Source organism: Peromyscus maniculatus, chromosome 14 (genome assembly GCF_049852395.1).
Source record: "Peromyscus maniculatus bairdii isolate BWxNUB_F1_BW_parent chromosome 14, HU_Pman_BW_mat_3.1, whole genome shotgun sequence".
Taxonomy (NCBI): domain Eukaryota; kingdom Metazoa; phylum Chordata; class Mammalia; order Rodentia; family Cricetidae; genus Peromyscus; species Peromyscus maniculatus.
Genome location: NC_134865.1, coordinates 8,052,078 through 8,124,166, shown reverse-complemented (window position 1 = coordinate 8,124,166; position 72,089 = coordinate 8,052,078).

The window sequence follows — 72,089 nt, the reverse complement described above, 5'->3', positions numbered from 1 at the left end:
GAGAAAAAAAACAAAAACAAGGATCATTATGAACAGCATAATGTAAAAAATTGAGACAAAAACTGTCTTACTTGATAGCTCTTTAGTAGATCCTACTCTTTGTCTAAGAGATTAAACACTGAGCAAGTATTCAGGAATCACATCACTGAAGTACTGTTTACAATGACTATAAATGTCAAAAATAAGTCCAGCCCACACTTTTGAATAGGGGACGATCTCCTGATACTATTTTCTTTTTTCCCATGTTCATCTGATGACTGGAATTACTAAAAAATTAAAATACCCAAGTACCTACTAAAAAGCAAGAGGAAAAGAGGTAAGTTTACTGAACAGGACAGAAACCTTTTTTGATGGCCTTGTTACTATTCCCTTCTCTAGAAAAACACAGAGAGACTCACCGCACAATCATGTTTATTGAGAAATCAGCCAAAGTAGAAATACTGGCAAAGGCCACTAACACTGTCTAACTGGAGAAGCAAGCCACAGGACAGATGGAGAAATAACTACTTGGATCAGTTTTTATACTGCAAATCAACAGCTTTGAGAAGCAGCTGTGCTGGGAAGTGGAAGGTTTGCTTCAAATCCTGAAACCAAGCTGGAAGCTGATGCTTCTGTAGCTCCTTCTAGAGGAGACACCAGACAGCTCTAGAGGGAGCAGGAAGATCCATTGCCACCCATGTGCTATGGAAACAGGACAAGAAGATATGGTAATGTCTGGGCCTTGGCAATAGGGCCTCCCTGATCAATGAAGCACAGTTGAGTGTTTGGAGTTGGCAGCTTGCTTCCTACCCTCCTCTAGGCTGCTGGATCAGTGAACTTAAAATGTCTGCTCTAATCAAGACCTCAGCATGACATCTCTATTGCAGAATAGATCAGGTTAGATGGAGGATTTTATGTTTCATCTATTTTTCCTTCTTCTGTTTGCAACTCTGTTTATTTTAGGTATTTCTTAATAAAACATGTTCAATTTTAAGGATTTTTAAACAGAATTTGCTAAAAGACAGAGAATGTCAAACATCCCTGTTCCAGAATGACAACACTTGTGGTCAAGTGCCCACACAGGTTTTACAATGATTTAGGGTAATTTGTGACCCATTCATATTAATAGCTACTCATATAACCCTGACTGAGCTACTGGGCTTCTCAATATTTTTGTCCAATTATAATAAGAGGATAAGGTCTGGGGAGTTGATTCAGTGGGAGATGGCTCAGTGGGTAAGAATATTTTCTGAACAAGCAGGAGAATGTAAGTTCAGAACCTCAGAACCCACATAAAAAGAGCCTGGTCATGGGTCCATCTTTACCCTAGTACTGCTGGAAGGAGAGATGGAAGAATAGGGGTGGGGTGCCGGCCAGGGTAGCCTAGATGTAAAGCTGATGTATAGAAAAAGGAAATAAGGCATGGGGCAGAGCTGGACACCTAACATCAGTTGGCTTTCTATGAATGTATACATCATACATACATGATACATGTGCATACAACACCATACATTCACAGAGGAAAATAAAGAAGATAAAAATAAGATGTCACAATTTTTCCAATTAAGAGAAATGGAATGTATTAAGCAGCAAAAAAATCATGTTAAGTACTCTCAAGTGTGTTTCTTACAACATTGGAGATGACCTTAGTTTGATATTTTTAAGTGATAGGCTACTTTCAAAAAGTACTAAACTGAGTGTGAAAGTTAATTTGTAAACTTAACTTGCAAGAGATATATAATGGAAAGTCTATATCTTCCTTTTAAAAAATCAATTGTTATGACTCTTAACCTGTATTGACAGCCTGCAGAAATTCAATCATTTTCATCATTTAGACTTTTTCCTCTTTCTATGCTTGCTTGAGACCCAAAGGAATCTTCAACAACACGGAAATCCACACAAAGGAAAGGTTCACCTTGCAGGAATTTGAATGAGGATGGCTCCCAATAGGCCCATATATTTGAAGGCTTAGTCGTCAGGAAGTAGAAACATTTGTGGAGGATTAGAAGAATTAAGACATATGGCCTTGTGGGCGAAAGCAGATTGGCATGTTGCTGGTGGAGGGCTCTGATATTTCGAAGTTCAAAGTCCACACCAGGCCCAGTTTCTCTCTCTCTCTCTCTCTCGCTCTCGCTCTCGCTCTTTCGCTCTCCCCCCATCTTTCCCTTCCTCTCTGCCTGCTGCCTGTTGATCAGGATATAAAGCACTCAACGGCTGCTCCACTGCCATGTCTGGCTGGTTTCCATCATGATGATAATGGACTCACCCTCTAGTATGATAACCAAGCCTCCAGTGAGCATTTTCTTTTACTAGAGTTGCCTTGGTCATGGTGTGTCTCTTCCCAGCAATAGAAACATTAGCTACGACAAACATGTAGCCAGCGCTTCTTGTTTGGTTGGGTTCACATTTCCCCAGATGACAAAGTGACTGTAAGTTTCAGTTCTGTTTCTAAGCCAAACCAGGGAATGTAATTATTACTGTTAGTTAGAGTTAGAAAGTCTAAGTTTAAGGTGCCATAGGGAATTTTTTTACAAACAGTGCTGTAGACAATGTTCTGAATGTTTATTCATTCCCATATTTGAGAAGGGGAGAGAGAGAGAGGTTGACATTTAATCATGTTTATTTAGAATAAACCTTCCTTGTCTCTTTCTTTTCTGTCTTATCAAAATTCAAGGAAACTCATTGTCTAGAAATGAGATACCATGAATAGAGTGTGTTTCATTTGTAATGAGTTTAGTTGTCTAGTAGTATCTATCTTTATTAGCTCAAGAAGGAAATTATATCTTCCTATCTCACTGAAAGAGTGAAAGAGAGTTTAGGGTGAATAAATAGTAAATAAAATATCAACAAATTGCTTTGCTCATGTAAATCATCAAAATAAAAGCAAAAATACTGCTGTTGTAGCACATTGTATTTTTAGCTGAATATTAGAATTGATGTATTAGTATCTATCTACAACAAAAAGTAACTCAATTATTTATGTAAAGATATATATATATATATATATATATATATATATATATATATATTCTTTGAGAATTTATAACAGTCCTCCTACCAAATATTTAGTCTTATGTTGTTATTAGAAGTGATTTATTGGTAAATTATGATTATGTCTGCAATCTTAATAAGATCTATAATAAAATAAATTCTTATTAGGTATTGTAAATACAACAGGACATTTGCATACATTGTTTCATTAACTCACAACAATGTTGAACCAAGAATCATTCCAATATATCATACTAGCATCAATTTAGCATCAATTATGCTAAATTCACATAGAGAGCATGAGCATATAGTGGTACCGATGCTATGCCTTATACACCAAAGTCATAATTTTCTAATATTCCATCTTGTCAGATTCTTACATCTATTTTATCAACCTAACAAAGAATCATCCCCTTTATAAATTTTAAGGTAATATATATTTCTTGTAAAGCATCTACTGAATGGTGATGCACGTTTATAATAAATTTCAAAATTCTTGCCATCTTTATAATTATAAATAAATATCTTTTTGTATTTGTAACAAATTATGGCAAGCTCCTCAAATAACATACTGCTTAATTGTTAGCTGTTAACTATTAACAGGATATTCATGATTATCATCCTAAAATAATAACATGTTTTATTTAGATGTTAAATTTAGTATTTAAATGTAGATCTATTGGTTTTCAATTGTTTTTTCTTTTTATATCAATAATTAAATTTCAATTTCATTGTTAACAATATTATCAAGAAAGATGGTGAAAGAGATTCTTGTCTAAGATGTTTTCAAGGATATATAATGTTATTCCATAATATTGGTGCCACTATTGAACCAATACATTTTGTAGGCTGATCATAGTCATAGGTCACAGGTGTTATAGCTGAATGATACTGACAATTTCTTTTCTTCTCCATTATCTTCAGCACTGTAAATGTTAGTCAGTAGAGCAAATGCTTCTAGTTAAACACCAGGTCTATTTCTCCCCATTCAAAGAAATAAGTAAGTTATATCTTCATCAATATGACCTTAATATCCGTTCATGGAAATATCTTGTGATGTTTGTAGGAAGGTTTATGGAACCCCCTTGGCTAATGACTTAACAAGATATAAACCACAACTTTATGATTGGATTTGTGGCCTGCTCCAAGAGATGATACCTTCGTGTGACATTCCTAATGTGGCCAAGAACCTGAGACTAGATAGGAGATAGTGTTCAGGGGAAAACCTACTACTAATATTGTGCTAACAGAATATAGCAATAAATAGATTCCTAAGGACATATTGATGTACACATAGATTAGTTTAATCCTTATAGAGAAGCTTTTTTCTTAAAATTGATGGTAATTAACACAGGGTGCCACAATTGGATAATGTGCAGAAAGTGAGAGAATTTGGAGCACTCATCCTTAAATTAGATGTTCTTTATCACATTCCTCCAGTCAATGCTCAGAGATATATAAAAAAGAAAGAATTTAGGAGCCAGAGGTTGTGGGACTTCAAGAAAACAATGTCCACTTGATGTAATAGGATTAGTAGACATATAAACTCAAGAGACTCTACCAGCACACATAAGACATGTACAGGTTCAAAGCAGACAAAAAACCAGTACTGAGATGGGAATGTACAGACAATATTCCAGCCCTTATCAAGAAGCTATTTGCAATCAATACATCTGAGGAAAGACAAAAATCTGTTTTCTCCCATGGAATGCTCCAAGTCAGGCAATGCCCAGAAGTACCTGGCCAACCCAATAAAGAATCCATGTTTTCTTCTGACCTTCATGGTTTGATTTGCTGTTTTTGTTGTTGTGTATTTGTTTGTTTTTTAATGAGTTTGTTTTTCTTTTTCCTTTTATTGAGATACAAATAACTTAATTTAAAAAGGTTCAATGTATTGGGAATGTCTTTCTTTCCTTTTGTTTGATGTTGATAGTTTCCTTCACTACTTAAGCAACTATCCTATCATGTAAGAGCTACTAAAAGCCTTAACTATGTATGAAACGAACATTGGGACATTAAATTTGTGAAGTGTGTGGCAGAATGTCCTTGGCTCCTTTATGTAAATATTTGGAAGACAGAGTGGCAGTAACACAGTAAGAAACTAAGGAGAGGAAGGAGAATAATATAGAAATAAATATTCCTGAACCTAATTACCCCTCATCAATAGCTTACTGTGCAGAATTCATAGTGTTTTGTTTCCATGAAGTTATATTAGTTATATGTAAATTAGCTTTGTAGTTATAAGCATAAATTGACATACATATGGCACTATATCAAAATAGTTAAGAACAAATGCTCTTGAACAGCACATTCAACAGGGACTGTAGTTTATTAAAGAACTATGTGTGATTTCTGACTGGTTACATGTCCCTGTTCAGTTTTATAATGGCAAATTAGAAAATTCTAATAATATCATGTGCATCTGTCTTCAGAAACATTCTGTGTTTTAATGTTCTCTTTTAAATTGAAACCATGGGATTAGATGGGATTAGAAGAAGGCTGATTTGTCTTCATTCATTTAAAATTATGTTTGAGTACTGATCAATTATTTCAACATTCCTATTTTAATGAAGGTGTCATAAGTTTCATCATATTTCTAATTCATTTTATTTATTTATATTTGTATTGATTTGAAAGTTGTTTGTATATGAAGAAAGTTTAACCTTGAATTGCAAATGTTTTTTTTTCCGTTTTATTATAGAAAAATCCACACATACTGGTTTTTTTCAAGACAAGGTTTCTCTGTGTAGCCTTGGCTGTCCTGAGACTTGCTCTGTAGACCACCTGTCCCTGCCTCAAGAGTACTAGGATTAAAAGTGTATACTCCCATGCCAATTCATAATAAACTATTTATTGTCTTTGCTAGGTTCATTGTGCCATTATCTTTGTTTGGTATTTTGAGAGCATCTCAAGTAATCCAGGATAGACTTGAACTGACTGATTCATTCTTGTGAGTGGCATTTGGCTACCCTATTTATAGCTGTCTAAATTAACAAGTTCTCTCACATATTTGCCAACAGCAGATAAAATGAAATTTTCTTTTAACTTATTATTTTTTAAAATAACATGAATCAAATAAGTTAACTAAAATCCCCCATAAATGGCAAAAATGAGTGTGGTGACCTTCATTAGCACAGGCCTAACCCTGTTATGAAGAATATGCAGGGTGCCGAGGTAGATGAGCCCTATAGTTATTTTTTTCTAGTTTCATTGACACCAAGATTAATCCTGCATTTGTCTATCCTTGATTGATCACATAAATATATTTTGCATAATTATTTGAATTTATCTACTTGGTTTTAATTTACTTGTATTCAATTTTCCTTTTAGCATTTATGTACAAATGTATGAAGAGGCAAGCAATCTTATTTTTTAATGTAAAATAATTTTTCCTTCATTTCTTCACATTGGTCAAATTAACTTAAAACCACTTTACTTATCTATTACTATAAGCCCCTTTAGACAGATATGGAAATAGGGAATTCAAGTAAACTATAATACCTTTAGATTTCTCAATTATATTTTGTTTAAGTCATTATTCAGTAACTTACATATATTTTAATATATAATAAAATACACTCCATAATACATTTATATGATTATATGTACTATGGTTATATAATGCATTGTTCTATATAAATTGTAAAACACAAGCTATACATATGGGCATATGTATATTTATGAGCATTCAAACAAAGTTTCAAACTTTGGATTTGTTAGCACTTATATTTGTGAATTCACGAATGTTCACTTTTTCTAGGCCTTATTGAGTAAAGATGCTGGAAGAATTCTACTAGAGTGTAGTCAGAAGTTTTTCTCTGGTCCTGCCTGACCCCTGGTTCCACAGCCACTTATAAAATAATTACTCAGAGGCTTATATTAATTACCAATTGCATATGGCATGCTTCTTGCTAGCTAGCTCTTATAACTTAAACTATCCCACTTCTATTAATCTATGTTTTTCCATATGTTCCATGGCTTACTGGTCTGCTGACATGTTGTTCCTTGGGTGGCAGACTGGCATCTTTCTGCCTCTCCTTTCATTGCCTCTCTCTCCATTTGGAATGTACTGTCTAGCTTTATTCTGCCTCACCATTGGCCAAACAGTTTTATTCATCAACCAATCAGAGCAGCACATATTCACAACATACAGAAATATATCCCATAGCACTAGAGCTGTAGTAATTATTGGAGGCATAAGGAGCTAGAAACTTTGTAAGCATACGAGTCATCTTATTGGAAATATCTTTGATTGGAAATAGTTTTTTGGTTAGGGATGGGAGTTTATGTCCACTTCTCCTCTCAAGTGCTGAGACAACATCTGTCTTAGACCTGTGAAGGCACTGTGCATGCTTCCACAGTCACCATGAGTTTGTATGAGTCAGTCCTGTTGTGTATAGAAGGCCTTGTTTCTTTAGAGTCTTCAATCCCTACTGGCTCCTATAACCTTTCTGTCTCCATTTTCACAGAATTGCCTAAGCCCTGAGAGAAAGAATTTGATGGAGACATACCATTTAGAACTAAGTGTTCCAAGTTTTCTCACTCTCTGATCATTGTGGACCTCTGTATTTGTTCCCAGCTGCTACAGAAGGAAGCTCCTCTGATGATGGCTGAGCCAGACACTGATCTATGAGTATAGAAGAATGTCATTAGGAGCCATTTTATTTCTATGTTTCTTTAGTGGCTCAGTAGCTATTTGTTTTCCTCTAAGTCAATAGCCTATTTGATCTCATTTTCATAGACCAATATCATAGCGTGAGGCATGGGTTCAGTCTCATGCAGTAGACCTTAAATCTAATAAAATAGTGGTACATTACTCCCACAACTTTTGTGCCACTATTTCATCAACATATCTTACAACAGGTCACCATTGTATATTGAAGGGTTTGTAGCTGGGCTGGCGTTTACCTTTCTCCTCTGGAAGTGTGAGGAGTGCATTCCAGTAAAATGGATACTAGTCAGTAGGTGTGAAGGCTCTAAATAGTACCAGCTCAACTTCTCCATGTTTGGTTTGCTATGTAGAAGTTGCCTAAGTTTTCTCTAGCAAAGTCTCACTGGGTCTACAATCAAGCAATTAAGGGCATGCTTTATGGCATGCTTTAAGAACACCACAAAAGGAGGTCAATGGTAAGATATTTTTTGGATTTTTTTCTCATAATGATTTGTCTATTTTTGTTTGTTTTAGTTTTGTTTTACAGGTGTTTTTGCTTTGAGAATTGCAGAATGGCAAACAATGTATTTTTATCATGTGTTTAGAGTATTTTTCAGAGCTAATGCTAGTTCTAAAATGTTTCTGAAACATTTTAGAAGGTGTTAAATAGAATTACCTTTAAAGACTTGGGACAGAACTATGTGAATATTATCTGCTTATACATGATCCTACAGGACTCAATATATATTTCATTTTTAAAGCTCCACAGTTTATAAATGCTATTAATTTTACTTGACAATTCACACTTCTTGAAATATAATTATTGTTACTAGTGTTTAGGTAAAAAAAGAGGGAGAGTAATATTGGACATGTATGAGGAAAGTAATATGCTTTAAATTTATATGCCTGATTTTCAGTACCACTTAATTAAAGCACTTCAAGGTACTAATATAAATTCAATATCATCAAATTTTCAGGCATTGGAAGGGCAAGGGAAGAGAGGGAGAGACAGATAGAGGGACAAGTTCAGGAAGAAATAAGAAATACTGAGATCATCCTGATCTCTCTACAACTGCAGCAGATCTGGCAGTTGGAAATGAGGCACATTACATTGTAGGATGGTTGTAGGATTACAACCATCATCTGAAGCCACACAGCATAAAAGGAACTGCCTTCATTCACAGACCTGGCATTCAAACCTCCCTGGTGTATTTGTGCCTCCTGACATTGACTTGGTATCCATCGCTGCAGGACACATGGTCATCAACTCTACCATTGTTCCCACTTCCCAAGATAGGGGGATGTAGTATGAATCTTAAAAGTTCAAATCAAACCCGGAGCCAGGTATTGGGGTGAACTGGAAGATCAGAGAGAGAGAAAAAGCCACAGCTAATCTCACCTGGTCAACTTCTCAGCTGATCTTGTTTTCTCAGACTGGAAGCCTCTGTGTCCTCATATCCGAATGGTTCTCAGCTGAACTGTGCTGCTCAAAACCTAAAAGCTTAACCAGCCAAATGTTTAACCAGGCCAAATGATTCTAATTTCTGGTCCTCATATCTTATAAATCTTTCTGCTTTCTACCCCACTCCCTGGGATTAAAGGCTTGCTTTCTGGGATTAAAGGTGTGAGTCTCCATGCCTGGCTGTTTCCAATGTAGCCTTGAACTCACAGAGATTCAGAGGGATTTCTGTCTCTGGAATGCTAGGATTAAAGGTGTGAGTGCCACCATTTTCTAGCCTTTGTATCTAGTGGCTGTTCTGTCTCTGACCCCAGATAAGTTTATTAGGGTGCACAATATTTTGGGGAACACAATACCACCACAGGGGGATGGTTAAATCTGGAATGAATTTGGCTCATCTGAACTTTCATGGAACTCAGGAGTTCCACATAGGGCAGATCACAAACTTGTTCATGGTCCTGGAAAGCTTAATGTTTGACCACAGTGTTTACCCTACTTATGGTGCCTCTGAACCTAAAGGATCCTGATATATGAACTAGTCTCATCAAGAACAGCAGCACCACAGAAGTGGAGATGAAGAAGGGCCTTTATTAAGAAAGGAGGAAAGAAAGAAACGTAGGAAGGAAGGAAGGAAGGAAGGAAGGGAGGGAGGGAGGGAAGGAGGGAGGGAGGGAGGGAGGAAGGAAGGAAGGAAGGAAGGAAGGAAGGAAGGAAGGAAGGAAAGAAAGAAAGAAAAAAGAAGGCTGCAACATATCTGTGTAATTTCCTCCAGTAGAAAAAGTTGCCCAAATGACTCCCAACACTGGTCTGGAGTCAGGAGACAGCCAGTAAGAGTAGTGGCTTAGGGCACCAAGTTGAGGTTCAGGTATACATACCCATTTGCCCATGACCCACACTTGTTCCTCAACACTTGGTCTCCTACACTCTCCTTGACCACTATGCTCTTCTATTTCTGGTCTCTGATCAGCTCTTGCTGCAAACATTTTGCCCTCCACCTTTCATTTTCCCTGTTTCTGCAGCCTTCTATCTCCAGACCTGTTTGCTGTAGAGCCTACCTGTAGATCAATAAGCAAGTGCTGAAGGAAAATGAAAGAAAGAAAAAGAAAGAAAAACATAGATACTTATTGAGAAAAAAGTTATGTTGGTCAATTTCAATAATGAAGTTTTTATAATATAAAATGTTTTATTTACTTTTAAAATTAATGAGCTATGTCAATACTAGGTCAAGTGAAGTAGCCCAGGCTCAGAAAGAGAAAAACTGCATGTCGTTTTTCATATGAGGATTCTAGCTTCTAATTTCTAATTTTCATGTATCTGTTTAAACACCAGAAACCTAGAAAGGGACTCATGAGAGGAGAGTTGGACAGCACATGGCTGGAAGTGGAAGAGAAACTGTGGGGTGGGAAGTAGTTCATGTGTATGAGAGTGGGGAGTAGGAAGATGGACCCGAGGAAGTGACAGATGTGTTCTCAAAGTCAGTAGTTAAGATAGTGCCACAAGGAAACCTGAACATTTGACAGGTAATTATTATCATTTCAAAAATTAAATAATTTATATATTCATGCATATATATTCATTACAAAAACTCTTTAATACACAATTAATTCCTTGTTATACATAATTAAATATGACATATGAACTCTTTGTGCAGACACATTATAAGTTTTTACTATAAGTCAAACAATAGAAGATGCTGATCACACTTCAAATCAACAAATTCAGAAACTTTTTCCAACTACTCTTGTATTGTAAAGCCTGCACCAGTCCCAATGTCACTGTATCTTCTCTACGCTAACAAAAATGTCTTCACAACTGTTCAATCAATGATACCAGATAATTTCAAATCAATTTAACCTTGGACATCAAAGCTGAGTCCTCTGGAATACTGCCTCTTTGTGTCAAAGGTGGAAGTGGTTCAATAAAGCTCATCATACACAAAGTGACAAGTAGATTGAGACGTGGCTAACCAGCCTGCAAACAGTCATGATTTCTCACTTTAACTGTAGGCAATCTCGTTCTGTGATCTCTGCAATAAGGGATTGCTAGGACAGCTACCTGTGAACTCTTTGTTATATGCCTGTTTGATGGGCCTATGGCTTTGAACTGTCTATATTTTTAACCCTAAAGTAACCCAGTGATTTCACTAGTGAAGAAAATACAATTACATCCACTAATATTTATAATGTATGTTTAGTAAGGTTACTTAGTCTCTTATGTGACAAAAAAAAAATCAGTGTGGGGGTGGAGTTACTAATTAGTGTGAAATTGATACATGGTTTTCCCAAAACTCAAATATTAGGAAATCATTTATATTTTGTTTTGTTTTCAATATCACACATACAATTATTACCCATAAAATGATGAGTCAGTGTGTCAAAGAAATATAAAACAATATTTAACAGTCATACTTGGTTTTAAATCTAAAATGATAGATCGTCATTTACTTTTTTCAAAGTAACTATATTTCCTAGAACCTATTCTTGATGTGCTTTTTTATTAGCATCTGAGAATTTCATAGAATCTGTTTTGAACATATTCACATCCTTCCCATACTGTCGTTTGCACACAGCTTACTATTTTCTGCAGCAGATCATATAAAAAAGTATTTAGTGGCTTGGAATGTGGGCTGGAGTGACCACAGCAAAGTCACAGAGTATGAGCAGTCCTCACTGGCAACATTCACATTCTGGCAGTTTACCTCTGCAGTACATTTGAAAGTGTTCTCAAGAAGGAGAAATAGGCATGTGCTTACTGAAATTAATATTACACATATCCTGTCACATTGTTTTCCTCAGGGAAAATCATCAGATTTGTCTAGGTTTAACTCATTCTTGAAAAGATTTTGCTTTTCCAGAGAAAGAGTGTCAACATATTCAGTATTTTAAATATACTTCAGTCTATTAAACCTATCTAGCCTGTATTCCATTTTGTATAACCAGCTTTTTGTTTTTGAAAGATGCAAGAACTTAACATTGTCCAAAATAAGATAAATATTGGGTGGGCTATAATCCATGTGATTGAATTCTACAGATTTTAATACATAACATTTTCAGAATATAGTAAATTAATGAATAACCTGTACTGTTTAAAAACAAAGTTTTTATTATCATAATTTGTTAGATTTGAACATTGATAAAAATGTTCACTGTTGTTTTTAAATTATTAAATTAAGTATGTAAATATATATATATATATATATATATATATATATATATATATATATATCTTGTGAATTTCTTTTAAACCCAAAGAAAATACAGGGAAATGTTTTATTAACATTGGTGATTGAATATTAGCAAAGCTTCAGGAAGAGAAGAGATGCTAGGAGAAATTTTCCCTCTGGTCTTAACACCCAGTAGCTTCACCCAAATGATTGAAAATAATCTCTTAGGTGTTGGCCCATGACACTCTGTTTTAATGAACTAAATTTTAACATGTAAATAATGATTTCAAATAATATCTGTTAAGAGGATGGACATATGTGAGGTATTTAAAAGCCACCATCATAGAAATACTTTCAGGAATATTATGAATGTTGCAACATGGAAGGTGAAGCTCATAGAGAAAAAGATGCTCTCCTATAGTTCAACACTGTTTATTATTTTGTAGACAAACAATATTATTGCTTGTCAAGCATGTTGCACTAATGGTGACAATATATTGCTTTTAGCTTACTTTATTTTATTAAGATTTATTTATTTTTCCTTAATGTGTATTAGTGTCTTTCCTACATGTATGTAAATTGCATGATACATATTAAACATTTGTAACACCTGAAGATGGCATAAGATCACTGCTGAAAATTGAACTCATGTCTCCTGAAAGAGCAGTCAAAGTTGTTAATGATTCAATAATCTTTCCATCCCCTTATCTATCTATCTATCTATCTATCTATCTATCTATCTATCTATCTATCTATCTATCTATCTATACATTGCCATGCTCAAGCTACACAGTCCTAAAATGAATAGTCTACCCAAATTTTCCATTTTTCATGAATGATATATTTTACGGACTAAATGTTTGTGTACTTCCAAATTCAGATTCTGAAAACTTGTACCATGAGAGATAGAATTAAGAGACACAGGCCTTTTAGAGGTACTTGAGATTAAATGAGCCTATGAGCTTACAGAGTCATGAATGTTACTTGAAACAAAAATGTTGTCTTTTGAGACTGGAAAACCCTGTGAATGTGACTCTAATATCATCAAGACTTGCTTTTCTGCTGTTCAAATCTATGGAGTTTCTTTTGTATGATGCTGCCTTGGCTCTAGAATTGAGGATATTGTATAGTAGTGCTTCAGGAGCCCTCCCCAATGGGTCCCAAACATGTTACCAACATACTTGTCTTAGGAAGGGAGTAGTATATCAGAGGAAGAATATTCTTCTTAGGACTAAGCATCTTGTAGAAGTTAATGTTTGCTACTGGGGCCCATTATCATATATACTACTACCTAAGCTTGTCCCATTGCTGATTTTGGAAGTGGATTGCTCATTTGGTTTTATAGCTTTACCAATAGAGAACAGCTTTCCCTTAGTCTTACCTTTAACTCTTTTAGGTAGTATTACATAGGATTTGGTTATTACTGAATTAATGCCGAATTACATCAAGCTGTTTAGAGTTCTTACATGGAATGTTCTGTTTTATCACATAATATAATATTTTTTTCAGTGTAATAGTAAGGATTTTTGTGCTAAATGTCATTCTACGCTTAAGATTCTCATTTTGTAAAATTGGTATCCCTTGTAATGGTTGTGGAAATGGGCACCTTTAGAAGGCATTTGGTATGAAATGCATCATGAAAGGAGACCCATACAAATAGAATAAATAGCCTTGAAATCACCCTAAGGAAACTTGAAGTTACACATGAGAGCATAGTGAAAAGTTAACAGTCTGCAATCTAGACAAGGGATGTCAGTGATACTTAACCACAGTTTTGTGGAAATTTGAAGTATCCAACTCTTGAGTGAGATGTCACTTTCTTTTTAGTATTTGCCATACAAAACAGTTCTAGATTGGGTGACATACAGCATAATTCATGGGCTAGATTGTAGCTTAGTGTTAAAGTGCTTACCTGTCTTGTTTGAGTACCTTTGTCCCCCATTTAAATCAGAAGAAAGGCAAAGCAATGACAAAATACTTAGTAGAAATGATATAAATACAGTAAATATTTATGAAAAATGAAAAATAAATTAAAATAGGATTGAATCCAAATTTAGCAAGGTTAAAGACATCATCAATATAAACATTTATTTTTCTATGTACTATAACTCCTTATCTTAAATCCCTAAACCCCTACCATATCACCCTGTCAGTCTAAGTCTTCGAGGCAAATTTCGTGTGCCAATCTGATAAGGAAGTGGAGTGGTATAATGTTATTTAGGGTGTTCTCAGGAAGATGTTTCCAGAAGAGATTCTTACATCAATCAGGAGAGAAGGAAGCACAATTTGTTCTACTATTATAAGAACTACATGAATTTTTGAGTATTCTGTAAAGCATGGAAGATATAGGGTGACATCTCAGCTTATGATTCAGTGAATCTTCTCTGAGATTCATGTATCATGCTCCTGATTTTTGATACTTTGGATTCTGGAAGTATACCACTGTATATCCCATGCTGTCTAAATGGGTTGCATTATATGTAGCACTGTACATTATCTGTTTTGGATCTCAAAGCTGTAGATGCTGAAATGTATTAGTCTCTCTAAATATGAGCATAATTTATTTTCCTTTCATAGTGTATGTTTGTTTGTACATGCAAGCATGGGTAGGTGTGTATATGTGAATATTTATCCACATACACATTCCATGAACTTAGTTTCTATGGAGAAACATGATTAATATAACTTCTAAAAATGGCATGTTTTGTTACAAAAACTTGATATATTTTGAAAACTTTTTACATTTTACACTGTTTATTAATAGAATAATGGATCTCACTGAATATCTTTACATCTATTGAGGTATCCACAAAAAATGAGAAAATGCTACTGTCTGTATTTATTATGCATTCACATATTCACATGTCATCATTGTGTACAGCCATGTTTGTTTAAAGTTTGTTATACAATTAACATCAAGAACATTAAGTGCACAATACAATCATTGAGTTTCTAAGTTTTAAAGGTCTAATTTAATTGATGATAAAAAAATATCATGTGAGCTATATTTGGATGTTATCAATATTATTCCTACTGTCTTATGATATTTTGAATCAGCTAAATTTTTTATATTTTGTCTTCTGGGTCAATGATAGATATTGAAGCCAGGGACGCAACCAGTTGCAGGCCAGCAGGCAGGACTCTTGCAATCAGGCCCAACTACCACCCCTCCACCAGACCCTATAAACTAAAAGCCCCAATCCACCCCCCAAAAACACATATCCTCCAAGACAGAAGCCGTTCCCTGAGATACAGACTCTGCCAGCTCTGATTGGACCAAGAGCTCCAATTGGACCAAGAGTGGCTACCTGAGACACAGACACCATTTGTACCAATTAAAGGAAGAGATGGGTAGATGCCAATGCAAGAATATGTTCAACAATATAAAGATCAATATGGCATCAACAGAATCTAGTGGTTCTACATCACCAAGACCTGAACATCATAACATAGAAGAAACAGAAGAAAATGACCTTAAAAATGACTTTTAAAAGAGGATAGAGGCTTGTAAAGAGAAAGAGAAAATTTCACTTAAAGAAATTGAGGAAAAGACAAACAAAAATTGGAAGAAATCAATAAATCCCCTAAAGAAAGCCAAGAAAAGGCAATTAAACAGGTGAAGGAAACAGTTCAAGACCTGATCATTGAAATAGAAACAATGAAGAAGACCCAAACAATGGGAATACTAGAAAGAGAAAATCTGAATAAATGAGCAGGAACTAAAGGTACAAGCATAACCAACAGAATACGAGAGTTGGAAGAGAGAATCTCTGGCATGGAGGATACAAAAGAGGAAATATTCATCATTCAAAGAAAATAATAAAGCCAAAGAAGTCATAACACAAAATGTCCAGGAAATCTGGGAGACCATGAAAAAGTCAAACCTACGAATAATAAGGATAGAAGAAGGAAAAGAATACCAACTCAAAGGGGCAGAAAATATATTCAACAAAATCATAGAACAGAACTCTTCCAACCCAAAGAAGGAAATCGTTATGAAGATACAAGAAGCCTACAGAACACTAAATAGACTGGACCCCAAAAAGAAGTCTCCTTGCCACATAATAATCAAACCACTAAACATACAGAACAAAGAAAAAATATCAAGAACTGCAAAGCAAAAAGGCCAAGTAACATATAAAGAAAGACCCATCAGAATTACACCTGAATTCTCAATGAAAACTCTGAAAGCCATAAGGTCCTGGACAGATGTTATGTACATACTAAGAGACCATGGATGCCAACCCAGATTATTATACCCAGCAAAACTCTCAAACACCATAGGCAGAGTAAACAAAATATTCCATGATAAAACCAAACTTAAACAATTCCTATCCACAAATCCAGCCCTACAGAAAGCACCAGAGGGATTAATCCAAACCAAGGAACTTAGATGCACCCATAAAAATACAGGCATTAGATAATCACATACCAACAAACACCAAAGAAGGGAAACACACAAGACTACCACCAAAAATAACAGGATTGAACAATCACTGATCATTAATATCTGCTGTGGGATGTTCTGTATGTCCTGTGGGAGCCCATTCTCAGGTTCTTTGTGGCGTTACCCAGCAGGTCCGTATAGAGGATGATTAGGACCATGGGCCTGAGTGCAGGTGTTTGAGATGGTCTGCACTTGGCTGCGCTGGGGGATGGTCTGTATGTCAAGTTGCTTTGATTGGTTAATAAATAAAACCTGATCGGCCGTGGCTAGGCAGGAAAGATAGGCGGATATCCCTTATTATCAATGGACTCAATTTGCCTATAAGAAGACACAGACTAATAGAAAGGATATGTAAACAGAATCCATCTTTCTATTGCATACAAGAAACATACCTCAACTTCAAAGACAGACACTACCTCAGAGTAAAGAGCTGGGAAAAGTTTTTCCAGTCAAATACACTAAAGCAGCAATCTGGTGTAGCTATTATATCTAATAAAACAGACTTCAACCTAAAATCAAGGAAGAGAGATCAAGGACATTATATACTCATCACAGGAAAGATACACCAAGTTGAAGTTTCAATTTTGAACATTTATTCCCCAAATACAAGGGCACCAACATATGTAAAAGAAATATTACTAAAGCTTAAATGGAGCATCAAACCCCACAAACTAATAGTTTGAGACTTCAACACCCCACTCTCACCAATGGACAGATCTTCTGGACTGAAGCTTAAAAGAGAAATAAGGGATCTACCACATGTTTTGACTCCAATGGACTTAATAAAAATCTACAGAACATCCCATACAAACAAAAGAGAATATATCTTCTTCTCAGCACCCCATGGAACCTTCTCTAAAATTGACCACATACTCACTCACAAAGCAAATCTCAATAGAAACAAACAACAAAAAGGAATAAACTCCTGTATTTTATCAGACCACCATGCTTTAAAGATAGAATTCAACAACACAAATTACAGAAAGCCTACAAATTCATGGAAACTGAACAATGCTCACCCGAATCACCACTTGTGCAAGGAAGAAATAAAGAAATTAAATACTTCCTAGAATTCAATGAAAATGAATGTACAACATACCCAAACTTACGGGACACTATGAAAGCAGTACTAAGTGGAAAGTTCATAGCACTAAATGCCCACATAAAGAACTTGGAGAAACCTCACACTGGTGACTTAACAACAAACCTGAAAGCTCTAGAAGAAAAAGAAGCAAATACATCCAGGAGGAGTAGATGACAGGAAATAATCAAATTGAGGGCTGAAATCAATAAAATAGAATCAAAGAGAATAGTACAAAGAATCAATGAAACAAAGAGTTGGTTCTTTGAGAACGTCAACAAGATAGACAAACCCTTATCCAAACTAACTAAAAGACAGAGAGAGAATATCCAAATTAACAAAATCAGAAATGAAAAGGGAGACATAACAACAGACAATGAGGAAATACAGAGAATCACCAGGTCATAATTCAAAAACCTGAACTCCCCAAAATTGGAAATTCTAAAAGAAATGGACAATTTTCTGGATAGGTACCATATACCAAATTAAATCAAGACAAGATAAGCAACTTAAAAAGATCTATAACTCATATAGAAATAGAAGGAGTCATTAAAAGTCTCCCAACCAAAAAAGGCCCAGGGCAAGATGGTTTCAGTGCAGAATTCTACCAGATTTTCAAAGAACTAATTCCAATAATCCTCAAATTGATCTACACAATAGAAACAGAAGGAACACTGCCAAGCTCTTCTTATGAGGCTACAGTTACCATAATACCAAAACCACAAAAAGATGCAACAAAGAAAGAGAATTACAGACCTATCTCCCTCATGAACACTGATGCAAAAATACTCAACAAAATAGTGGTGAACAGAATCCAAGAATATATTAAAAACTTGTTCGTCATGATGAAGTAGGCTTCCTCCCAGAGATGCAGGGATGGTTCAACATATGAAAATCTGTCTGTGTAATCCATCATATAAACAAACTGAATGAAAAAAACACACATGATCCTCACATTAGATGCTGAAAAAGCCATTGACAAAATCTAACATTCCTTCATAATAAAGGTCCCTCATAGATTAGGAATACAAGGAACATAAATATTAAAAGGACAATTTACAGCAACCTGACAGCAAATATCAAATTAAATGGACAGAAACTCAAAACAATTCTACTAAAATCAGGAACGAGACAAGGCTGTCCACTCTCCCCATATCTATTCAATATAGTAATGAAGGTTCTAGCAAAAGGAATAAGACAACAAAAGGAGATCAAGGGGATACAAATTGTAAAGGAAGATGTCAGAATTTCACTATTTGCAGATGATATTATAGTCTACATAAGTGACCCCAATAATTCTACTAGGGAACTCGCACAGTTGATAAACACCTTCAGTAATGTGGCAGGATGCAAGATTAACTCAAAAAAAAATCAGTAGCATTCCTATACACAAATGATAAACTGGCCAAGAAAGAAATCAGAGAAACATCGTCCTTTATAATAGCCACAAATAATATAAAATAACTTGGGGTAACTCTGACCAAACAAGTGAAAGACTTGTGTGACAAGAACTTCAAGTCCTTGTAGTGGGTAGCCATTCTAGCTTTGATCTGGAAGTTCCAACCCCCACTGAGGCTTCAGTAACTGTCACAACTACAAGTCAAAGACAAGAGAGGGCTCTGAACACCAGAGATCTGGATGTGCCGCCCTCTCTTGTTTTCTGGACCCTGGACGCTAGAGGTAGACCAAGCAGAGTTCTCCAGAGAACACCGCCAGACTGTGCTACATCTTCCCCAGTTCCTGCAACCTACCTATCCCTTCATTTGTGAGTTGTGCCACTAATAAACCTCCCTTTTAGCTACATGGAGTGGCCTTAATAATTTCACCAATAAGTCCTTGAAGAAAGAAATTGAAGAAGATATCAGAAAATGGAAAGATCTCCCATGCTCATGGATAGGTAGAACTAACATAATAAAAATGGAAATCTTACCAAAAGCAATATGTAGATTCAATGCAATCCTCATCCAAATCCCAACACAATTCTTCACAGACCTGGAAAGAACAATATACTCAACTTAATATGGAAGAACAGAAAACCTAGGATATCTAAAACAATTCTTTACAACAAAACAACCTCTGGAGGCATCACCATCCCTGACTTCAAGCTGTACTATAGAGCTATAGTAATAAAAGCCGTTTGCTATTGGCATAGATACTGACATGTGGAACAATGGAATCAAATTGAAGATCCTGACATTAATCCACACACCTATGAACATACGATTTTTGACAAAGAAGCCAAAATTGTACAACGGAAAAAAGAAAGCATCTTCAACAAATGGTGCTGGCATAACGACATCAACAAATTACATAGAAGACTGCAAATACATCCATATCTATCACCATGCACAAAACTCAAATCCAAGTAGATCAAAGACCTCGAAATAATTCCAGAATGGGAAAAGATCTTCACCAACCTGACATCTGACAGAGGGCTAATATCCAAATTATATAAAGGACTCAAGAAACTAGACAGCAAAATACCAAACAATCCAATTTAAAAATAGGCTACAGATCTAAGCAGAGAATTCTCAACAGAAGAATCTGAAATAGCTGAAAGACATTTAAGGATTTGCTCAACATTCTTAGTCATCAGGGAAATGCAAATCAAAATGACTCTGAGATTTCATCTTAGACCTATCATAATGGCTAAGATAAAAAACACTGATGACAGCTTATGTTGGAGAGGATGTGGAACAAGGGGAACACCCTTCCACTGTTGGTGGGAGTACAAACTTCCACAGCCACTTTGGAAATCAGTATTGTGTTTACTCAGAAGATTAGTCAATCAGTCTACCTCAAGACCCAATGATACCACTGTTGGGCATATACCCAAGGGATGCTCAAGCATAACACAAGGACACATGCTTAATGATGTTCATAGCAGCACTATTTGTGATAGTCAGGATCTGGAAGTAACCTAGATGACCCTCAACAGAAGCATGGAAAAAGAAAATGTGGTACATATGCACAATGGAGTATTATTAAACTGCAAAAAACAATGACATCATGAAATTTGCAGGCAAATGGGTGGAACTAGAAAATATCATCCTAAGTGAGGTAACCAAAACTCAAAAAGACAAACATGGTATGTATTCACTCATAAGTGGATACTAGAGGTAAAACAAAGGATAATCAGACCACAACCCACTGCTACAGAGAAGCTAGGATACAAGGAGGACCCTTATACGGGTTATATGGATCACCTTAGGACTGGGAAACAGGAGATCCCAATAAATTACTGTTGATGAGTGGGGGGCAATAGAGGGTAGGGGATGGAGTATAAGAACATGAGGGAATGGGATGGTCGAGCTGGGGGAGGGACAGAGTGGGAGAGCAATGAAGGAGATATCTTGAGAGAGGGAGAGATTATGAGTAATGGAGACACTTGGTGCTAGGGAAATTCTCAGGAATCCACAAGGATGACCCCTGCTTAGATTACTAGCAACAGTGATGAGGGTGCCTGAACTGGCCTTCCTTGGTAATCAATTTGGTGAGTACCCTATCTGTTATCAGAGAGCCCTCATCCAGTAACTGATGGAAGCACATGCAGAGATCCACAACGATGCACCGGGCAGAGCCCTGGGAATCCAGTCCAAGAAAGGGAAGAGGGATTACATGAGCAAGGAGAGTTAAGGCCATGATGGGGAAATCTACAGAGACAACTGAACCAAGCTCAAAGGTACTCATGAACTTTAGAACGAAGCTGTGGAACCTGCATGGGACTGGACTAGACCCTCTGCATATGAGAGACAGTTGTGTAGCTGGGTCTGTTTGAGGGGCCCCTGTCAGTGTGACCAGGATCTATGAGCTTGTTTTCTGGATCAATCTACCTGTGGTCAGACACCTTGCTTACTCCTGATAAAGCTGGAAGGGGTTTGGTCCTGCCTCAACTGAATGTACCAGGCTTAGCTGCACCCCTGTTGGAGAACTTACAGTGTTGGAGGAGAGGAGGAGGGGAAGAAGGGGTAAGGTTGCGGGGAGATGGAGGAGGAATGAGAGGGGGAACTGTGGTTGGTATGTAAAACGAGTAAATAATAATAATAATAATAATAATAATAATAATAATAATAAAGAATGTACTTAACAGAAAATAAATCAATATTGAAATTGAGTATTGCTACATTACAGAGGAAATTGTTGATATAATGATCAGAAAAAATAGTTTCTAGATTTTTGTTTAATTATTTTTGGACAGAATTATCTACTAATCCATCTAAATAAATTAATAAAGTCCCAAATGTAGCTATAATATTTAGGGGTATCACCACATGCATACATACATACACAGGGATACAAATTTGCTCACACAGAAATCCCATAAAAACCACAAAATTAGAAATTGCAATATAAGCAAAAGACCTGTGAGATTTAAAAAATGCCTACACAATGCATTACATGAACAAATTTCTCCAAAAATACCATTTGGATTTGTTTTCTGTTGTTCTGTACTACTATGCATTGAGTCTCCCTTGAATGTGGTTTTTATACCCAGTGAGAATCTGTTGCATAAGGTAATTTTTCCTTTGCTAGCTGTTGTCAACTGGAGATAGCTTCTGGGTCAGGTAGAGATGGGGATTTTTCCACTTCCATTCTCAGTGCTGGGACATATCTGGCTTAGACTTGTGCAGGCCATGGACACACCATTGTCACTGTCTTGTGAGTTTACATATGTATGTTCTGTTGTGTCTGGGAGATTTTGTTCCTTGGTGTCTTCCATGTCTATTGGATCTTACAATCTTTCTGCTTCCTCCTCCACAAAGTTCCCTGAGCCTTAAGGGAAGGGATTTGTTGGAGTCATAAATGTCAGTTCTTTAGGCTGAGTGTTCAAAGGTCTCTCACTCTCCACAAATTTTCCAGATGTGAGGCTCTGCATTACTTCTCATCTGCAAAAGGAAGAAGCTTCTCTGATGTTAGCTGAGCAAGACACTGATCTGAGAGTATAGCAGAATGTCATTAGGAGTCATTTTATTGTTATATTCCTTTAGCAGAGGTATAGTCTTTGGTTTTCCCATAGAACCATGCCTTGTCTAGTCTCAGGTTCTTTGCCACCAAATCAATGTTGAGTAGATGTCCCATCTCACAGTGTGGGACTTAATTCCAGTCAGATAGTCAGTCAAGGGTCACTTCTATAGTTTTTGTACCACTATTGTACCAGGTTATCATGCAGGCTGGTCACCATTGCAGATAGAAGGATTTAATGATGGTTTTGCTGTTTATCTTTCACCTCTGAGGGTGTGCAGAATATCTTGCGGTACCTTGAAAACTAGTCAATAAGGATGAAGTCTTAAGCAGGCATCAGTTTTCCTTCACATTCTTCCGTGCATTATGTAGGTGTTGTTTTTAGCACTAGTGCATTGCCGTCAGTTAGTGGAGAGCAACTGGTTGCTTTTTCAATAACATTGCTTGTTTGGGGATTTCCATGGAAGCACTTTGGTCAACAGCTCACATGGAAGTAACCCATCCCATTCTTTTTTAAAATTGTTGTTTTAAGTACTATGGGATTATCTTTTATTTATCCTCTCTTCATCTTTTGTTTCTAGAAATTTACTCATTCTCATGAGGTTAAGAATTCATGTTGCATTGAAATCAAGAAGAAATAAAGAAAATTTATGATGATAATAATTCAGGCAGTTTCTATTTTAAAATACAGTAAAAAATTCCAAGGAATTTTGTTTGATGACCAATTCCTGGTTAAAAAATACAGTCCCAGGATTTCATACAAGTTGTCTTCTCCTATTCTGGGCAACTGTACACCACATGCTTATTGGTTTTACTCCAATTATTGAAAGATTATATGGAAATATAAAACTTAAAATTTCATGTACAAAATGTAATATTTTCCTACCATATTGGTTTCAGAAAGACAGTCTGTCAATTATCCCAGTGTTTTGATCATCTTGATATAAACATAGACACATGTAAGAAGAAACTCAATTGAGAAAATTCCTCAATTCCACTTGCCTATAGACAAGTGAGTAGGACATTATTGATTAATGACTTATATGTGAGGACCCAGTTCATACTGGGCTGTGCCATACCTTGGTAAGTGGTCCTATCATGTAGAAGAAGGCAAACTGAGGGAACCCTGGGACGTTTGATTAATTTCCTGCCTTCCGTTTCTTGTCTTGAGTGCCTTCCTTTGTTTCCACTCATGATGATTGTAACCTTTGAAACAAACTGGCCCTTTCTTCTCCATGTTACTTTCTCCCAGGGTGTTTTATTAAAACCATAAAATCTCGTGAACATATCTACCTATAAAAGTCATTTTTATTTTGTATTTTTACACATACAGTGCTGGAATTTTATTTTATTCTTTTATTATTTCACATACATGTATTATATAATAAGTATATATATAATATTCATGTATTTATATTACATATGTATATAGTAATAATCATACTCATTGAGCATCATCTTCTCAGTCTCATTCAACTCTCTCTGAATCCTTTCTCAGCAAGTCCCCATCTTATTTTCCAGTCTTCTTTTCTTTTGTGATATTCTGCATTTTATTTTTAGAGATCCAGATATAATTTGCATGCCACTATGTCATTGCTCAGAAATAAATAATATAGTAATCAAATAAACATTATGTTTAAAAAGCAGAAAAATGCTTAATAGCTATATCTCTAATAAGATTCTAAATATTCAGTACTTTATTCCATGTATACCCAGTTAGGACCTGGGTATTCAAACCTGCAATTACCAAGAAATTCAAAGAAATACCACACACAAATATCGTCTTGTTCTTATTTATTCAATCATTTTGTAATTATTGAACCATTACCAATCTTAATAAAATAATAGAGAAATGGAATTTTTGTACAATGATTATGGGGATATAGCTTATGCATTTTGTAATAAAATGGTACATATAGAGGTTCTTCAACAAAATATAAAACCTGGGGGTATATTTGAGGTTTTGAATGGGTATTTAGAATACACAAGTCCCTGTGTTTCATTTCATGGGATTGCAAACAGCAACACTGTATGTGTATGTGCATATTTGCATGTGTGAGTGTTTGTACATTTATAAGTACAACTAGACTAAAATCTAACACTACTACTTCTGGTTATTCTTCAAATAAGTTAAAGCAGGATTTCAAAGAAGAATGCACATTTTCATACTCATTGTATGAGTGATCACAATAGCCAAGATATGAAGAATTTGAACATGCATAAAGAAAATATGTTGTATATGAACAATAATATATTACCTAACTATTAGCATGAAATCTAATATATGTCACAACAACAACAATAATAAAAAGCCCTGAGGACATTATGCTCAGTGAACTAAGACATAAAAGATGGAAATAAAATGTATGGTTCCACTTAATTGTGAAAAAAAATATAGCAAAGTTCCTAGAAGTAAAGTAGAAATGGTGGATTTCATAGTCTAAGGGGAATAAGAAATACAAACTTGCTATTTAGTTGGTATTCTAGATATCTTGCTGGTAGATATTATGCTGTCATTTCTCATACTCACATCATGCACACATACACACACAGATGATCAAATTACTATGATATTAATCATTTCAGCCCTTTTATAAGTTTTACAACCCTAATTCTTATAGCTATAAATATAAAATTCTTCCACTACTTTTTATAATTTTATGTGCTTTTTATTATCATTATACATTAAATTTCTTATTATTCTCAATTTTTAAAAAAAGTCATTACATGTTCATGGAAATTGAGTTGAGCTTTGAGTATTTATCTTGTATGCTAAGCATCATTGCATTTGTTGTAGAAAAATTCTATTTTTTTGCAGATTTTCTGTTATTTTTGATATTTCTAACAGAGATAAATTTACTTTTTCTTTTTCCACACAGATTCTTTTATTTCTATTTCATAGTTAATTGCTTAACTATAGCTTCTAATACAGTGATGGACAGAGTACCATGAATGAATCTTGCTGAATTGTTCTTGATTTTATTGATAAATATTCACCATCTGGCATTAACTGTCACACAGCTGCATTTTTCAATGATTCACTTATTGTGTTGAGATTGTTCTCTCTATTTTACTCAAGATTTATATCACATTGTATCTTTCCTTCATTAACTTTATTCTTTAATTTTACTCTGTGTCCTTTCCATTTCAGACTAGTATTTTTTTTTTAAAAAAAATACTTTGATCCTTATATTGCCTGCCAGCCTCTTAAGTCTATCATATTGATTACTATTACTTTAAAGGCAAGTTCTATCACACCCATTTTATTTTTTCCTGTGTATCAGCTACTCTGACTTGCCTATTCTTTTCCATGCCTCATAATTCTTTGTTAGAATTGAACACTACATATGCTACTTTCTTACTGCTGTCCTCCAGAGTTGTTATTTTGTTTGGTAATTTAACTGAAATAATTCTATGAATTTTATTTCCCCTGTAGTGATTTGTTTATATATCCACCACAGCCTTAATCTTTTAATTGGACTGTAAAGCTACCAGGCCATTACCTAAAGTCTAGCTAAAACTGCTAATTTTCCAACAAATGTATGGTCCTTTAGCTAGTCTGATTGCTTCTGGATCTGTGTGTGTAATTTGGATGTTGTGTTTATAAATTACAGACTTTAGGTTTTGACTGGTGCATCAAATAATGAATAATAGCTATGGGGTTTCTCTCTGATTATTTGGTAGAGAAAATTCACATGAGACAGACAAGATAAGACCTCATTTTAAGATAAGACACATTTTAATGCTTAGACTACTTATAGAATATTATAGGCTACCTAGACAAGGACTATAAGTGGAGTCAAGGTTGCTAATGACCCATTGTTTTACATATGAATACAGGCCTTCTCTGCTTGTAAATGTCCTTACCTCAAAGCTTGAAGAATTTTTATCCTTCACCCATAAGCAATCCTCTGAACTCAGGACTGTGGCAAATATGCCTTCACATGTTTGGACACACACTCACATTAAATGTAATAAAATGACTACATATTAATTATCCTGATTTGTCAAGTTGGTCCAAATGTAGTGGTGGATATCTTAAATTAGAAGAAAATAAAAATTTAGAATAATGGGAAAGTGAAAAAGACTGATATGGCAGAATTGTAATAGGAAAAATGAGGAACCAATAAAGATGAAATCTAGAATCCAAATAAATATCAATAATTAAAATGAAAAACCAAGAAAATTTACTTTCCTTTGTAACTCAAGTAAGGCATAAAACAATGCAAACAAATTATTTTCTTTTCTTTTATTTTACAATACCATTCAGTTCTACACAACAGCCGCAGATTCCCTTGTTCTCCCCACTTCTACCCCCTCCCCTTCCCCCCAGCCCACCCCCCATTCACACGTCCTCCAGGGCAAAGCCTCTCCCAGGACTGAGATCAACCTGATAGACTCAGTCCAGGCAGGTCCAGTCCCCTCCTCCCAGACTGAGCCAAGCGCCCCTGCATAAGACCCAGGTTTCAAACAGCCAACTCATGCAATGAGCACAGGACCCAGTACCACTGCCTAGATGCCTCCCAAACAAATCAAGCCAATCAACTGTCTCACCTATTCAGAGGGCCTGATCCAGTTGGGGGCCCCTCAGCCTTTGGTTCATAGTTCATATGTTTCCATTCGTTTGGCTCTTTGTCCCTGTGCTTTATCCAACCTTGGTTTCAACAATTCTCGCTCATATAAACCCTCCTTTCTCGCTAATTAGACTCCCGGCGCTCCACCTGGGGCCTAGCCATGGATGTCTGCATCCAGATTCCTCAGTCCTTGGATGGGGTTTCTGGCACAACTATTAGGGTGTTTGGCCATCCCATCACCAGAGTAGGTCAGTCCTGGCTGTCTCTCGACCATTGCCAGCAGTCTTTTGTGGGGGTATTTTTATGGATATCTGTGGGCCTCTTTAGCACTTTGTTTCTTCCTTTTCTCATGTGGTCTTCATTTACCATGGTCTCCTATTCCTTCTCCCTCTCTGTTCATGATCCAGATGGGATCTCCTGCTCTCTTTCCCTCGACCCTCGCCCTTCATTGCTCTCACTCCTGTCCAGGTTGTTCATGTAGATCTCAGCCATTGCTCTGTCATTGAGTGATCTTCGTGTCTTTCTTGGGGTCTTGTTTTCCAGGTAGCCTCACTGGTGATGTGAGTAGCAGTCCAGTCATCCTTGTTCCATATCTAGTATCCTCCTATGAGTTAGTACATACCATATTTGTCTTTCTGAATCTGGGTTACCTCACTCAGGATTATTTTTTCTAGACCTATCCATTTGCCTGCAAACCACATGATGTCATTGTTTTTCTCTGCTGAGTAGTATTACATTGTGTATATGTGCCACAATTTATTTATCCATTCTTCAGTTGAAGGGCATCTAGGTTGTTTCCATGGTTTGGCTATTACAAACAATGCTGATATGAACATAGCTGAGCAAGTGCTCTTGTGGTATGATTGAGCATTTCTTGGGTACATGCCCCAGTGGTATCGCTGGATCTTGGGGGAGATTGATTCCCAATTTTCTAAGAAAGCGTCATATTGATTTCCAAAGTGGTTGTAAAAGCTTGCATTCCCACCAGCAGTGGAGGAGAGTTCCCCGAGTTCCACATCCTCTACAGCGTAAAGTGTCTTCAGTGTTTTTGATCTTAGCCATTCTGACAGGCATAAGGTGGTATCTTTTGATTCTATGAGAATTGATTTGCATTTCCCTGATGATTAGGGATGTTGAGCAATTCCTTAAATGTCTTTCAGCCATTTGAGTTTCCTCTGTTGAGAATTCTCTGTTTAGTTCTATAGCCCATTTCTTAATTGGACTGTTGGTCATTTTGATGTCTAATTTCTTGAGTTCCTTATATATTCTGGGTATCAGTCCTCTGTCAGATGTGGGGTTGGTGAAGACATTTTCCCATTCTGTAGGCTGTTGCTTTGCCTTGTTGACCATATCCTTTGCTCTACACAAGCTTCTCAGTTTCAAGAGGTCCCATTAATTGATTGTTTCTCTCAGTGTCTGTGCTACTGGTGTTATATTTAGGAAGTGATCTATGCCAAATGCATTCAAGACTACTTCCTACTTTCTCTTCTAGCAGGTTCAGAGTAGCTGCATTTATGTTGAGGTCCTTGTTTCACTTGGACTTAAGTTTTGTGCACAGTGACAGATATGGATCCATTTGCAGCCTTCTACACGTTGCTATCCAGTTATGCCAATACCATTTGTTGAAGATGCTTTCTTTTTTCCATTGTACAGTTTTGGCTTCTTTGTTAAAAATTGTATGTTCATAGGTGTGTGGGTTAATGTCAGGATCATCAATTCGATTCCATTGGTCCACATGTCGTTTTTTATGCCAATATACCAAGCTGTTTTTATTACTGTAGGTCTATAGTAGAGCTTGAAGTCATGGATTGTGGTGCCTCTAGAGGTTGTTTTATTGTACAGGATTTTTTTGGCTATCCTGGGTTTTTTGTTTTTCCATATGAAGTTGAGTATTATTCTTTCCAGGTCTGTGAAGAATTGTGTTGGTATTTTGATGGGGATTGCATTGAATCTGTAGATTGCTTTTGGTAAAATTGCCATTTTTACTATGTTGGTCCTGCCTATCCATGAGCATGGGAGATCTTTCCATTTTCTGACATTCTCTTCAATTTCTTTTTTCAGGGACTTAAAGTTCTTGTCATATAGGTCCTTCCCTTGCTTGGTTAGTGTTACTCCAAGGTATTTTATGTCATTTGTGGCTATTGTAAAGGGTGATGTATCTCTGATTGTCTTCTCAGCTTCTTTGTCCATTGTATATAGGAGGACTACTGATTTTTTTGAGTTGATCTTGTATCCTGCAATGTTGCTGAAGGTGTTTATAAGCTTAATCATTTCCTGGGTGGAATCTTTGGGGTCACTCAAGTATACTATCATGTCATCTGCAAATAGGGAAAGCTTGACTTCTTCCATTCCAATTTGTATCGCCTTAATCTCCTTATGTTGTCTTATTGCTCTGGCTAGAACTTCAAGTACTATATTGAATAAGTATGGGGAGAGTGGACAGCCTTGCCTCGTTCCTGATTTTAGTGGAATTGCTTTGAGTTTCTCTCCATTTAATTTGATGTTGGCTGTTGGCTTGCTGTAAATTGCCTTTATTATGTTTAGGTATGTTCCCTGTATTCCTGATCGCTCCAAGACTTTTATCATGAAGGGGTTTTGGATTGTGTCAAATGCCTTTTCTGCATCTAGTGAGATGATCATGTGTTTTTTTTTTTCTTTGAGTTTGTTTATATGGTGCATTATATTGAAGGACTTTCATATGTTGAACCACCCTTGTATCCCTGGGATGAAGCCTACTTGATCATGGTGGATAATTGTTCTGATGTGTTCTTGGAGTCTGGCAAACAAATTCTTACATTCTGTCTTCCTAGGAACTGTTTGCTTTTGAGTAACAAAACAGGAACTAAATTTCTATTATTTTAAAATATTCTTTTATGTTTATGAATCTGGCAACCACATATATAGAGAAACCTGCTCCATTCCTTATCTATCCACTCTATGAAACCACATCTAGGAACTGGAGTTTACGGGGGAGGGCTGTCTTTTTACCTATGCACATTCAGGATTTTTTTTTTTTTTTTTTTTTTTTTTGGTTTTTCGAGACAGGGTTTCTCTGTGTAGCTTTGCGCCTTTCCTGGAGCTCACTTGGTAGCCCAGGCTGGCCTCGAACTCACAGAGATCCACCTGGCTCTGCCTCCCAAGTGCTGGGATTAAAGGCGTGCGCCACCACCGCCCGGCTCATTCAGGATTTTTAACATGTGATTTGTTGTGTATGTTCTAACGATTGTAATTTTGGTAAAATATCTAATTTTTTTCAAATTTGTTGTTTAAACTTGAAATTTGAAATTGTTTGAACAACTCACAGAGACAGTGACAGCATGCACAAGATCTGGAAGAGATCAAGCCTGACAAAATATAAGCACTTAGGGGGGGCGGTAGTGGACATGAAGAACGGTCCATATCCATGAACTTATTCACATTTGATATCTGCAGAAAAGGGACAGTCTGTTTCCTTCAATAGACTTGGTATATCAATACTTCAGTTCAGGCCTCATATTCAGTAGTCAGCAAATACAAATTAACTATATGTCTTCTTGTGTATCTTTAAGTTTGTTTTGTATTTTCCTTTTTTTTTTTTGAGTGAGAAAGAACATAAAGTTGGGAGGAGAGGGAATTATCTGAAAAGAGTTAGGGGAAAGGAAATAGTATGATCAAATTGTATTATATGAAATTTTCAAAGAATTCCCTACCTACTCTATCCTTGAATTTTCAACTGGCTTTATCATATGCAGGTCGTATGTGAGTATCCACACCTGTTACTAGCCAATGTATAAAACAAGCTTGCCATATCTTTTATAGCACCATTCCTCATCCTCTGGCATTTATGTTCTTTCTGCTCCTATTTCTGAGATCTCTATTAATCTCACAGTTGTTTATTCTCAACATTTTTAAACAAATAGTGACTATCTCAACTAACAACCATCAACTACAAATAAAAGGATTCTATGATCAAGATTGTGAGCAACACAAATCTATGGATATCCTGGTGGTCTGAAAGAAAATGTCCCCCAAAGGAAGTGTTACTATTAGGACATGTGGCTTTTTCAGAGGAAGTGTGGCTTTGTTGGAGGAAGTATGTCACTGTGGGTGTAGGCTGTGAAGTCTCTTGCTCAAGCTGTCCTCTATGCGACACACAGTTGCTTCTGTTGCCTGTGAATCAAGATATAAGACTCTCAGCTTCTTCTCCAGCACCATGTCTGCTTGAATGCCACCCTTCATGATAACAGATTAAACATCTAAAACTTTAAGATAGCCCTGATTAAATGTTTTACTTTATAAGAGTTGTCGTGGTCATGCTGTCATTTCACAGCAGTAGAAACCCTAACTAAGACAAATATTAGCATAAATATTTAGAAGACAGCTGGCCAGCATGACTACTTAGAAAAACAATACTTTTCTCTCATAGGGACTATGATTCTCCCAGCTTTGTGTTCTGACCATCTTTACAATATCAAGAATGAGTTCCTTCCTGTAAAACAGGTTTCAGTTACAATCACAAGAACATTTGGAAAATCCATAAACAGTCTTCTAACTATAACACTTTTCTTTCAGGTTACTGTTGTAGCTTGTGAGGTTCAGCAACATAGGTCAGAACACTAATTTCTTTTTTTCCCCAGCAGCCTACATCATAGCTCCCAGCATTAAGAAAGTTCACAACCAGAGTTTTCTGGACAATCCCATTATGATTATATATTATACTACAACCAAAACTGTGTGTTGTCTCAAGCAATAGGAGCAAAAGAGTTATTGCTACTCATTCTCTTCCTTGGCTCCCATAAGCTTCTAGGAATATCATAATGCAAAATCCATTTAGTCTATCTTCAAAAGCCTCCATAGTCTGTTGTAGAATATTATTTTAAGATGTGTTACATTCATTTGTACATTTTTATGTTGCCTTTGTTTAACTTTGTGAAGCGGTCTTACTTTGCCTGCCTAAAATACCTGACTGGTCTAATAATGAACTGAATGGCTAATAACTAGGCAGGGGAGAAACATGTGGGGCTGCCAGACAGAGATAATTAATAGAAGGAGAAGGGAGGGACAAGAAAAAGAGAAAGAAGTAGAGAGGACTCCAGTGTCCAGCCACACTGTCACACAATCAGTCACAGCATTAGTGGAAAAGAAGGGTATACAGAATAAGTAAAGGTAAAAGCCCAGAGACAAAAGATTGATGGGATAATGTAAGTTAAGAAAAGCTGGATAGGCCGGGCGGTGGTGGCGCACGCCTTTAATCCCAGCACTCGGGAGGCAGAGCCAGGTGGATCTCTGTGAGTTCGAGGCCAGCCTGGACTACCAAGTGAGTCCCAGGAAAGGCGCAAAGCTACACAGAGAAACCCTGTCTCGAAAAACCAAAAAAAAAAAAAAAAAAAAAAAAAAAGAAAAGCTGGATAGAAACAAGTTAGGCTAAGGCCATGCATTCATGAGTAAGAATAAGTCTCCATGTGTTCATTTAGGAGTTGGGTACAGGCCTATAAAGAGCAAAACAAACAAACAACTACAATAGTCTTTCAATCGCAACACTGTTTAAAATTTCAAAGTCTTTTCTGAGACTCAAGGCAATCTCTTAGTTATGACCCCCTGTAAAATCAAAATCATAAAGTAGATCACATACTTCCTGCCAAGGGCTGTGGGAGTATACAGCAGCTGAAAACTTGTGGTTGACATGCCAACACACCAGACATATAACTACCTGGTGGGGAACCCCTCTGGGCAAAGCCATGGAGTCACTGACTGTTATTGGCTTATTGCTCCTGTCTGTAATTTTTCTCATCTGCTACTGCATTTTGTCCATTAAAACAGCTATGGGTGTTTTCCCACTGCCTGTGTGTTTATCTCAAGAAAATATTCCATCTTTGGGCATACTTATATTTGTGGATGGTCAAGAAGTTGTTCTCTGTTTAAGCTGTGCAATTTTGATGTGTAGAAATAATACCAGAACACTATTTTTTTACTGACACAGGAGACCAATAGTATTCTCAGTCTCGAAGACAGCTAATTTTAGACTTCAGAACAAATTCAAAGCAGACTAAACTGCCCCTGCAGAAAACACACAAATACTAATTACTAGGTGTTATTGCTAAATCAAGGCCAGACTGTTTATATTGAGATATAGCTCCCTGCAGTAGCTCTCTTTCTGCTAGTACCCTGATTTCTCAAGATTCAGCCAATTGTTTACTGTTTGGGATCTCTCACCAACTTAATGCTACATGCATGGGTCCATGTGACTTTACTAGACTAAGAAAAAAATACATGACTTATCTTGTGTTGTGAGAATGGGTAGGGCCCTGAAAATGTAACTTGTAATTGTCCCAAGATTGGGTGTGAGAGGGCAGCAGCATCAGTGGCAGTATGGAGAGAGAAGGCTTGCCGAGCTATGGGAGAGCTGCTGTAAAATGTGAGGGAAGTGTGTGTGTATTGAGTGAGTGATGAAAAAGAAGAAGCATGAAAGAAGTGTGAGGGAGTATGTGGGTAAAAGAGTGAGTGAATAATCTATAAGTTTGTGTGTGAGTGAATGTGAGAGAGAGAGCTATGTGAAAGAGCTTCTGCTACATAGAGGAACTGTGGCTAGGAATTGTGTAAAGTGCTGTACAGTGAGAGAGCTGTGTAAATGACATGGTTGGCTTTAGCTGTGTGGAGACTTGTAACTATCTGGAGGCAAGGAAGATGAATCTGTGTAGAAAAGAGATGTAGTAGAGAAATGTGTGTAAAAGAAAGATGTATAACCATGTGAAAAGATACATGTATGTAAAGATAGGTAGCTGTATGTAGCATTGTGTAGATATGCAGCTTTGTGGAGGCAGAAATAGTCAGAGACCAAACTTAAGGTGAAGTAAAAGAGAAAGTTGTCATCAGAGAGTGAGTCTGTTTCCTTGTTTTAGCAGTCAGATAGACAGAGACTTATTTCTGAATACTCGCATATAGAAAAAGTCTAGCCTCTACATACAAATGAATTTTTCCCAATCCCTAGCTATGTAGTTTTTCTATTCACAATCCTGTAGCAGTTCAGAGAGCCAACATACAATGACATAGAATATATATTACCATTTCAAAAAGAAGAGAAGGGAGCATAGTGAGGAAACACTGAACCAAGGCAAGACTGAAAAACTCCTGGGCAAACTTCAAATCTGCATTTCCATGTTGGTTGGCAAAACAATCTTCAGATCTCCAACTCTGCCTGCAGCTCATCTTGGAATGTGTTGTACAGCTCTGGCATCTGAAAGATGTTGAGAGTTCCAACATAATTAAGGCTTCATGTCTGCACTTTTATGGAATGACCTATCTGGGCTTCCACTCAGAGACATTCCTGACATGTGTGCCTGGCCTCAGTAGCTTGCTCTAGCTACTGGCGTGGGAATCTACAATCTTTTTTTTTTTTTTCCTCTGTGTAGCTTTGTGTCTTTCCTGGAACTCGCTTTGTAGACCAGGCTGGCCTCGAACTCACAGAGATCCGCCTGCCTCTGCCTCCTGAGTGCTGGGATTAAAGCCATGCGCCACCACCGCCCGGCTACAATCTCTTTTTTAGGTCTTTGTTTCTACCACAACTGTGTGGCCAAAGCTTCTAAGTCCTGCTGCTGGACATGGCTGAAACTTGCACTTCTTGTTCAATTAAATTTTCATCAGATTTCTGTTGTCAATTGTTTTCTTCACTGCTCAAATCCTTCTTTAATTTTTATAAATTGGAAGCTTAGCAGGGTGGGGTCTTGCCCTTTATTCCATATAACTTTTCTTTAAACTTTTTTATTTTCTTGAGCACAGAACTTGACAACAATGTCAGCTTTCCTGCTACCCTTTTTATTCTCAAACTGTACATTTTTTTTTAATTTTTCTTTTTCCAATTTGGACCTTTTTATTAAAGATCTACACAAAAATGACTACTCATAACCATAAGACACAATCAATGTTTGGTTGTCTTGAAATATCCTCTGTCAATGCCATTAACCCGAAATTCTTCAATTTAGCCTCAGGAAGAATTTTTAGGACAAGGAAGAAAATCTGTTAAATGCTTTGCTAAAAATATCACAAAAGTGGTCTCTAGGCCAATTACTACAGTACTTTTCCTCTTAAATTTCTTGAGCTGAGCCCCTTATCACTGTCTTCCAGGCTCTTACTAGAATTGATCATTAAGCCTCACTTATAGTGTTTAATTATTTTTCTAGTTCGAAGTTCGGAAGTCTGCATTTTCATCAACAAATAACATGGTCAGTCTTGTCATTAGTCACCAGTCTACTATTGTTAAGAAACACCATAAAAAAGGAAATATTTTAGAAGAGATAGCATTTAATTGGAAGCTTGCTTGTAGTTCATTATCTTCATGGGTGAGGATTATGGCAGTATGCAAACAGAGCAGTAGCTGAGACATCTTTATCCATAGGCAGAGAGAGACACCACTTGGTGTAGGCCTTTGAAATCTCAAAGCTCACCCCAGTAAAGTAATTTCTTTCCACAAGGCTACACTAATTCTATTAAGGCCATGAACCCTAATGTTTCTAATCCTTCTCAAATAGTGCCAAAAGCAAGCATTCAAATATATGAGCCTTTGAGGTTTACTCTTATTTAAACCACCATATTCATAAAAACCTGCCCTGAGTAAATTCTTGGACTTTATTCTGATCTCTGACATATGTTTATGGCAGAGAATAATCAGAGGTTCCAAAGAAGAGTATCTGTTTTGTGATAATTATTTTTGGTTAAATAACATATGATATGCTAAGAAGCTTCAGTATAAGAATTTAGCTTTAGATAAACTCCAACACAGAATCAAAAACAGAAAAAAAGTTAAATAAAATGTGTTATCCTTACAAATTTTGTCCGAAATATGTACAATTTATTATATGCTATATATATATATATATATATATATCCTATTTGTTTTATAAGTCTAAGTCTAAGTTGTTCAATTAAGTTCCTATGAACAAAGAGAGTCGATAGGTAATTTATAATCATTGCAGCCTATAAAGTTCCTTTAAATTGAAAAGTAAAATTTTAAAATATTAACCCTTTTTTTCTAATTATGTAATAGTAAAATAGTATGCTAGATGGCTAATTATATTAAAATATAACCTATCTTTTGAAAGACTTTAGAACTATTATTTCTGTTGTAACACTAGTTTTAATTGTATTTCTTTTCTCAATCTCTCTGAATTAGTATTTATTGTATCTTGGTATAAAGAGTTTACATCCTTTCTACATTCTACATTCTAATACTTTTAAATCAGTCCAAACCCATGTAATTTAATATTTAAGACATTAATCAAATGTCCAACTCTATATTTTCATAGACTACATTTTTAGGTGGGACACATGGCAATTGTAGTTATTAATGTTTTCTAGAGTTGTGCATTGGACAATAAAATGATGAATTTATTTAATAAAAGTGTATTTTATGTGTATGTATCTATATAAATTCAATTATCATAATTTTTGCTTACAGAAAAATACTTTTTTGTCATAAAATGACAGTAGTATTAAGAGAATAGTCTGAAAAACAGTTTATATGAATATTTAAGTATAACATTACAGTACAATATATTACCCATTTATATCTTAGTATGAGAATTTTTGAAGATAAAATACATTACTGCATTAACTAGGGATATAGAAAAAACTATCTTTTAATGTTTAATTATTGTATATTATTACCTAATATATAAGCAAAAGACAAGTAAGGTTAAAAAACACACAGTAGTCTCAAAATATCAAATAACTGCTAAAGATTCAATGTAATAGTAGCCATTCTACAGACTGAGACATTTGAACTATCCCAATGTACATGTCAAATTTGGCTTTGATTAAGATGACTAAAAGCAGCCTGCACTTTTTGATGTTTCTTTAGGAAGTTTAACCTTTTATTTGAGATACTGAGAAAAAAAGAATGTCCTTGAAGTTTTAGAATTTGAAAAACACTCCCACTAGTACTTTGTGTCATTGTTTTGATTTTATTGCCTATATTGTTCACTCCTGGCCTTATTCTATACATGAATAAAAACCAAGAGATCTGACAAGGATATTTGGAGTGATTGCCCATTTGACTAACAATTAATTTGAAGAGAAGGAAAATCCACGTATTAAACTTTAGGCCATTGAAAATTGAGATTTGGAGTATCTGTTTCAATAAAAACATTTTTTATTCTTCTATATACATGGGTTTGTTTAATAGAAGGGGTGATAATATCAGAAACTAACTCTTTATCTAATTATTTATAGATACAGGATAATGGAAGTCTTTTATTATTAAGAAGAGCCTTCCATGGTTATTTATAGATATTAAATGCTGCCAACAGTTAGGAGAGAGGGATCATAACTCCTAGGAGGTTTTCATGAACCACATATTACCACCTCTTTTCTTCAGCCATCATTTAATGGTATCACCTGAGGTAGATGCAAGGTGGAATATAGGATATTTGGCTAATCAGCCAATTTATGTTATCAGGTCAACACCATGGAAAATGCACATAACTATTTATTAGTCATCTAGACATCTAAGAAAAAACAAAGATTAAAATTGTAATAAGAAATTAGGAGCTTAATTTTGTTTGGTGTGTGATTAGCATTATTGATGTTATAAAAGGAAAAGGAAGCCGGGCGTTGGTGGCGCACGCCTTTAATCCCAGCACTCGGGAGGCAGAGCCAGGCGGATCTCTGTGAGTTCGAGGCCAGCCTGGGCTACCAAGTGAGCTCCAGGAAAGGCGCAAAGCTACACAGAGAAACCCTGTCTCGAAAATCAAAAAAAAAAAAAAAAAAAAAAGGAAAAGGAAACCAGGAAAAGTAATAATCTGTAAAGATGTAGTTTTCACCTACAAGTCTAAAAGTTTCTGTATCTAACTCATTAGATAACAGTAAAAAGATAACACTCAATTGGAAGGTGCAGGCATATACAGAGGCACAATTTTCAAACACCTTTTATCTCCTTATGTGTTATGATAACTTGTTTTGCTATTAAAGATGTGGTCTATTTCCACACCCCTACAGCTGAGCTGGCCCTGTGACATATTCATCAGCAGAATATGGCAGAAATGATGATGCAGCTTCCAGGACCCGCTTCTAGCTTCATTCTTGGATTAAGGCCCAGATATGATGGAGAGAAAGAAATCCAACTCCCATAGGTGTTCCAGCCAAGCCAGTCCTCATGTGTGTCACTAAATATATACCAAATCAATAGTGGGATTTCCCCCAAAGCTCACAGGATATTCAAAATAATAGGATCATGATTGTTTCAAAACTCACTGTGAATGATTATACCACAAAAGTTCAATGAAACATAGGCTCATTTGTGTGGTGATATAGTGTCCCCAATATATTGTGCACCCTAATAAAGCTTATCTAATGATCAGAGGAAAAATACAGCCACTATATCAAACATAGATGTCAGGCAAGTGTAGCATACACCCCTTTCTTTAATCCTAGCATTTGGGAGGCAGAGATCTAGACAAATCTCTGTGAGTTCAAGGCTACACTGGGAACAGAGCCATCATGGTGACAGATATCTTTAATTCCATCACTAACCATAGAGGTCTGGAGGTCTGTACAGACAGAGAGGATGTGATATAGCTGGGTGGAGAGAGGAAGAGAGATGAACAACAGAAAGGCATATAGGCGTGGGTATACAGGAAGTAGGTCTCTTTGGAGGCTGAGGGTTGGTAAGATGAGATTAGCTGTGGCTTGTCCTATTCCTCTGATCTCTCAGTTTTCACCGCAATATCTGGGTCCAGTTTTTTTTTTTTATTAATAAGACTGCTTAGCAATTTGTCTTACACATTTGATGTAATTTTCTTATATTTATTTATGCAAAGCACTTTGTAAATATACAATAAAGTAGAAGCATACCCCCAAGAAATGCGCTTTTTGCCTTGTTTGCTTAAAACTGCCTAATTAATAAAACATTATGAAGAGAATCCATATCATAAACTGCTTCTCACCACAGAGAACATATCTATTCTAAAATAAGATTTTACCAGATCAGTACATATAGTAATGATTTTATAATTTCTTTGTATATGTAAATAATATTATTTTAATAATGTATTTTTTCAGAATTTGTTTTATATACATTATAATTCATGCATTTCCTAGGATAAGGTCAGAATTTCTTAGCTATTGTTACAATAATATTATCTCTTATTCTTATATTTACTCCTGCCTCCTTAATTTTTGCTATCAAACACAATAAATAAAGAAGTGAAAAAAAATAAAGGCCAATAAATTATAATAAATGAAAAATAATTAATGAAGTCTTTATTTTGATTTTATTATGTTATTTATATAATTATATAGGTCATATTATAATTTATAGTTCTATAAAAATCTACATATTTGTTTAATTATATAGAGAAAGGCTTTATTATACAAATGTAAGAATAAAGCTACATATAAGTGTAGAAAAATATATAGGAAATAGGGTGGACAGTAAATCGGAAAAAAATGCTAGACACTGAAGCCTGACCACCTGAGTTTGATATTCAGAACTTCTGTAAAAAGAAATCAAATGTGTGGCATGTGTGTGCAAACAGTCTCAACACCCGTTAGTGAGACTGGAGCTAGAAAAAAGTTTTATGCAGAAGTCCATGTGTCAGTTAGCTTAGAGCACAGAACACAGCAGAAACAAGAAAGAATCTGCCTACTTCATCAAGGTAGATGGAAAGAACCGAGTCCTCAAAGTCTGATCTCTACAAATGTCTCATGGCATGAGTATGCACACAGAAACAATAAATCAATGCAATGAAATGACAAAATACAGATTGATATAATTAGACAAAGTTTAAGAAATAAATGTGCATTTACTTAATTAAATTAAAGTGTTTTTTTAAACATAAAACAGCCATTTAACTTGAAAATAAGTAGTTTTACATTTTGAAAGCAATACTATAAAGTTATATGATTGAGTATTTTTCTTTTTTTCTTTTTTTTGTTTTGTTTTGTTTTTTGAGACAGGGTTTCTCTGTGTAGCTTTGCGCCTTTTCCTGGAACTCACTATGTAGACCAGGCTGGCCTCGAACTCACAGAGATCCGCCTGCCTCTGCCTCCCGAGTGCTGGGATTAAAGGCGTGTGCCAGGAAATTTGGTTCAATTTGAACATAGATAGATAACATGGGATATTTCAAAACATTCAGAAATGAATGTTAGCCATACTATGTATCAAAGTAGGTAGGACAAAAATAACAGGAATAATTGGAGATGTTAATGATGCTTATTATTCATTATTTAAATGCTATGTTGAAGTTAAATATGTATGTCCCATTAAAGCATTCCATGGCCTTAGAAGAAATTAAAACAAATAAAGACAAAGAATAAGAGTAAATGGAAATTAAGAACTAAGCAAAAGGAAAGGGGCTTGTTGGGGCAGAAGAAAACAAACTACTGTTTTCAAAAGTAATCCAAGAAATGGCTATATACTGATCAGTATATCAGAAAGACCTAATGAGCACATGGTTTTATTGCACAAACATCTTTCATTAAGAGGAATTTTGAGAACATATGTTTTTCTTGAGATCATACATCTCCTATATGTTAGAAAATACGTGTGATGGTACCAAATATATGTGTAATCTGAAAACTTGGGACATCTAGGAAAGCAGACCTCATGTATTCAACAAGCATGAATTATGTAGTGAATTCTAGGTCAGGTAAGACTTCACATGAAGACCCTTTCTCAAAAACACAATAAATAAATAAATAATCAAGGATGTTTCAGACCATAGCTAATTTATAGATATGCTAGGAAAACAATTTTTAAATGCAAAATTCAAATTTATAAATTTTGTGATGTGAGTTTTCTATAATCCCTAAAATATTAAACAGAATAAATAAAATATGATAATTTTAAATTGCAAAATTTAAGTGTGGAAATACAAGTAATGAGAAATTGTTTATTGCAAAAGTCCCATGTGTACAATTTAATGAGAGTTTTAATACTTAAATAAACATTGTGCTTCTTAAATTAGTCTTAGAAATGAACAATAAAGGAAATAACTCACATATTTAACAGTCCTCAAATCAGAATCTCCAAATGTTTTATCATTTACTCTGAAGAATATATGATACTACACAAAAGGTAAAAAGGACAGTTGTTAATTGTGTTTATTATATTCTGGATAGCATGAACAATTTAATATATTTAAGTATCTAGCTGATTCTGTGGCTGGGCTGAGGGCCCTTTCATAAGTGAAACACACTGACACCTGGCTATTTGTCACTGAACACTGGAAATTCTTAGACTGTTGTCAGGTCTCACACTATAGTCAGTTTACATAAATGATACACAATATTACATTTAGTTTTAAAATAATTTTTAGGTTTGTATTGTGCGGACTTAGTAACCCTATTTAATACAATTGGTCTTATAAAATCAATATTCATGTTACCTATCAAAATATGATACAAATTAAGTAGGTTCTTCACTTTTGCTGTTTATATTCTCTAGATTAAGTCCTCAATGATACAGTGTGAAACATTGAAGGATCTTATATGACCTTACATTCGAGAAGGGAGGGATTTTATGAGCAAGAGATATTGAGACCATGATTAGAAAAAGTACAGAGACAACTAGACAAATGAGTGAAAACACATGAACTATGAACCAATCGCTGAGGAGCCCCCATGGTACTGGACTAGGCCCTCTGGATAAGTGAGACAGTTGATTAGCTTGAACTATTTAGGAGGCCCCCAGGCAGTGAGACCAGGACCTGTCCTTTGTGCATGAGCCAGCTTTTTGGAAACTAGTGCCTATACTGAGACACTTTGCTCAGCCTTGGTGCAGGGAGGAGGGGATTGGTCCTGCCTCAACTGAATGTACCAGGCTCTGCTGACTCCCCAGGGGATACATTACCTTGGAGGAGGTGTGAATGGGCAGTGGGTTGGGAGCAAAGCCTGGGGGGTGGGAGGAGGGAGAATAGGGGAATCTGTGGTTGATATGTAAAATGGGGAGACAGAAGCAAAAATTAGATTAGGAACACAGATAAGCAATGTTATCAAGGTATCTTAGGAAAGGAGGATAAAAAGTGTACATATGTAGCCAGACATGGTGACACATACCTTTAATCCCAGCATTCTAGAGGCAGAGGAAGGCAGATCTCTGAGTTCTAGGCCAGCCTGAGCCACAAACCCCGAGCAAGTTCCCAGACACAGACAGCCAGAGAGCCACACAGAAATCCTGTGTTGAATTTTTTTCTTTTTAGGTATACCAATGTACAAGAAAGTAAATGGAAATACTGGCTTTCTAGGAGAACTGACTTAGGCAAAGCCCCACATGAACGTTCTAAGGGAAAAGGGAAATAGGCTTAGGTAAAAGGAGGAATGCAAGCACTTTAGAAAGCCAGTAAGAGTTGAACAGCACAGTTCAAAAACACAGGAGATTCCTTCCCAGGACAGTGCATGATTAATGAATAGACTAACAGCACAAGTAAGTTCAAAGGAAGAGAAAGCATTCTGAGAGCTGCACTTGAGTTAGACGTTATAAGCCAAAGAGGAATCATGCTGATGAGGTACACAAAAGGCAGATTAAAGGACAGAAACTTTACAGGAGAACAGACAGCTCTGAAGTGCAAGATGAGCTGGATCACTGTGTATGGGCAGGGAAGGCAGGTAGCCTGTGGTCACACCTGACAGTCCTGAGGGTCCAGCTGAGAAGCGTCTTGAGTAGGCCAGCTCCCACCTGAAGAAGTTCTTTGTCTTCTTCAGGAGGAACTAAAAACTTCTACTACTCCCATGGCATAACACCCTTTTCTCACTTTAAAAATCAAATCCTTGGGGGGCTAGAGAGATGGCTCAGAGGTCAAGAGCACGGCTTGCTCTTCCAAAGGTCCTGGGTTCAATTCCCAGCAACTACATGGTGGCTCACAACCATCTGTAGTGAGATCTGGTGCCCTTTTCTGGCCTGCGGGGATATGTGCAGACAGAACACTGTATACATAATAAATAAGTAAATAAATAGATAAATCCTTGGACAAAAAAAAATTAGATATAGTTTTCAAATATTGGTTGCATTCCAGGAGACCATAAATTTTAAAGAGAGCATGAAGGGAAATGTTGGAGAGTTTGGAGGGAGGAAATTGTAGGGAAAGATGATGTTATCATATCATAATCTCAAAAAGTAAAAGAAGTAATAAAAGGAGTTGCTTATAATATGTAAGAATTACTTTATCAGTGCTAAGTGTGTTTTGTATTATTTACTCAATAATAATGAGAAGATTAGATTTTAGTAAGTTCACATACTCTTAACTTCCACTCCATTTCTCCAGCTCCAATGATGAATGTACTTTAAAAATACTATTATCTTGACCTTTTTTTTAAAGAGGGGAATTACCAAGGGCAGAATATTTCTTCATAGGTGATGCTGTTTGAATATTCTTCCCATACCCTGCAATTTATATAATTAGTAAGATAAACTGATTAGAAACTACTTAAGCATATGTTTAAGAGATTAAAAAGTATTTTTAGTCAGTGATAGCAAAACGCCCCTAGAATCAATGTAAATATTTTGAAAATAAATATCTAACACTGCTAGTTTTACTTTTTATAAATATAAAGGGTATATTTAACTCGTGATCATAGAGGCTAGGAATAAGTAAGAATAAGATAATGTCAGATAAAGGCTGAGATATTCTGTCTCCTGGAAAGGATAGGAGAATTTTACCCATGATACCTTCACAATTTGGCTCCCTAACCAGGACTTGCACAAGGACAACCCCACTAGACATGTTAATATAGAAGAGAACCATCTCAGCAGACCAATCCCTGAACAAAGAATTATAGGCAACTAAAAATGATGGAGAGATGGAAAGTTTGTTCTCTGAGTAATGAATTCTTCATTTGGTTATACAATTTCACGAAGTCAGTACTAAAATCATATATATAAAACAGCATTAAACAGACTAGGAAAGTTGTATGTCTGTATGTAAGCACTTATAAATGAATGTTGTATATAACAACAATAAAAAAGAGAATATGAATCTGGGAGACAGGGAAGGGACTGAGTAGAAGATGGGAAAGGGAAGCGACTTAAATACATTTTAATTAAAAATAAAGATATATGTACTTAAAAGGGATTTTTTTTAGTGGAACAGAAAGCACTTTTTGAACGAGTTTGCCCTAGTCAGCTCAGAATGTTGCAAAAAACGTTTGGAAGGTTGCATGGCTTATATTACAGCCATTATTCTGGTGGCCAAGATGCCCATCACTGTCCTGAATGACAAATACTCTGAAATTTACACAAGGCTACTCTTAGTCTGGCTTTTTGAAAGCTGCCTTTCCCCCTTTTACCAAACAGCTGGTAGAGGAATGTTGCTCTCTTTTCCATTTCTTTATACTCTTTTTTTTTTTGGTTTGATTTTAGTATTATATCTCAAGTAATGTTTTCCAATAACACAGTAGATTTTCATACAACAAATAGTTTTGTATTTACTTTATTTTATATGTAAGAGTTTTCTTCCCAGAATGTATCTATACCTACCGTGTGCCTGGTGCCTGTGCAGGTCAGAAGCATAAGGCCCCCTGGATCTGGAGTTACAGAGAGCTGTTAGTCATCATGTGGTCACTGGGAACTGAACAGGGGAGCACCACAAGAGCAGTAGGCACTCTTCCTTGCTAAGCCATCTCTCAAAATAAAACAAAATCCCTAAATTTATATTTCAACCATCATTATAATTTTAGAAATGTATATGTGCATTCTTTGGAAATGTTTAATTATATACATTGATAAAGGAGGGTATGCTATTTCAATACATGTATGTAGTTTATCAGTCACATCTTGTAGGCCTCCTATGATGAACACATATAAACCTAGTTACATACCAAATTCCTCGACATCAATACTGTCACAATTAGGGTTAGAGTTTTGAGGTACAGATTTTGAAATTTTAGGGAGCTTAAATATGTAGTCTACAGAGGAATCATGCTTCCTTCTCCCCTTCACTTCCTTTCAACATCAGTTCTTTACAATCTTTCCTCTCTTAGACTTAAATTTATTTCTTCTTTTTGTGTGTGTGTGGTTTTTCAAGATAGGGTTTCTCTGTGTAGCTTTGCACCTTTCCTGGAACTCACCTTGTAATCCAGACTGGCCTCAAACTCACAGAGATCCACTTGCTTCTGCCTCCTTAGTGCTGGGATTAAAGGCATACGCCACCACCGTCCAGCTATTTCTTCTTCTTCTTCTTCTTCTTCTTCTTCTTCTTCTTCTTCTTCTTCTTCTTCTTCTTCTTCTTCTTCTTCTTCTTCTTCTTCTTCTTCTTCTTCTTTTAATGAGGTGTTACCCATCCACTAGGCACACTGGTTTTGATAATATTTGTGTTTCCTTAATGTTAATTTGATTAAAGATCTTATCAAGGGCTAGGCTGTTAGGGATCAGAACAGACATTCTTAGGACACTTGGTTGCATACTGTCTGAATATAGCTCTCCTCTGGCCCCGCAGTTCTCCTACAAGGATTACTATGAAAGGAAAGACCATGGGTCTTTGTGTCTCTGCTGCTTCTTTTTCTAAGATGTGTTGCCTTCTCCCACACTTGCTCTTGACACTGCTGTGCTCCACACAGTCTGCTCCAGACAAATGAAAGCGCCTACATCAGAACTGAACTGCTGATGGAGGAATTTGTCCAGGGAATCTGCCAATTGTGAGGCAAATGTACTTCATTTCCATCAGTAGCATGCCATGGATAATTTCATATAGTCAACTCAAACTAATTAATAAACTAGACATGCCTGTAAAAATTCTCTATTACTGACATATATAGCTCTTCTGTTTCAGTTTTATTCCTTGTTAACACAAAAACATAAAAATAGATACTAACTCTGAACCAGAAAAGAATCAATGCTCTAGTCAGCTATTTTGTGTTAAGATGAAATACTATAGGCAATTAATCTATGTTAGGAAAGATTTATATTGTTTTTTTGTTTTCAGAGATTTCATACCATAGTTAGATGACTCCTCTATATTTCATCCTGCAGTGAGTTAGAGAGAGGGAGAGAGGGAGGGAGAGAGAGAGAGAGAGAGAGAGAGAGAGAGAGAGAGAGAGAGAGAGAGAGAGAGAGAATATGAGAATCGGTGAAAATATAAAAGGGTGTTTCTCACTTTCTTACTAAGGCAGGCTTACAATGACCCACTTCTAACAAGGCTGTGCTTCCTTGTAGACTATTCGGCTCAGAGCTCATCTCTTGATTATTAACCCATTCTTTGGGAACCATGACTACAACATGAGAGAAGAAAAGAAGCCAGTTTGGGATACTATAATTCTCAGTAATGAGAACTTGGGTTTTGTTCAATAGAAATCATTCCACAGACATACTAAGGAGAGAATATATGTAAGGGAAAAGCTGAAGATACAAATTTCAGCTGCTTAGGCATTTCAGGCAGCTCTAATAGAGCAATAAACTGGAAAGACAGCTTTGTTGCTTCATGTATAGGATATCCTTTTTTTAATTTGACAGTTTTTCTTTTGATTTGTTTGTTTCCTTTTGTTTTATACCCTTGAGCACATTAAAGAAAAATGTGTCTGTAACTCAGTTTTATGAAGGCCATAGCTCTCTAAAGCAAAAATCTAACTTTATATTCTAAGCCACATTCTTATCTGTAGATATAAATCTCCCAAAATATCTACATTGAAATCAGTAAATTAAAGTGAAAATGTCAATGAGACTACCAGAATTGTTCAGCTAGCCACAATTTTCTGTACATAAATGAGTGTGACCTTTACAATAGAAGTGCTGTGGTCATTGCTCACTATTATCTAATATTTCTTCATGCATTTAAATATTAACAAACTACTTACATCATGATTGAAGTCAACTAGGATCTCTCCAGTTTTTTCCCTCAACAGCCTTGGATCTGGAATCACTCCAGTAGTCCTTAACCATGAGTGTTGCCTTGGAGACATTTCAGTCCTCCTGAGTGGAGTGTGAGCTGATAAACTTGCCATCACATTTTGCCAGCACTGAAACTGTTACCAAGGGATGATGAGATTTATCCAGAGCCAGAGTGCTAGTCATTGACTGCTTGGCTGAAAATTATGCTTCAGATGCCTGATTCTTAACCCAATTGGCTGTGTAACATCCCTTGAGAATATTGGTGCTAAAAGATTCAGGCTGTTTCAATTTACTCTTTTAATTAAAACACAGAACTGGAGGAGAAACAAATGAAAGAGAGAGAGAGAGCAGGGTTTAAAATATCTTCTCCCGCCCCCAAGTATTCTTTGTTACAATTTTGCATTTAGGCTCTACCAACATATCTCTGAACAAATGTCACTTTTTCTTTTTCATTATGTAATATGCCACATTTATCGGCTCTGAATGGTCTTTAACTCCACACAACATCAGAAGTAACACATAATTCCAGGCAATGACATCTAGAAAATGCTACACATGGAGTTACTTCATTATATTCCCTCATTTATAGTGAGAAGTTGTAGATTAAAGAATCCATCAACAGCTCTTTTTTATCGAGCACAGTGTTCAGAATCTATTAAAAACAGGCCATAATTTCAGAAGAAAAATAGAGAACTTGCTTTATGATAATAATGTTGCTATATGAGGCAAACAACAAAACTCTCAGCATCACTGAGATTTATGCATTTAAAATTGGATCTCTTCCCAAAGGAAAAGTAAATCTATCACAGCTTTAAAAGGAAGTTTGAATTGTTTTATTTTTCCATTGTATCATTGAATAAATAGAAGCCAATTCCATATTAATCTTTAAATATTAACAGGACAAGTATGCTCCTTAAACCACCAGTATCTTGCAGTCTGTACATGTGGAGACCCAAAGATAAAAGAGTCACATGAAAGTAGAAGAGATAATGTTCAGAAAGAAAAGCCCAGAACACGGGGATTTGTTGTTCAATGAGCACAGGATGTGGCTTTGAAATTTGGGCAAAATGTATTTTTCTAGATTATTTTAAGCACAACAAATATAAATTCATTTAAAGCGAAGAGTGAACCAATACACTCTAGGGCAGAAATTAAATGAAATACGGTGATCACATGATGATTTATTTCTCTGGCCTATTTACATTTTGTGTGTTGTTAGTGTTTTGAACATGTTCTTGAGAAGCTTATGTGTTAGAAACTTGCTGTTCATTTTTAGATGTTGATGGTGATTGGCAATGAAACCTTAGGCAGTAGGTAGACTAGTTTTATACAGTGGTGGAAACAATCACTTAAACACTTCTGTTTCTTTGCCATGATCTGTCCTCTGCCAGATCCAGACACAGGAAGAATATCTCATGCTCTCAAGATATGGACAATTCAGATATGCAGGAAATGAATATGTCTCAGTTATAAATTACTGTGTCCTAGAATTTAAGATAGTCATACAGTATTTAGAACATAGATTACAACCCCAGGCACAGACCTGCTGCTTGTCAATATTTATTCTCCAATTTAATTGAGCTAGAGAATCCTGGACAAACTACTTATCTATTGCTAGTTAAACATTGCATTAAATAATTGAAAATGTTAATGTATATTTTAGATGTCTTTTTAAACATAAGTTGACTTAATTCATTATCACCTGTAGGTAAATGTATTAAACTGGTACTGAGTTCATGTTAAATATCCAGTGTGAAATGTGATGATAACGTTTTAAATAATGTAATTATGCCCTATTAAGAAATGTCATCATATATATTATATATGTAATTATATATTATATTATAGGATAAGTAAAGAGAACTATGAAATATATATCCTCGGTATTCATTTTAATCAGCTAATAACAAGTTAATTGGTGTAAATTATATTCTTGTTTGAATAAGAAACCGTAAGTGATTAATAGTTGATTATATTGATGATCAATGAAAAGTAAAAACCTCTAAAATTATTAAAATAGTAGTCACTTATCCTAGATTTGAAGCATGCTGCTCAAGGAAGTTATCTTATTTTCTCAGATTGACAGCTATTCCTAACTGAAGAAAACACTGTCCTGGTTTACTGGATAGCACGGGAGTACTTGTGCTCTTCTCCCTGTGTTGAGGATAGCCAGAAACCTACCTGTTGGGATACCAGAAAAATAAAGTGCTCCACTTTGGGAAATACTGGTTGCCATGTATAGGCAGTAGGATTCTAGGATACCAGGGAGGATGCAGGGATGAGTACAGCAGTACAGCAGTGGGGATTGCTAGGGTACAGCTGGTAGCTGAGTGCACACAGCTGTGCAATGCAGATGCTAGTTATCAGTTAACATGAGAGCATACATAGAAACATACAGACTACTATTAAACTACATTTAGAGGGGGCACAGATCTTAGAGAAGCCACAGGATCCTCCTTCCTGTTTCTGATGTCCCTTCTCTCTTGAGAGTAGCAAGAAAGGGGCCACAAATACATATCTGAGCCAGCTGCTATGTGTAAGCAGAGGTGAACTTAGAAGAAAAGCGTCTTATTCCTGTAATACACCTTAGCTTTTCTCCAGACAGTTTAATGCCATCTGGTGTAAGCCAAAAATATTTAAAAGGTCAAGTACCATTTTCATAGAGCATGGTGAATTTGGAGTAGGGTAATACATCAATGAAAAGTATATTGTTGCAAACACATAAAGTCTATTTATGAAAATTCCATACTTTTCTTCCTTGTCCTAAATTACATTAAACATTTCATACTAGTATGAAGTATAGGAAGACTCAGGGATTGATAAATTAACAAATTGTGCAAGTAAAAAAAAACAGCTCTTAACTTGGAGGCTCTACAGTAATAACCAAACTGATACTGTTTTAAATATAATATTTAATTGATAAAATTGATAAATTTTGTATATATATTTTATTAGCCTAATATATAATAAACCTAATCATGTTACTTTATACTAATTGTCTCAATAGAAACCTTTTAACTGTACAAACATTTTAAGTATCATTCACCACATACTAAGATTTCTCTTATTTATATATTTTTCTTTTTTTAAATTGAAAATTGGTTTTTCATACAATATATTCTGATTATGGTTCCCCTATCCCATTGTCTCCCAATCATTCCCACCCATCAAATCTGCACCCTTTCTTGCTCTCTCTCATTTAGAAAGCAACAAGGCATCTAAAAAGGAAAACACACACACACACACACACACACACAAATATATATATATATATATATATAAAATAAGGCCAAGATTTCTCAATTCACTGCTTAACTTCTATTCACTCCTTCTTAGTTTCCAGTTCTTACAAAAAATAGTTTCTCAGAGGCTTTAGGATGAGCTCATTTACTAGTCAACCTTATATAATCCCAATCCACTTAACATTTTTTAAAGACTCACACAGACAAGCATGTGACTCAGTCCTAAGCCACAGACTGGGTTGCACAGTTGTAGGGAAAAGCACACGTGGCGTCTTTGACAATGTGAGGTGACAAAGAATTTTCACTAAATTCCAAATGTAGATATGTGTCACCAGGACAGCTGCTTGCCAACAAAAGTGATAGAGGAAGAGTAGACTGTATTCAGGAGTGCATCCAATATCGGAATGAACATGTTGCCAATGAGTTTCACATCCCTTGATAAAGAGAACAAATTGAGTAGCAACACACAGATCTATCATTAAGAGCACTGAGGAAAAAAATCACTATCCTTACGCTCTCTAAATTTTTGGAAAGCATTTCTTAAGAAATTTGTTCTGAGATAGTGGAACCCTTAAGACTGTCTCGCTTAAAATACCACGTATTGCCTTCTAACAGCAAAGGACCATGACAAGTATAAAGTGAAGATGCTGCAGTCTGTGAGGGTTTAATAATAAATTTTGTCATGGATGAATGGCTAAGGAGGAGAGGCAGCACAAGAGAGCAAGAGGGGCTCCAGGTCGTTTTTACCATCACTGTCATGTACTCATAGCCAGCATGATGGCATAAGGTCTATTCTTGAGCACCATGACATAGTCATCTCTCTTGTGGACTCTTATGCCAGCCCTCTTCTCAAGAGGATGAAGGTGTACAGTGAACTTTGGGTGACACATTCAAACTGCAGCAAATGATGTAGGTCCTCTTCTTTACAGTTAGGAGAAGCTCATTTCCCTGTGCTGAACAGAGCACAGATGGTCAGAAGCTGTGTCTGATACAGAGAAGTTTTAAAAAGGAAGGGAGGAAGGTTCAGAGAAGATGACTGAGCATCAAATATTCATTATGAGCAGCGTGTGTGTGTGTGTGTGTGTGTGTGTGTGTGTGTGTGTGTGTGTGTGTGTTTGTGTAAGAACATGGAGGTGGACATCAGAGGAGAACTTCTCGGAATCAGTTCTCTCCACCTTGTGAAGACAAAGGATCAGGTTTAATGTCAAGTGTTGTGACACTAAAGACTCTTAATAATAATAATAATAATAATAATAATAATAATAATAATAAATTCATCTTATTAATTCATTCATACTTTTACTATCTTACATTGCTTGGAACATATTACCTTGCTATGTAGCTAGGCTAGTCTTAGCCTTAGGTTATTTTGTTACCATTATAAGTACATTTAAGCCTGGATGATATGTTAATTACTATAGGTTGGTGCAGTCAAGAGACACAGTAAACATGTGATGCATGAGCTTGCTGTGTATGTAATACAACATACTGCTTTACAGTAAGCATTTTTAGCAGATAGAGGTAATCTACCCTAAAATAAAGAAGTAGCATATTAAGTGTATTATTGTGCACTGTTAACACACTTTTCTATTAAATTATCAAGTATTATGGACTCTGACTGATTTTGCTGCTGTGTTTTCATATGATTGGCAACACTGTGGGTTTGTTTCTGCACCTGCACTACAAATAGATAAGTAGCACCCTGCAATATAACATCAGAATACATACAATGTCGCAAGGCTATAGGAAGTTTTCAGCTCTACTTGACTTTAAGGGAACATCATTGTATACATTATCAATTATTTCCTGAAACCCAACACACAAAAACTGTATTGAAAAAATTAAATCTATGAATTGAAGCTATAGTTTTCCTCTCTCCAACATATGAATGAATTTATGAAAATTATACAAATGTCCTGTCTTGACATTCACCTTATATCATTGCACTGAAAAGAGTAACCATAAAAACAACAGTTTTATCCTATTTAAAGATTTTGAGCTGTGTTTATATTTATATGTATGACAAAAAACAAATGCTTTGTTTTATTATTTAATGATATACAGGCAATAGTATAGACACAGAATACAGTATTATATTGTATAATCATATACTGTTACTGTAGAAACAGCAGTCTATTACCTGTTAGATTCTATAGCACTGTGACAGGAGTAATTTTCATACATTACTTTTCAAAAATTTAGAATATATTTGAATACTATATTCTTGTCAATTGAGCTTTACAACATTTATGAATTTACAGATTATAGTTTTAAAGTTATGGATATGACAGTGTGTGTATAATATATAAATTATATCACACACACATAAGAACTAATACAAACATTATTTGTAGTATGTTTTCAAATACTATTTACTGAATTTGATATTATTAACATAGTATTAATTAATGCATACTACAAACTAAAACTTTCCTCATGTTATGTTTCAAACATCATCCCATGTTGCATGTGCTCCAGATAGTTATGATTACAGACAAACATAAACTTAATTAAAACATCAGGATATTTACTTTGTGATAGTTTTGTAACTCCATTGCATGGTTTTGTAGTATGTACATCATAGATAATAATATTGTGCCACTATATCAAAATACTGGACTTGCCTGACACTAGTTATATAATTTATTTTCAGTAGAAAATTAAGTTTCATTCAAAAACTTTGAGAACAAGTTTAATATGCATAGTTCTTTTTTCTACTACTTGATTTTTAATAGTCAAATTCAATCGAAAAACATATTAATAATGAAGGCTCTAATCCCTGATCCAAATACAAAAATTAAAAAACTTTGCAAAATCTAAAACTTCTTATGTAATAATAAGACACCTCTAGGTCATTTTACTCCACCTGATTTTCTATAACAGGTTGCATTAAAAATGCATATGTGCAGGGGAAAGGTTGGGAATGCCTTTAATATCAGCACTTGGGAGGCAGAGCTAAGCAGATCTCTGTGAGTTCAAGGCCAGCCCTCTACAGAGGGAGATCCAGGACAGCTCCAAAACTACACAGAGAAACCCTGTCTTGAAAAGAACAACAAAAAAAAATGCATGTGCACTGAAATTATTTCACATATCATCTTCATTAGTGTAAAATATAAACCTACATGAATACCATATAAAAATACCATATACAAGGTTCTTTCTGTAATTAAGTGCTTTCAGTATTTGTAAATAAAATTAACATTTAAATACAAAGAGATGTATGTGACAATATTCACAATTCCCAAGAATCATTCCAATATGACTAATATAAACTTTTGTCTTCGGAATGAAAATTTTATACATTTTTTCATTCATACAATCTTTCTGTTGAATATAATTTGAATAAATTATTTAAAATCATTATCATATTAGATTCTGGGTATTTATTTACTTTAAATTGTTTTCCATTTCCAAATTCTGAGCTTTGTTTATATATAGAGATAGAGATAGAGAGATAGAGAGATAGATATAGAGAGAGAGATAATAGATGTTTTATTAGGTATGGTTTTAGCATGCATTTAAAATTACTTTCTCTGTGAAGGTTTTGTATGTGTGTGTGTTCATATATGTGTATGTATATGGTTATGTGTGTGTGTTTGAGTATGTGTATGTCTGTGTGTGTCTCTATGTGTATATTTGTGTGTTCTGTGAGTATTTGTTTAAGTGTGTGTTACAGCTACAAATATTATAACTCAAGAACACACTTGTAGCAGCACTTGGGAGAAGTCTTAGAAGTTACAAATTAGAAAAATATCTAAATATAATTTGGAAGTAAAAAAAAAAATAGCCAAGCATGTTCTAACACTTTGTTATATGTGAAACATTCTGTACTGAGACAACAGGAATAAGTTAAAATTAAGATGTTTAAAGTAACAAACTGATCACAATGACAATTAAGTAGAGATTGTGAAGTAACTCAGTCTTGTATTTTACAAATGAGGTCCATAATGAGGAGTTAACTGTTAAACCACCTGACTAGTGAAAAGGACAGAACTAGAATCGCATTGTTCCATTGCCATGGGTTTACCTGTCTTTCACAACAACTCTGAGCCACATCACCCTGCAAAGATATACTCAAGTGTCTTCATTAACCTACCTGCTACATTTTAAAGCCAGTGGAAATATCATAGGGTGCACAGCACAGTGGAAAGCCAGTCCTTTATCTTCTCATATGGTGTCTGATAATGTTTTCTCAAATGTATTACTCTTTTAGAATTGCATACACGTATTCAATGAAATATAATATCTGTCTCATTTTCTAGTACAATTCCCTCTAGATATTTGACATAACTGTTTCTCAAATTTATATCCTCCTCCTTTTTTTTTCTTTCCTCTATTTTTAAGATTCCACTAAATCCAATTACCCATATGTGTAAGAATGTAGGTTTGGCCAATGGTCCATGGGAAACCTAAAATGGACCATACCAATGAGAAAATTAATTCTCTCACCCCTAGCAGATATCAATTGTCAATTGTTTTTAAGTTAGGCATATTGCTTTGTTATCTCCTTGCCAACCCATTCTGGAATTTTGGCTCTTCAGCATGTATAAATCTTGTGCAAGGACAATGACTGTAATTCATGTGCTAAAAGGTCATATTTTCACTCTGCCTTCTAAATATCTATGTTCATATTCATAGACCTTTGTAGCTGAAAGTTTTCCTGTGTTCTGGCCTGCTGGTGGTCAGAACAGATCTCTCCCACTTGAGTCCCCCAAGTAAATACACAGAGGCTTATATTGATTAAAACTGATTGGCTATTAGCTCAGGATAACTACTAACTAGCTCTTACACTTAAACTCAGCCCATTTCTGCTCATCTATATGTCGCCATGTGTTCTGCGGCTTTACCTGTGTGCCATTACATGCTGCTCCCTGAATGGCAGGCTGGTGTCTCCTAACTCAGCCTTCCTCTTCCCAGAATTCTCCTTTTCTGCTTATCCCACTTATACTTCCTGCCTGGCTACTGGCTAATCAGCATTTTATTAAACCAGTTTACAAAAGAATTATCCCACAGCAGACCTTGGCTGCTCTAAACCTTGGTCAAAGAAACTTGTTTTGCAGTAGACAACTGTTAATGGAGAAATGGATTGCTGATCAAAGGGTTGAGAGTAAGAGAATGAGTGCTCTGTCACAAACAGGATTAGTATACTATCCTTACCACCAAGACTCAGGAAACATTAAGAAGAGGAGACAGAGAGAATGTTAGAACTGAAAGATGGGGAGGTGAGTAGTGAAATGTCTTTTTATCATGACATGGGATTTGTAATCGTACATTCACAGCACCTGACCGACACAAGAGCATGAGAGTCTACATTCCAACATAAGTGAAATAGACAGTGATCAATGCTGAGACTCATAACTACTCAAAGCAGCAAAAATAAAAGATTGAATACTCAGCCTTAAATTGGGTATCTTTGTTAACATCCCCTCTCACTCTGCTTTTTTTTTCCACTCAGGGTTTGAGAAACTTCATGGAAGAAAAGGAAAAAGGAATGTTAACAGTCAGAGTAGAGAAGAATGTTGCTAAATGCTGTCCTCAGAGTATTCTGCAAGGTTATACTTATTTCTCTCCTACCTTGGCAATTTTTCAAGATTAAAAGTCTCTTAGGGGCATTTATTATGTCTATATGTCTTTTTGGAAGCTATAGGTCTACATCTAAATATATAGCTCAAACCTCTCTGGGAGCATTACGTGATTCAGTGCAGGGTCGGATTGTGCCCCAGTGGAATATGAGTTTCCACTAAAGGTAAACATGCAAAAGAAAATCCATCAGCCAAACCTGGAAGTTGACTTTACCCCAGCTGTTATTTCCTATTAGTTCTGCTTGAATTATCTGCGATGTTCACATTTTTCCATTATCAGAATTGCTTGCCCCTCCCCCACCTAACTCACAGAAAAAATAGAAACATCACCAAACAGTGCTATGGCCTTATATTGTTTTTCAAGCATATCAGACTACTTCCCAGTTAAATGATGTAATTATGCATATTAATTGATCTACATTTGTCCTAAAGAGTGATGTATTAACCCCCGCTAGAGCCCTTTCTTTTTAAAGTGCACCATATAATAAATCCTACAGTATCCTTGACAAGCAGTCTTGAGTCTAATTTTCTTCTTCCTTAGTTAATGCAAAAGCTAGGGGGAAAAAGCCTTTACCTAGTCTGAATGAATTTCAGAGACGTGGGATATGCAGACCTCAGGGAATTTGCCTTAGGCTCTGCTATCACAATTGCTCACAGATACTAACATTACATTCAGGAGGCTTTCATCCTGCAGCCCCACTTTTACTCGTGAATAAATTATTAGATGTGTTTTATGAAATGCATAGATGTTTCTTAAAGAATAAAAATCTGAGTCTTGGCATACGTTAATTTACTGATATTTCTTTAAAACATTCAATTTTCATGTATATTTTTATTTATATAGAAATGACATAAATTTAAACCAAGTATTTACATATAGAGAGCATAGTATTATCAATGTTTTAATTTCAAATATATATTACAGATACTTTCCTTCACAATATTCTGTAAATGAAGAAAGTAAAATCTGTTAGATATTTAAGTATGTCTAGTCCTTTAAACTTTAAATTTCTTTGGATTAAAAAATGTTTTAATAATGTCAAAAGACATTGACATTAGTGTAATATAAAATACAATACTCAATTAAACCATATATCTTTGACTGAACAATTATAAAACATAGTTGTAGAACACTTGTTTAACATTTATTTCAATAACTACAAATAAGTTTCATGCCATCAAAGAGGAAGAAAGACATTATTATTTTCAAGAAAATAGGATTATATTTTTCCTCCTTTCCCTCTTGTCTCTCCAACACCTCTCAGGCTCTTCTTCCTCCCTCTCAAATTCATGGTCCTTTTATTGTTTATATATATATATATATATATATATATATATATATATATATATATATATATATAGTCACACATGAATTTGTGTATATGTATATATGTGTTATATATATATATATATATATATATATATATATCCTGCTTAATAAGTTAAATATTATTGTTAATATAGAAACATAACACCAAATAAGCAGTTTCTTTTTAGTCAGTGCAAAATAACTTAGAGAGTAACCATGAACACAGGAGGGCTGTTTATAAGTGAGAATGTGGTAGGGTTAAACATGAAATTTTAATATACAGAGCCATCAAACATAGTAAAGATTAAATGTTTCTATACAGAAAATCAATAAAATCAAAACTAAAAATCACTTAAAGAAGTATAATAATAACAATATGTGAGTATAATGTTGTAATATCTATTTACTCATGATAAATTAATTATTTTGACATTTTTTAAAATGATGCTGATTCTATCATGTATTATAATGTGCATATATATTACAAAAACAAAAACAAAATAAATAAGCACTTAGACCAGAAATTTGATGCTTAATATTTTAGAAAAGTAATGTATGTTCTTTACAATGATATCAAACATATGAAAAGGCTTTGCCGATGCTTTCGTTTTGGCTGCTGTGCTTCAGGAAAAGCTTCTACAGTCCATTAGCAAAGGTCGATTCACTCACCTGTCAGACTGTTCGTTATAGCAGGTGTTTATAGCGTCAGGCTTGAGAGTTCAGTCAGGAAGACCTATTGGTTCATTTGTCCAGGAGCTGTTTTCACAAGCTGTCTGCTGTTTATTTACTGACCACTGTCATAGTATTCAATAGTGAGTCCCTAATACGAGAGATATGTGACAAATGTAGAATAAATTGATCAGTTAAACTATAAAACCAAGACTTGCTTCATCTGGATTCTTGTTTTAAATGGAAAATGAAATGCTTTCTATGATAAGTTTATGAATACAGTTATTAATAAATATTACATGAAAGCTTTAAGAAAAAATTGGTTTAAGAAATATATTTCAGAAAACGAATGAATTAGGGATATGCTCATCTTGTGAAAATTGTTTACCTGTAAACACCCTCATAGATATTGGCAATCATACAAATAAACTAAAATCTTTAACTAAACTCACATTGGATATAACGTATTTGTTTACTTCCTGATTTTGGGAAAAAGCAGGCTGCTCTGGGAAAAATTTCAAGAAAGTGATCCATTGTGATTGGGTTTATGTTATAGGGTTATATTGTCAGCAGCAGTAAGTTTGCTGCCTTAATTTTAAATGCCCTTTTTTGTCCTGTCCTAGTTAAGTTGTTTGTGTGAAAAATGTGAAGTTGGGTTCCGGAGGGTGCTGGAGATCAGTTCCCCTGTGGTTTTTCCTGTTTGGAAAACACTGTCCAGCTTGCCTACAGATACAGAGTAACTATTCCTTGACTCCTGCTGTTACAGGGGTATATAAACCAATGTTGGTACAAATAAAGAGAGCTGCTTCCCTGACGAACTGAAACTGGGTGTCTAGAGTACTGTTTAACCTCAGCGTCCCTGGCCAGCTTTCCTGCTCCAGCTGCGCTGGCTGCAGCATTATATCATTGGTTATTTACATTACAAATGAAGGCTACACGAATTCTCATAAGAGAAATCAAACTTTAAGTTTTGTTATTAGTGTCAACCCACATTTAGTTTGTAATAAGACTTCAACTAATAAACCATTATAGGCAATACACCATTTCATATTGGAACTCCTTTCACACATTTTCATTTCTACTTTTACTTTTGTATATTAATTACACACAAGGACTAGTTTTAATGTGACATTTTCACACATATGCATAACATACTCCTGTCACATTCTCTGTTGCCAATTTATGTTCCCCTTCCCTCTGACTCAACTGCTACTTTTCTTGAAGTGTAGTCCCCTTTCTATTTTCATGTCTTCGAAAAATCTATGCTCTGTTTATGAGAGAAAGCTTGTGCACCATTATTTTCTGAGTCTTTGGTGTTTCTTCCTCAACATGATGATTTCTAGGTCTATATAATTTCCTGAAAATAATATTATTTTCTCCTATCTTATGCCTGGCTCCTAGTGAATACCTGTGGGAAGAAACTCTCTACCCAATGCTCTGTGCAGCAAAGAACATTGTGGGAGAGAAATAAAGTAGGTCCAGTTATTCATTCCCTTTAAAAGACAAACTGGGGGTGGAGGGTGGCAATGGAAGGCAAAGGATGGGGGATGAGAACATAGGGGAATGGAAGGTTCTAACTAGAACAGGGACAGAGTGGGAGAGTAAGGAAAGAGATACCATGATAAATGAAGACATCATGAGAATAGGGAGAAACAGAGTGCTAGGGAAGTTCCCAGGAATCCACAAGGATGACCCTACCATAGACTACTGGCAATAGTCGAGATGGTGCCTGAACTGGCCTACTCTGGTTATCAGATGGCTGAATAAACTGTCATCATAGAGCCCTCATCCAGTGACTGATGGAAACAGATGCAGAGATCTAAGGCAGGGTGCCAGGCCCAGCTCCACAGGCCCAATCAATGAGAGAGAGATTCTATGAGCAAGGCACATTGAGACCAGAGTGGGAAAAAGTACAGAGACAACTACCCAAACTAGTGGAAACACATGTACTGTGGACCAATAGCTGAGGAGCTCCCGTGAACCTACATCCAGTGACTGATGAAAGCAGATGCAGAGACCCACAGTCAAGCACTTGGCCAAAATCCTGGAGGTCAGTTGAAGAGAGGGCTGAAGGATTACAGGAGCAAGAGTGGTCAAGATCATGATGGGAAAAACCACAGATAGCTGATCCATGTTAGTGACAGCTCACGGACTCTGGACTGACAGTTGGGGTGCCTGCATGGTACTGCCCTAAGTCCTATAAATATAGGAGACAGTTGTGTGGTTTGATGTGTTTTGTAGGTCCCCTGAAAATGGGACCAGGAACAACAACGAAAGATTGTATGGGGAGAAAGAGAAGAAAAAGGAGTCACAATGGTTGTACAATTGATATTTTTGAAATGTTAGCTTGCACAGGTCACTGTTGGGTGGGACCAAGAATTACTTATCTTGTGGTAAGATTGAGCATCTTTTGGGTATATGCCCAAGATTGGTATAGCTAGGTCTAGAGGTAGATTGATTCCAAATTTTCTGAGAAATCATCATACCAATTTCCAAAAGGGCTGTACAAGTCTGCACTCTGACCAGCAGTGAATGAATGTTCCCCTTACTCCACATCCTCTTCATATAGGTTGCCATTAGTATTTTTAATCTTAGCCATTCTGACAGGTGTGAGATGGTATCTCAGTCATTTTGATTTTCATTTCCCTGATCTAAGGATGCTGAACAATTCTTTAAGTGTATCTTGGCCATTTGAGATTTTTCTGATGAGAATTCTTTTTTTTAAAATCTGTACCCTATATTTATTTGGATTATTTGGAATTTTGATATCTAGTTTTTTTAATTGTTAATATATTTTAGAGATCAGCCCTCTGTCAGATGTGGGGTTGGTGAAGACCTTTTCCCATTCTGTAGGCTGCTGTTTTGTCTTATTGACAATGTCCTTTGCCTTACAGAAGATTTTCAGTTTCAAGACATACCACTTATTAATTGTTGAACTCAGTGTCTGGGATATTGGTGTTATGTTCAGGAAGTTGTCACTTATGACAATGTATTCAAAGACTACTTCCCACTTTCTCATCTATCAGTTCCAGTGTAACTGGATTTATGTTGAGGTCTTTGATCCACTTGGACTCAAGTTTTGTATAGGGTGATAGATTTGGATCTATTTGCATTCTTCTACATGCAGGCATCCAGTTATGCCAGTACCATTTGTTGAAGGTATATATTTTCTATATTTATAATTTTGACTTCTTTTTCAAAAATCAGATGTGATGTTCATAGGTGTGTAGATTTACAACAGGATCTTAATTTCCATGCCATTGGTCCATCTGTCTGTTTTTATGCCAATACCATGCTGTTTTTTATTAATACAGCTCTATATTAGAGCTTGAAGTCCAGGACAGTGATACCTCTGCAAGTTCCTTTATTATGCAGAATTGTTTTAACTCTCCTGGGTTTTTGTTTTGATTTTCCATATGAAGTTGAGTATTGTTCGTTTGAGGTCTGTGAAGAATTGTATTGGAATTTTGATGGGGATTAAATTGCATCTGTAGATTGCTTTTATTTTAGGATAGTCATTTTTTATCATGTTAAACTTAGAGATTCATGAGCATGAGAGATCTTTCCACTTTCTGATACCTTCTCCCATTTTTTCTTCAGAGATTTAAAGTTCTTGTCAGTCTGTTCACTTATTTAGTTAGATTTACTCCAAGATACTTTATATTATTTGTGGCTATTGTAGAAGATGTTGCTTCTCTGATTTCTTTGTCAGCCTCTTCATCATTTGTATACAGGAAGGCTACTGGGTTTTTTTTTTTTTTTTGCCTTTTTTTCAGTTAATTTTGTATCCAGTGACATTACTGAAGGTGTTTATCAGCTAAAGGAGTTCACTGGTAGAATTATTGGGCCACTTATGTATACTGTTATATCATCTTCAAATAGCAAAAAGTTTGACTTCTTCCTTCCCAATATGTACCACTTTGATCTCCTTTTTCTGTCTTATTGCTCTAGCTAGAACTTCAAGTACTATATTAAATAGATATGGAGAGAGTGGACAGCCTTGTCTTTTAGCTTATTTTAGTGGAATCTCTTTGAGTCTCTCTCTCTCCATTTAATTTGATATTAGCTGTCGACTTGCTGTGTATTGCTTTTGTTATGTTTAAGTATGTTCCTTGCATTCCTAATCTCTTCAGGACATTTATCATGAAGGGGTGTTAAGATTTTTTTCAAAGGCTTTTTCAGCATCTGATGAGATGATCATGCGTTTTGTTTTTTTTTTTTCACTTTCAGTTTGTTTATCTGTTGGATTACATTGACATATTTTCATATGTTGAACCATCCTTTCATCTCTGGGATGAAGCCTACGTGATGATGGTGGATGAATTACTTTTATGTGTCCTTGGATTTGGTTTGACAGTATTTTATTGAGAATTTTCGCACAAATGTTCATGAGGGAGATTGGTCTGTAATTCTCTTTCTTTGTGTGGTTTGGGCATCAGGGTAACTGCAGCCTCATAAAAAGAATTTGGTGATGTTCCTTCCATTTCTACTATGTAGAACAATTTGAGTAATGGTATTAGTTTTTTTTTTTTTTAATCTGGTAGAATTCTGCTTTGAAACCATCTGGTCCTGTTTCTTTTCTTTTTTCTTTCTTTTTTTCTTTTTTTCCTTTTTTGGTTTGGAGACTTTTAATGAGTGCTTCTATTGCTTCTATTTCCTTAGGGTTATATGTCTATTTAGAGTGTTTCTCTGGTCTGGATTTAATTTGGTATGTCCATTTCTTTTAGATTTTCCAATTTTGTGGAGTACAGGTTTTTGAAGTATTTCCTAATGATCCTCTAGATTTTTCTCAGTATCTGTTATTATGTGTCCCTTTTCATTTTTGATTTTGTTACGTTAGATATTCTTTCTGCTTATTTGGTTAATTTGGATAAAGGTTTGTCTATTTTGTTGATTTTCTCAAAGAACCAACTCTTTGTTTCATTGTTTCTTTGTATTATTCTCTTTGTTTCTCTTTTGTTGATTTCAACCTGGAGTTTGTTTACTTCTGGCTGTCTACTCCTCTTGGGTGAGTTTGCTTCTTTTTATTCTAGAACTTTCAAATATGCTGTTAAGTCACTAGTGTGAGATTTCTCCAAATGTTTTATGTAGGCACTTAGTACTATGACCTTTCCTCCTAACACTGCTTTCATAGTATCCCATAAGTTTGGGTGTGTTGTGGATTCATTTTAATTGAATTCTAAGGAGTCTTTAATTTCTTTCTTTATTTCTTCCTTGGCCCATTGATGATACAGTTAAGCATTATTCAGTTCATGGATTTGTAGGCTTTTTGTAGTTTGTGTTGTTGTTGGACTCTAACTTTTAACGTACGGTGATCTGATAAGATAAAAGGGACTATCTTTATATGAGAAGAGGGTATATTCTTTGGTATTTGGGTAAAATCTTCTGTAGATGTCTGTTAAGTCCATTTGAGTCATAACATCTTTTATTTCTTTTGTTTCTCTGTTAAGGTTATGTTTGGCAGTAAGAATGGGGTGTAAGAATCTCCCACTATTAATATGTTAGGTTTGATAAGCAATTTAAGCTTTACTAATGTTTCTTTATCAAATGTGGGTGCCCTCATATTTGGTGCATAAATGTTCAGAACTGAGACCTTATCTTGACAGATTTTTACCTTTAGTTAATATGAAATGTCCTTTTCCTCTTTAATTAATTTTAGTTTAAAGACTTTTTATTGGATATTAGGATATATACAGTAGTATGCTTCTTAGGTTCATTTGATTTGAAAACCTTTTCCCAAACATTTACTGTAGGGCAATCGATGTCTATCTTTGAAGGTGAAATGTTTCTTATATGCACCAGATTTATACAAAGGATGGGTCCTTTTTGCCTGTGTCTTTTTATTGGTGAATTGAGTTCACTTATAATAAGAGATATTAATGACCAATGATTGCTAATTCCTGTTTTATTTTGGTAGTGTGGTTGTGTGTGGGGTGGGGTGGGGTGGGGGGTGTGGGGGTGGGGGTGTTTCCTTTCCTTGGGTTTTGCTAGGGTGAGATTATCTATTGCCAGTGTTTTCAAGGATGCAGGTAACTTTCTTGGATAGGAGTTTTCCTTCTTGTACTTTCTGTAGGGTTAGATTTGTACTTGCTCAGCTATGTTCATAGCAGCATTATTCACAACAGTCAGAACTGATTACAATCTAGATGACCCTCAATCAAAGAATAAATAGGGAAAATGTGGTATATTTATGCAATGGAGTTATTACTCAGCAGTAACAAAAAACAATGACATCATGAACTTTGGAGGCAAATGGATGGAAGTAGAAAAAAATCATCCTGATTGAGAGAACCCAGACCCAGAAAGACAAACATGGTATGTACTCACTCATAAGTGGATATTAAATGTAAAGGAAAATGATGCTACAATCCACAGCCACAGAGAAGCTAGGTAAATAGAAGAGCCCAAAAAGGATGCATGAATTTCCCTGGGAAGGGAAAATAGGTGAGATCTCCTGGATAAACTAGGGGGAAAGGAACATGAGGGATAATGTTGGGCTGATTGGGGCAGGATGGACGGAGAGTAATGAAAAAGATTTCCTGATGATGGGGCATTTGGGGGCTAGGGAGAAGCTTGGTGCCAGGGAAACTCTATGGAATCCACAATGATGACTCCAGCTAAGACTCTTAGCAATAGTGGAGAAGGTGCCTGGACTGGCCTGTTCCTGTAATCATATTGGTGGCTATCTTGTTTGTCATCATAGAGCCTCATCCAGTAACTGATGGAAGTAGATGCAGAGATCCACAGCCAAACACTGGGCTGAGCTCTGGGAGGCCCATTGAAGAAAGGAAGGAGAAATTATATGAGCCAGGGGGTTCAAGGTCCTGATAGAGGAACCCACAAAGACAGCTGACCTGAGTTCATGGGAGCTTACCAACTCTCTATTGATAGTTAGGGAGCCTGCATAGAACCTACCTAGGCCCTCTGCCTGTGTTTCACAGTGTACCTTGGCCATTTTGTGGGGCTCCTAGCAGTGGGATCAGGACCTAACTCTGCTTGAGTTGGCTTTTGGGAACCCATTCCCCATACTGAGTTGTCTTGCTCAGCCTTGATGCAGGGGGAGGAGCTTGGTCCTACCTCAACTTAATATGCCATGCTCTGTTCAATCCCATGGGAAACCTTACCCTTTCTGAACAGAGAAGAGGAGGAATGGATAGGGGGACAGATGGCAGGTAGGGGGAGGGAATGGGAGGGAGGAGAAATTGGTCAATATCTAAAATAAATTTTGAAAAATTAAGAAAATATAGATAATTACCTTTCTTCTACTGCACCACGCATAAAGAAATTAAAAATTAAAGTTTTTACAAGTTTTAGTATAAACATCCACCTAATATTAACAAGCACTCCACATTGTTTTATGAAGTGAATATTTAGTGATATTTTGCATAATAGAATAGCTTGAGTTATTACTTCTACTAACTGAATATATGATAGACAAGGATAAAAATAAAAACATACAAAACAAGGTAGTTGTATTAGTCACTGTTCTTTAGAGTAACAGAATTTATAGAATGAATATCTCCCTATGTAGAGAATATATTTATTAGAACGACTTAGAGACTAGTCCAGCTAAAATTGGCAAGTCTAAGAATCCAGGAGCTGCTCAGTCCATGAGGCTGGATGTCTTAGCAGGTCTTGAGTAAACACTGGAATCCCAAAGAAATAGCCTCTAATGCCAATAAAAGAATGGACTTGCTATCAAGGAGAGAACAAGCAGGCAAGCAGCAAAGGCTGTCTTCTTCCACGCTCTCATATAGGCTTCTAGTAGAAGGTGTGGCCCAGACTAGAGGTGCATTTTCCGAGTTCAAAAGATCTGCATTTAAAGTGTGCCTTTCCTACTCAAGATTCATTTTAAGGGCATGTCTTTTCCAAGATCAAAAGATCTGGATTAAAGGTATGCTGTCCTACCACAAAGATCAGGATTAGCAGTGGATCTTCCTAGTTCAAATCAAGCAAAAGTCATGCATAAATATGCCTTCTTTGGGGGTTTAGTTAATTCCAGATGTAGTCAAGTTGACTAACATTCACTGTGACTCAGGAAAATTACTTGGCTATTTTGCTAATTGTTGATTTATGACAAAAAATGTAAAAACTAAAACTTTAAATCAGAAAAATTAAAGTAAGTTCTAAAATATAAAAGAAATCGATTATTTAAAGAATATGAAGAATATGCACAAACTAGAAATATATAATTTTATATGTATTTATTTTCAGTTCTTAGATGTCGTTAAATTACATTGAAATGGGAGTGATTCATTATAATACTGAAAATGTATCATTTTTTTATAAAATGGTCAATGATCTATGGAGTAAAATAGAAAATATTTCAGCTTTCTAGAAAAACAATGAGTAATTCTATATACTGTAGATATATGGTACAAGGGCATATGGAATAAAAATGAATTACAAAGTCCTGTTGATAGGATCTAACTGGAAATATGTGAACTGTACCTCTTCCCAATCAGAGGATCTGGGTTCTCCAGTTATAAAGAATCAGCCTGGATGGATGAACCAGAGGTTTAATAAATATGAATAAAGCAAACAACATTTAAAAAAAATATGTTAGACATCAAACTGAAAATTCAGAATGAGAGCACATTATGTAAGATAATGTCTAGGAATATCTGTAACAGTATTTTGCAAAATTGTTTAGAGTCTTCAGTACTGCCTAAGAGAGCACGACTTCAGATAGTTGAGAATAAACAAGAAGGAAAAGAAAAACAGTAGAAACGATGATTTCAATGCCTAAAGCTTTTCATAGACAGAAAAATCTAAATGTCTGTGGATCACCAACCTTTAATACTTTTGAAGACATCAAAGACCTTCAAAGGAGGAAAGCCAATGTGACAGACCTGACAGAGGAAACAGAGATACACTTTTGTAGGATTATTGAATTTTTGATGAAAATAAAAGGTGAATGAAGTTCATAATTGAGAATGTGTTAGAACAAAACCGAATAGAATAAAGGTGTTATAGACCAATTAGCTGAAAATAATTATAACATGTTTAGATTCACACAGAACTAGAGAATATTATTTTAATTGCAAGTATAAAGAAAAATATATGAGTCAACAGAAAGAGTTTATATTTTTAAATAACATATTAAAAGGTATATAACAGTTCACCCCCTGGACAAAAATATCACTTTTAAAAATTGGACATGTTTGGTCCCATGCAGATTCCCCAGCTGTCATTACAGATTCAATGAGCTCCTACTAGCTGGAGTCAGCTCTCTCTAGGGTTTTCCCCATCATGATCTTGACTCCCCTCCCACCTTACTCACATAATCGCTCCTCCCTCTCTTCAACTGAACTCCAGGAACTCAGCCCTGTGATTGGATGTGGATCACTGAATCTGCTTCCATCAGTTACTTAATGAAGGTTCTATGATGACAATTAGCGTAGTCATTGATTACAGGGAAAGCCTAGTTCAGGCACCCTTTCCATTGTCGCTTGAAGTCTTAGCTGAGGTCATGGGTTCATCCTTGTGGATTCCTGGGAATTTCCCTAGCAGCAGGTTTCTTCCTAACCCCATAATGGACTCCCCATATCTTTCATTGTTCTGCTTTTCCATCCCTCATCCAACTTGGCCAACTTGGTACTGAAGTAGGTCCTCTAAATGTGGGGGACAGTTGTGTGGCTTGATCTGTTTGTGGGGCCCCTGATAGTAGGACCAGGACTTATCCTGGGTGGATGAAAAGGTTTTTCGGAGCCCATTCCCTATGATGAGATACCTTGCTTAGCCTTGATGCAGGGGGGAAGGGCTTAGTCCTTCCTCAACTTGGTATGCCAGACTTTGTAGACTCCCCAAGGGAGGCCTTACCACCTCTGTAGAGTTGATGGGTGGAGGAAGATGGGGGGCAGGAGAAGAGGAGGGAGGGAGAAGTGGGGTTGGTATGTAAAGTGAAAAACAATTTAAATAAAGAAAAGGAGAAATACATTATATTAAAATAGAATTCAAGCAAAAAAAGAATTAGAGGTATATAAGACATGAAAATACAACTTTTAAATCTTGGTGATTGACTGGTTTTTCATGATTTTTAAACAAATACTCATTCTGATTAGGTACATCAGATCATCTGTAAATGGAGGTGATACTTCATGTCTGTATAATGAGTTTATATTTAATAGAGAGAGATATGCCAGAAAACAAGTATTTTAAAAAAATTAAAATGTATCAAATATTAATAGAAAACATAAAAACAACCGAAACTGTTGGTGGCAAACATAGGAAGCAATATGAGACACAGACACATGAAGACATTCTGAAATGATTACAATAGCTCAGGATAAACACCAAGATTTGAAAATGGTATTGCACAAATTGAAAAAGTTTCTGCCTAGCAAAAGACAAAGTCCCCAGAGTGAAGAGACATTATAGAGTGGGAAGGAGTTTTTGCCTGCTATTAAATGAGAATATTTAAATAATGAAAAATTGACAGAGTTTTAAAACAGAATTCAATAAATACGCTATTCAAATAAAGGAAGTTCTCAGAAATGAACTAGAAATAGTCATCAAACAAAGGAAACAATATCCATAGCCATGGAGGAAATGTGAATTAAGACTACACTGAAATAGCATCTCATCCAACCAGGATAGTTACCATTCCACAATCAAACACCAAGAAATACTGGTGAGACTGTAGACAAAAAGTGAACCAGGGTACATTACTAATGTGGGTGTAAACGTGTGCAATTACTGTGGAAATCAGCATGGAGTTTATTCAAAAACCAAAAGATAGAATTCACAAAAAGTTTTAGCTGTGCTATGCCTGGGTATATGACTGGAGAGTTCTAATTCAACACAATACATAGAGAGTTGTGTGTGTGTGTGTGTGTGTGTGTGTGTGTGTGTGTGTGTGTGTGTGTGTGTGTTTGTTGTACCAGTTTTCACAATAACTATGAACTCAATCTAGGGTCCCTCAACATATGAAGTCTTAAAGAAAATATGATATTTGTTGAAAGAGTTTTATCCAGCAAGGAAAAGTGAAGGTAATTGTGCTGCTGGTAAACTGTTGTAACTGAAGATTTTCTTATTAAGGAAATAAGTCAGATGCAAAAATGTAAATGACATGTTTTTCTTCATTATTAGTCCTAGAATGATTCATTGATGCATTGCAGTATGTGTGTGTTTTGCTATGATAGTAAAGGCTTGTTATACAGACGTTGGTGAGAAACTAGGAGAAAAAGATCCCTTGTGAGATAGATAAAGGTAGAAGGGACTGAAGGAGGAAAGGGAATGGCCTAATATGGTCAAAGTACTAACAAAAAAATTATAAATTATCTACACGGAACCAATTATCTACCACAATTATACACCAATTATTAAAAAAGTTAAAATGTTAGCAGGGCAAGCATCACATAAAATCTTGAGAAATCAGACAGCTGTTTGAAAGAGAGAGGAGAAATAAAACTGAAAACCCAGAAAGAACAGTGTGACCAGACATTACAGGAAGGTGGACTTTAGTCTGAGAGAAATGAGGACTCCTGGGTGAAGGAAAATGAAGTGAAAACTGATAGTATTTCTATGTGTGAAGATATACCAGCCAAAAAAAAAAGTTACGAGTGATGAATAAAGATGAACCCAGAGGAGGCAGCTGTCAGTAAAGTGCTTCCTGTGCAAGAATGAGGACTAGAAGTCAATCCCCACAGCAAATGTAAGAAAGCATAATGAAGTGGAACACGGTTTTAGTCCCAGTGTTGAAGACGAGGGACAGACAAATGCCTGGTGCTTTTTGGAGATCCCTTGTACCCATGTAGCTGGATCTGTGAACTTCAGGCACAATATGACTTGGACTCAAATAACCAAGTGGGCCGTTCTTCAGGAACAAAAGCAGGTTGGCTTGTCTCCCATATGTATATACACACCTCCAACAGATAGATAGGTGATAGAGAAGAGGGAGAGAGGCGGGGAGGGGAGAGGAAAAGAGGGGAACACTAATGCAAGAATCCAGAGAGAGCTGGTATGTGGACAAGAGAGTGAATGTGACACATGTGGACAGTAAAGATCTCAGGAAGATTGCAAGGTACACTGCATTTGGGCTTTTAACTGCATGTATGGGGTGTCCAGGATGCTCCACCTGCCAAACAACCTTAAAAACTATTTATGAGATTATTCTTTTTCATGGGACCCTCATGCAGTAATCCCACTGATAACTAGAATCTTATTCCCATAAATAAATTTTGTACAAAATTCATGTGATTATAAATAAGTTATGGGAACATTTTTACTGGATGCTGGAGTTATCCAAAGAAATCTTCTAACTTACATTCACTGTTTGTTATTTTAGATACTTGGAACTTGTTTGTTGGAATGCAAAAGGACTTCACACCACCTCAGGTAGTGTATAGAGTGAATTTAGAAAATCAGGAAGTGCCGTGGGATATCCTAAGTCATGTTAAAAGACTTGGAATATATATTTATGTGTCATTCTGATACAGTAGAGATACAGCCCTGATGTAAATTATTCATTGTCAAGAAGCATAAAAGGTATTGTCCTAGATTTTAAAAGTCAAATGGTCCAGGTACGAATGGTTGATGTTATTAAATTTTAAACAGTTTATCTGAATAACCCAGGCACGTACAGTATAAGAACATTTTTAAAGACTGAAATTATTTTTTCTAGAGCTAATGAATTAATTTTTCTTGCTAAAATTTACAATTAATTAAAGATATATAGCTTTAATTTAATAGCTGGAGCAACATGTCTACAGAAGGCAAACAACTTCTCACGCCTTTATTAAAAGCTTTCAGAGGCATTTCCACTTCTTTATGCTGGTTATATCTTATATACCATTCTCTCAAATACTGTATTTTGAAAATATAAATCCATAAGTTATATTTTTTTGCAGTTGTAAATAAGAATCATGTACTTTTAATATTCTATGATTAGGAGAAAAATGAACTAATGGGGGATGTTCACAAATTCTAATCACATTCAAAGTAAATTGAACAATGTTTTTACTATTATAAAATAACTATGTAATAAATTATTTTTAAAATATGCAAATTCTCATACCACTAAAAATTACATATAAAAATATGTGCTATGACTAGGAACAGATTTCTTTTCAGTATAGTCTTCTTTAAGGTGCACATATTGTCTCCATTTAACCCTTGAGTCCTATTACTGTCAGAAAACTGGGTCATGAGAGAGTGCATTTTCTTTTACGAAAATCTGCCTTATTGTGCATTAATGACACCCCTTTGCTAGTCTGTTGAGTTATATTTTATATCAAGAGAAGAAATTCATTAGTCATGAGATTTTGTGCTAAATGATCTATTTTATATTTTATAGTTGACACCTCCAGGCCTTTTATCTGTTAGGTTTCCAATGGAGCAAACTATCACAGACCTACCCTTGGATGCAAAACCATAGTATTTATCACCATCCTGGGACCCAGCTCAATTGTTCTCTGAAGCTGATTCCATAAAAACAGGTGGTCTGGATTGTTCCTAAGTCACTTAGAGTAATAGTAGTAATGTGATCACAACCACATCAAATCTCTTTAAGGCAAGTTAGTTTCAACTTCCCCATTTGATGAGTAGATCCCCAAAGCAACAGGTGAACAAACCGAAGGAGAAAATACATTAGTGATGTCATCTTGCGTTCTGTTGCCAAATGCCCCATGAGACAAAGCAAGGCATTAACTGTCCTTAATTCACCAGGAGATAAACTGCCAAGTGACACAACCAAGGGAAATGAAACACTTTTAATCAAACTTGGTCTGTTATCATACCATCTAACATGGAAATACAAAATGCTTTAATTGATCTGGAGTTGGACATTCCTGCTGGAATTCAGAGTTCCTTGAAAAGCTATGAAGACCTGACCAATCAGATCTCCAGTGACCTATCTAAGATATGCTGAGGAATCATAGGGAGTGGGTAAGGGGATTCAAGTGTGTGCTAAGCAGCATTGGGAAGTTTAAAGGGACATAGCTATGATTTTGATTAGGTACCAATAGAAGTCAGAGCCAAATCATTTCATCATATATACATGTATATGTATATATATATACAAGGTCCAAGGCAGCTCTAACCCACATTTAGGAATATAGATTTTAAACTATTTGTATTTCACCCCACTGATTTCATAAATTGAGTTGTGTCTAAATGTTTTGTAAGGGAAATGGTCAAAAAATAAATTTCATTCTGAATATACTCATTATCCTAAAATTGAGACAGAATA